Here is a 71,596-nt window from a genome sequence, read left to right as displayed (position 1 = left end):
GATGGCTCTAGGGGTAGTTAGGCCTTCAAACCAGTACTCCACGAGACAGACGTCAGATGGTCTCTCCTTTCATTCATTTATCTAAGCCCTTCTGAAGATTGTGTACATGTTTCCAGCTCACGACTCAGAATTCCTTTACTCAGTCATTCAACAAGGATCTATGAAAGCCCTTGTCATGTGCCAGGAACTGTCACAGGGACTGAGGACAGAGTGGTAAGACTCAGATCCTGACTTCAGGAAGTTTCCAGTCAGTGGAGAGAATGAATCAATCACTCATTCACTCAAAAAATATGCACTGAGCTTCACTGTGTCTACCCAAAAAAACGACATGAAACGGTCTTTGCCCTCATGGAGCTTCCGTTCCGTCGCTGGGATCAGAATATAAACAAGTCAACAAAAAATATAATGAATTGGGATGCCTGGGTGGCTCAGTCAGTTAAGCGTCCAACTTCGGCTCAGGTCATGATCTCACGGTCCGTGAGTTTGAGCCCCAGGTCAGGCTCTGTGCTGACAGCTCGGAGCCTGGAGCCTGTTTCAGATTCTGTGTCTCCCTCTCTCTGACCCTCCCCCGTTCATGCTCTCTCTCTGTCTCAAAAATAAATAAATGTTAAAAAAAATTTTTAATAAAAAAATAAAAAATATATAACGAATTGACTACAACCGTGGTAAGTGCTATGTTACAGGGTGCTGTGAGGATGGAAACCTCGTCTACACTGGCAGAGCTGCAAAGACCTCTCTGGATAGGTAAGCATTGGAGTCCCAACAGTAGACACTAGCCTGGCACTCAAGGAGGTGGCGGGGGGATTCCAATCAGCAGGAACTGACCCAAGGGGAAGGGGTTGGGCCAAGCCCACCTGAGGAACTAAGAAAATGCCCAAGTTGCTACAGCAGTGTTTTTCAACCTAAGATTAGGACCCATCAGAAGTATAACATCAATTTAGCAGATCACAACCAGCATTTTACAACAACAAAATGGAGGGGCACCTGGGTGGCTCAGTGGGTTAAGCCTCCGACTTCGGCTCAGGTCATGATCTCACGGTCCGTGGGGTTCAAGCCCCCCGTTGGGCTCTGTGCTCACAGCCCAGAGAGAGCCTGGAGCCTGCTTGGGATTCTGTGTCTCCCTCTCTCTCTGCCCTTCCCCAGCTCGTGCTCGGTCTCTCTCTGTCTCTCAAAATAAATAGATATTTTAGAAAAATTTTAAATTAGCAGGCCTTGCTGATTATGTGTGCAGAGTGAAAGAAAAGGAGGTATTAAAGGAGAAACACTCCCAGATTTTATATTTGACTATGTAGTCTGTGCCCAACCCCCCCCCCCTTTTTTTTTTAACACAAGGAAGATTCTTTTTTTTGCCCTTTTAATCTACAACCACATTCCTCAAACTTCACAAGATGCCGTGTAACGCGTTCTACGCGCTCTTCTGGATTTAAGGAACTCCTCCACCTTTACCTTAAAAAGACTGAATTCTAAAGATTCCATGTCTCATCATGACAACGATCTTTAACGATTTTAATGGTCTCTGGACCTCTGCTAGCTTTACTTCGCCATTTGAGCTGGTGGTTTAGCAGGCTGCACAAAAACGAGAAATATGCTACATTTTTCAGTGTAAGTCATTACAACACAACACTCGCTCATGTATACTCATCTGCACATCATGTTCAAAATCATCACCAATAAATGCTGTAACAAGTGTTTAAAACAAGAAACAACAAAGGAGAGGGTCCCATGAGGTACAAAGACCTGAGCTCCTTTAAAATCCCACAACCTCATTAAGCCCTGGAAAGTCCCACACCGTGTCTCCTGCAATGAAACCTGAATTCTCGGGGAGAAACTCTGACTTGTGCTCCTTAAAATCTTCTGTTACACTGTCTTTTTCTAAAACCCCAGAGTAAGCCCCAGTGCCGTTCATTCGTTCACCATTCGTTCCGTGCCTCGGGCTGCCGCACCGCTGGGGCTCGCCGTGACATGCCAGGCCCTTCCACGCAGCCAGACCCCCTCCGTGGGAACAATGTGTGAGTATGAACCATCGTAAATTCTGGGGGACCTCACAACCCCAAGACCATCCGCCCTCCTGCCGACCAGGCCGCCGGAGTGGGGGGCGGCAGGGCGCTGAAATAAGGCAAGGCTTCGAAGCTGGCCCTGGGCAAGTATTTTTCTACCAGGCCCACCGGGAAGGAAACCCGGGGGGCGGGGGGAAGAGGGAGGGACGGGCCCATTCACCGGAGGCTCGAGGGGAGGACCCGGGCCGGGGAAATCGAGGAGGTGCGGTTACCTAGACGCCCCAGTCCCGAAGGAGAAACCGCCGCCTGCGCCGGTCCCGCCGGCGGCTACGGTGGTGGAGCCCAGCGTGCTGGTCCCGAAGGAAAATCCCGTGGACATGGCTGCCGGGGCTCGGAGGCGTCAGCAAGCTGCAAGGGGCCGGGGACGCTCCTCTCTCCTCAGAGTCAAGGCGGGCCGCGCAGCATCGCTCTCACCCAGCCGCGACCTGGCGGGAACTTCAAGTCCCAGCGGCTGAGAAGGCCGAGGTGGGTGGGGCCACCACGCGAGAGCACGTTCGGGCGCCCGCCGCGCGCACGTAGCCCACCGGGAGCGAGGCCGCCGCGCAAGGCGCCCTGGGACGGGGTGGGTGGGTCGGCACGCCGCGCAAGGCACCCTGGGAGGGGGTGGGGTGGGCGTGGCGCCGGCTCTCTTACGGAGGTGGCGTCCGGCGTTAAAGGCAAGGCGGACCGTTTCGTTTTAGTTCTGTATCGGGATACGTGTTGACGTAATCTGTACTTTATGGTTGTTGAATCTCAATTATTGCTTATGTCCTTCCCAACTGGTAAAAGGGATGCGCGGAGTCCCAGAGTGAGGAAGACCCTATGGAGCATTCCAGGCGCCTTTATAGTAAAGGAGGCGACCTCAGTTTTTGGTTGGCTACCGCCCCTTCCCGGGGAAGTACCGGGAGCGTGTCTGCTCCCTGACGTTTCGGTAATCGATCGATGATAATTCATCCGCTCCGCGGCGTTTCAGAGAGAGTCGGCTGCGGGGGGGCGCGCCGGGCCGCCGTGGCTGACCCTGTTGGTGCTGCGCAAACTCCCTGGCGATCAAAGGCTGTGGTCAAGTCCAAGTGTTGCGGCGTGTCCTGCTGGGTAGGAGTTTGTGCAGAGAGCTAGTGCAGAGGAGCAGATGGTATGGATCCTTTCGATCCTGTGTGTGGTGCCTAACGGGCTTTCTACTCAGTTTCTGCTGCTGCTACCAACAAGACAACTGTTCCCAGAATTCCTTGTGCCCGTTCAAACGCATAGTACCTTCAAGTAGTGGTATGGGGGATCCCCAACAAAATGCTTACCTCTTCGTTCTGCATGAGGCTCGTCAAATGTCAACCTCTCCTACAAAGATTGTTTCTAAGTAACATTTTATTGAAAGGATGGTCAAAGATCATCAGATACTAGAGAACAGGTCTGGCGCGAAAGTCAGAAACCAAAACAAAACTAGAAGGAATACAGATAATTTGGGAAGCAAAAATAAACAAGTAACTTTATTTTTATCTTATACCTAGAGAAACGAGATCCACAAAATCAGAACAGAGTGCTACAAAAAATTTTTAGAAAAAGGAAAAAGGGAAATGTAGGTGACCAAATGAACTCTTAGCCTGGGAGGAACAGCATTCCAGTAGCGCGTCGGCACAGCTAGTGCCCAGATCTTGGATTCTAGTATCATTCTCCAATTAAAGGGACTGGACCTCCTTGAGAAATTATTAATTCTAAGAGTTGGGGTGGAAAAGATGCAAGATGAGCCTGGAGCATATTGTAGTGCCAGAAAGTAAGGAAGTGCTCAAAAAACCAGAAACCAAAAAAGCCCTGCCTATATTGATGAGGTATGTCAAAGGACATAGGAGCCAAGTGAAAAATTTACTGATGGCCAAAGCTGGAACAAGAAACTAAGGAACTATCAGATTATAACCAAAAGTTTAAAATGAACATCGGTAAATCCACACTGATGTAAGCGAATGAATAAATAATAAATGGGGAAGAATAGAAAAATATCTTGTGCAGAAGCATTCCAAATCATTTATATAGAAACACTGCCCCACAAGAGGGGGAGAACAACTCCTACTCCATAAGGGTGGTATTATAAAGTCGTAAGAATTTCCCAGAAAATATATTAGGAAGACAAAGGGGGCGACTGGGTGGCTCAGTCAGTTAAGCGTCTGACTGTTGGTTTCCGCTCAGGTTGTCATCTCACAGTTCTTGAGATCGAGCCCTGCATCAGGCTCTGCACTGACAGAGCGGACAGGCTCTTTTTCTCCCTCTCTGCCCCCCTTGCTCACTCGCGCTCTCTCTTTCTCTCTCAAAATAAAAATAAACATTAAAAAAAAGACAAAGGCCTAGAGAATAAGAATGAAAGAATAATAAATTAGAGTCAGACCAGGACTTTTCACATCTGATAGAAAAAAGAAAGGAGAGAGGCGCTTGGGTGGCTCAGTCAGTTGAGTGTCTGACTTCAGCTCAGGTCGAGCCCCGCATCAGGCTCTGTGCTGACTGCTCAGAGCCTGGAGCCTGCTTCTGATTCTGTGTCTCCCTCTCTCTCTACCCCTTCCCTGGCTCATACTCTGTCTCTCTCTCCCTCTCAAAAATAAGTAAACATTTAAAAAAATGTTTTTTGAAAAAGAAAGGAGAAAGGGAGGGAAATGGGAAGAACAATAACAGAAGGAAGGAAGAAAAAAAGAAAAAAATAATAAAAAGAAAGAAACAGTAATTATCTCAGAAATAAGATAAGAAAATTTCCCATAATTAAAGAAAATGTGTTTTTAGATTGAAAGAGTTCAGCATGGGGGCACCTGGGTCCAACTTCAGCTCAGGTCATGGTACCATGGCTGGTGAGTTCAAGCCCCACCTCAGGCTGTGCTGACAGCTCACAGCCTAGAGCCTGCTTCAGATTTTGTGTCTCCCTCTCTTTCTGCCCTCTTCTGCTCATGCTCTATCTCTCTCAAGAATAAAAAACATTAAAAAAAAATATTCAAAGAGTTCATCATGTTCTCAAAACACTGGATGGAAATAGAGGAGAAAACCAAGTTTCTTGTTTTAAAATTTCAGATCATGGGGGTGAAGAGATCCAAAAAGCTTCCTGAGAAAATAAAGTGGGGACCTCCAAAGGGAAACCAGGAAGTCATCAGGTTTCTGAACAGGTGCCGTGGAAGTTAGGATGTGTTTCTGGGAGCTCTCAAAATCCTAAGAGAAAAAATTTTTCCCAGCACAGGATTCTAGACCCAGCCAAACTATCCATCAAAGATTTGTCTTTTGCCTTATTTCAGGAAGTCATTAAAGAATATACTCCACCAGGGGCGCCTGGGTGGCTCAGTCGGTTAAGCGCCCGACCTCAACTCAGGTCATGATTTCACGGTCTGTGAGTTCGAGCCCCACATCAGGCTCTGTGCCAACAGCTCAGAGTCTGGAGCCTGTTTCCGATTCTGTGTCTCCCTCTCTCTCTGACCCTCCCCTGTTCATGCTGTGTCACTCTCTGTCTCCAAAATAAATAAACGTTAAAAAAAAATTAAAAAAAAAAAAAAAGAATATACTCCACCAAAACAGAACAGAACAAAGTAAGCAAATCAAGAAGAATACAACATAAGATCTAGGAATTCAACACAAAAGACTAATCAAGACATTTCCCTGGCTTCACCATATACAGGTGAAGGGGAGTCCCAAGATAATTCAGTAGGCCTAGAGAACAACTGGAACAACCTGGAATAAGAAGGGAAGAGACTCTTAGATATCTAGGGACCTCTGGACAGATGTCTCGAGGAAAAACAATGGAACTGAGAGATTATCTGTCGGACTTAACCATGAAGGAATTACTGGATCTAGTGTGAGAATACTTAACAGGAGAGAGAAAGAAAACTAGGCCAATTACTCAAAGAGGCAATTGAAAAAAAAAAATTCAATTATATAAGAAAGGAAATGTAAGTGGAGTACTTAATTTGGAATCACAGTGAAGAGTCTATAAGAATAATAATGAAAACATGAGTGTGAATTCAACTTTTTTAAGGTGTTAAAACTCTAATAGCACAAGAGGAAGGGGAAATGCAAATCTGGGAGCAGGGGATTTTCTACAAGAGCTAAATTCTGACCTTAAGTGAAGGAAGAAACTGAAAAAAATTACCTAAAACTGAAAAAAAAAGTCAAGAAAGAGTCCTAAAACTATGTTACTCAGACATACGAAAGTAAAAACAAGAAAAAGACAAAAATCAGAATGAGTGCTTTGGGGAAGTAGGAGTAGTGATGAAGCAAGGGATAACCAAATTTTGTTATAAGCTTTATGCTACTCTTGAATATTTGTTTGTTTATTTTTTTGTTTGTTTGTTTTAAAGTAGGATCCATGCCCAGTGTTAGAGCCCAATGTGAGGCTTGAACTCACAACCCTGAGATCTAGACCTGAGCTGAGATAAAAAATCAGACGCTTGGCCAACTGAGCCACCCAGATGCCCCTACCCTTGGACTTTAAAAAAAACAACAACAGTATATATTACTTTGAAAAGAAGTTAAAATGTCCTACTTCATAGACTTTTCCCAGTTACGAAAATATCATACTTGCAGAAGAATGCAGAAAGTATACAAGTTCTGTTTATAAACTAAACATCCACATCATGAAACACCCATATTGTGACCACCACCCACATCAAGAAACTGGATGCTGCAAGCAACTTAGAAGTTCTTTTTATGCCCTTCTTCAATCACACTCCAATTTTCCTTATAGTTTTAGCACCTCTGTGTTCACCCCTAAACATAGTTGAGTTTTGTCTATTTTTGAACTATAACATAAATGGAATCATAGCATATGGTTGTTTTGTGTCTTGCATTTTTTGTTCAACCTTATATTTATGATTTTCATCTTTGCTGTTATATGTAACTGAATATTCATTAACATTGCTGCATATTATTCTATTTTATGACTGTATCACCATTTATCTATCCACCTATTTTACTCCTGCTGTTGTTTATAGTTTTGGGCTATTACAGATGGGGTGCTAAAAACATATACATAATATTCTATAATATACTATTGCATATACATAATATACATAACATACTATTGCATATGCTTAAGATTCTCTAGAGTCCACATTTTTTTTTTCAACGTTTATTTATTTTTGGGACAGAGAGAGACAGAGCATGAACGGGGGAGGGGCAGAGAGAGAGGGAGACACAGAATGTGAAACAGGCTCCAGGTTCTGAGCTGTTACCACAGAGCCGGACGCGGGGCTCAAACTCACGGACCACGAGATCATGACCTGGGCCGAAGTCGGCCGCTTAACCGACTGAGCCACCCAGGCGCCCCAGCCCTCCCATTTATTTAGGCGTGTGTGTGTGTGTGTGTGTGTGTGTGTGTGTGTGTGTGGAGAGAGGGAGAAGATTGAGATTGCATATCTGTATACCTATTATCCCTCCATTTATGGAGTTTTGTAACATGCTCTATAAATATCTTACACATTTTGTTAAATTTGTTGACATCTAATACTCTTTTTATGCTGTGGCAAATATATCTTTTTAAAATTCCATTTTCACCTTCTACTACATTGGAATTTATATGCTGTTTCTATTATTTTAGCAGTTACTCTAGCAAATAAAACATATAAACACAACTTTTTAAGGCTAAAGTTAACCAGCACTCCCACTCTTTTCCAAGGTAATGCAAGGATACTAGGATACTTTATCTCACTCCTAACTCATGTATTTGAATTATTGTTCAACTTAGCAAAACTTTATTATTGTTTTAGGCAGTTTGTGTTTATTTACATTTACTCATTTCTGTGTTTGAAATTTTTTTTAACATTTATTTTTGAGAGACAGAGACAAAGCATGAGTTTGTGGGGGAGGCGGGCAGAAAGATGGGGAGAGAGACACAGAATCTGAAGCAGGCTCCAGCCTCTGAACTGTCAGAGCAGGGCCGGATGCGGGGCTCCACTCACGAAACTGTGCGATCATGATCTGAGCCAAACACAGAAGCTTAACTGGCTGAGCCACTCAGGCACCTCTCATTTCTTTATGTTAAAAAGAATCTTTGGGGCGCCTGGGTGGCTCAGTCGGTTAAGCGTCCGACTTCGGCTTAGGTCATGATCTTGCAGTCCGTGGGTTCGAGCCCCACGACGGGCTCTGTGCTGACAGCTCAGAGCCTGGAGCCTGTTTCAGATTCTGTGTCTCCCTCTTTGTCTGACCCTCCCCTGTTCATGCTCTCTCTCTGTCTCAAAAATAAATAAATGTAAAAAAAAAGAATCTTCATTTCTTTTGTATCTTAGATCTCCCATCTGTGATCATTTTCCCTATTCTGAAATACAATTTAGAATTTGCTGTAATATGGATCATGGCAAACTCAGTCTTTCTGTTTTTGTCTTTTGGAAGATGTCTGAGTTTTTTTCCCCACTTTCATTTTTTGAAAGATATTTTTTCCTGGAAAAAGTATTTTATTTTTTAAGTGATTTATTTCCCATTAAAAAAAATTTTTTTAAGTTTATTTATTTATTTTGAGAGAGAGAGAGTGGGAGAGGGATGGGGGGGGGGAGAGAATCCCAAGTAGGCTCTGCACTGTCAGCATGGAACCCCAGGTGGGGCAGGAACTCATGAACCATGAGATCATGACCTGAGCTGAAATCAAGACTTGGACGCTTAACTGACTGAGCCACCCAGGCTTCCCTATTTTATTTGATTTTTAAAAGATTTTATTATTAAGTAATCTCTACACTGAACATGGGGCTCAAACTTACAACCCTGAGATCACGAGTCACATACTCTACCAATTGAGCCAGCCAGGCACCCCTGCAAAAAGTATTTTAGATTATTGGTTGTTTCTTCCAGTAAATGGCAGATACCATTGCAATGTTACATGCCTTCTACTATGATAAGAAGTCAACTGTAAATGTAATTACGGATCTACTGGAGGTAATTTGTACTTTTCCTCTGGATGCTTTTAAGATCTCCATTTTTGTCTTTGGTGTTGCCATAACAAAGTCACCGTAGGGAATCTGTAGTTCGCTATCATGTATCTAGACGTGGATTTCTTTTTATCAAACTTGGAATTTGTAGGCTTCTTTATTCTGTGGATCGGTGTCTTCCATGCATTCTAAAAAAAAAAAAAAAAAAAATTCAGGCATTATCTCATCAAATGTTATTTTTGCCCAGTCTCTCTTCTTCTCTCTCTTATTCATGTGAAACTGTGATTAGGTTTATGTTAGATCTTTGCACTCTTTCCTTCATTTTTCCTGAATCTTTTGTCATATTTATAATCTTTTTGTCTCTCTGTACTCCTTTCCTTTGTGGATAATTTTTTTTAGTAACTTCTGGTTTTCTAATTATTTCTTCTAATTTGTTTAATCTGTTAAACCCATCCAATGAGCTTTTGTATTTAATTTATAGAAGTTATATTTGGTTCTTCATATTTGCTATATCATTCAGAAATTATTTTCCCCCGGGGCGCTTGGGTGGCTCAGACAGTTAAGCAACCGACTTTGGCCCAGGTCATGATCTCACAGTTCCTGGGTTCAAGCCTCGCGTTGGGCTCTGTGCTGACAGCTCAGAGCCTGGAGCCTGCTTCGGATTCAGTGTCTCCCTCTCTCTCTACCCTTCCCCTGCTCTTGCTCTGTCTCTGTCTCTGTCTCTCAAAACTAAATAAACAAAAAAAAAATTTTTTTTAATTATTTCCCCCTATACTGCAGATATTTTAAATGTCTCATTTCTTTAAACAAAATGAGCATAGTTGTTTTAGAAACAAAGCCTGATAATTATAAAATCTTTTATTGCTATTGCATTGTTAACTGCCAATTATCTCCTGAGAATTGTTTCCTTGTGTACTACGTACGTATTTTTTACTCTGACGAATCACCACAGCTTTCCTTTGAAAACTAATTGTGAGAATTATTTGAAACCCACAGTAGAAGTAGAATTCACTATAAAAGGATTTGTGTTTATTGTAAAAAGCTTCCTAGGCATTACTGATTCCAGGTACTTTCAACTGCATTCACAGCTTGACATTTGGGGTAAGTTTTTTTAGGTGGTATGAATCTAGGTTGTACATCCATCTAATAACCTTTTTGTGGTTGTAATATTTTCAAGATGGGCAATTATTGCACCCCCTTCTTTTCTCCGTGTCAATGCAAATTTCCTGCTATATTCTAGGGCTTGGGTTGGTTGAGTTTCCATACGGCCCTGGCTTTACGTAGGGAGAGAGCACCTCATTAAACTCCCCACCTGGGTGGGCCTGAGATTTTGACTTCTGAATTTTGCATCCTTTAAGGGCACCTGGTTTGGAAATGGCCCTTTTGCCACATTTCCAGTTTCCTGCTTACCTCTCTGGGTATATACTTTCCCTTATAGTTTGCACAGTAAGGCCTCACTATCTTGTCTGTTACCTGGTGCTTTACAGAACTTGATTTCTACTTTGCCTGTTATTTTAAGTCTTTTTTTTTTTAAGGCAGGGTCATTTCCTAGCCTATCATATTATCATAAATGGAACATCTATATGGATTGTGGAAAATCAATATAGAATAATTATTAATAATACAGACTCTAGAGTCAGACTGTCTGGCTTCACATCATGGATCTAGGCTTTCTCTGCTGCATGATATTGGGCAAGTTACTTCTTTGTATTTTACTTTCCTCATCTTTAAACCGAGGAAAGTATTTTCCTCAGAATACAGGCAAAGCATCTGGTACACTTTCTGACTCCTGATTATCAGGTAGTAAGTGTTATCATTGTTATTCCCTCTCTATTAGAATCGGTAAGAGAGAAAAAGTGAGAAATGACAAGAGAAAAGAAGTTGGAGGATAGATAACCTGATATGTGAGGGTAAACTGGGAACAGGAAGTGGGGAAAATGACAAAAACATGGGAAAAATAATAAAAAGAGGTTTTATTAAGGAAGTCATGATGTGTGTCACTCAATATAATTTGCCCTATTCTCATCTCTCAAAAGGTCTTCAGTAAGGACCTACATTAATTGTCAATGTGTTTTCTTTCTTTCTTTCTCTCTCTCTCTCTTTCTTTCTTTCTTTCTTTCTTTCTTTCTTTCTTTTTCTTTCTTCCTTTCTTTCTTCCTTTTTCTTTCTTTCTTTCTTTCTTTCTTTCTTTCTTTCTTAATTTCTTTCTTTCTTGTTGGAAGCAGGATTTGTGTTTCTTTTGTATGTGCTACTGTACCAAGACTGGTTTCTAGGTTGCTCAATCTTATTTCATACTTACCTTACAGGAGTAAGTAATTTCACCACAAAGACTGCTGTGCTTAACAAACATCTCACTTGCTTTGGTAATCTGTCTGAAACACAGCAGGCACTCAAAAAAAAAAAAAAAAAAAACAAACCAAAATAAGACAAAGCAACACCAAGACAAGTTGAATTAAATAAGTGAATGAAATGCTGGAAAATCTTAACCAGAAAAGAAAACGTAGGGGGCACCTGGGTAGCTCAGTCAGTTAAGCATCCAACTTCAGCTCAGGTCATGATCTCAGGGCTCATGAGTTTGGGCCCCGCATAGGGCTCTGTGCTGACAGCTCAGAGCCTGGAGCCTGCTTCAGATTCTGTCTCTCTCTCCCTCTGCCCCTTCCCACACCCCCCCCCCCAATATAAATAAACATTAAAAAAGAGAAAGAAGAAAAAACCTGGAACATCAAACATGGTAAGAAAGATGATGTAAAAATTATGATGATGTTTTCCAAGCAGCATTTTCTAGTTACAAGGGCAAGAGAAATGTAGCTTAAATTTCCTTACAGCTTGCAGCCCACTGATACGTGAAACATGCAGAGTGCGATCTTCCTCAAGGAACTCGTGGTTGCCTTAGTGCCTTAGTGTTTACGTTTTATTAAAAGACTAAAGGTAACCTTATCCCAACAGCAGCTAGCCCCTCGAGGTCCTGAAAGCCTTGCTTCCACATTCTTTAGAGACTTACGCTATCATTAACCCCCACTAATTAAAAAGTATATAGTCAGTTACTCCTCACAACCCCAGTACAGCTCTTTTTGCCCGTAGGTCCTGTTCCTGTGCTATAATAAAATCACCTTTTTGCACCAAAAACATCTCAAGAATTCTTTCTTAGCATTCACTCTTAAACCCAAAACTCAAATTGCATCAAAACTGCTTAGTATAGGGGTGCCTGGGTGGCCCAGTCGGTTAGGCGTTCGACTTCGGCTCAGGTCATGATCTCGTGGTCTGTGAGTTTGAGCCCCACGTCGGGCTCTGTGCTGACAGCTCAGAGCTTGGAGCCTGCTTCAGATTCTGTGTCTCCCTCTCTCTCTGCCCTCCCCTGCTCGCACTCTGTCTCTGTATCTCTCAAAAATAAATAAACGTTAAAAAATTTTTAAAAACCTGCTTAGTAGAGAACATCGGGAAACTGTAAAGCAGGGTTTCTCCATCTCTTCGCTATTGACATGTTTCTGGATAATTCTTTGCTAGGTGTGTGTCTGTAGGTATGCATTGTAGGATGTTCAGCAGCAAACCTAGCCTCTACCCACTAGATGTCAGTAGCGTCTCCACCCATGCACCCAGTTGTGACAACCAAAAATATCTCCGGGTATGGCCAAATATCTCCTGAGGGGCAAAATCACTGGAGGCTGAGAAACACTGAAATAGAGGAATTACAAAAACCACCTGCAATCCTCCCATCTAGAAATGTAAACTTTTTGTTTGTATACATAAAAATTACGGAACAGTCACATTGATCTTATTCCATAACCAGCTTATTTTCCACTCAGTAATACAGCATCAACATTTTTGTTATGTAATATTCCTCTACAGCATAAATTTTTTTGGTAGTGCAAGTACTTTATAACAAAATAATCCTAATTCCTCCTTCCTCCCTCCCATCCCTGTGTCATTGCTGTCCTTCATTTCACTTATACATTAAGCATTTGTGCGTGGGTACACACACACACACACACACACACACACACACACACACACAAATACATTGTTGCTATTATTTTGAACAAAATGTTTATTATTAGATCAATAAAGAATAAGGAAATGTTTTTATTTCACTTTCACTTATTCCTTCTCTAATGTTCTTCCTTTCTTTATATAGATCCAAATTTCTGACCTGTATCATTTTCCTTCCCTCTGAAGAACTTCTTTTAACAATTTTTTCCAAGGCAGCTCTATCGGCAACAAATCTGCGCAATTTTTATTTACCTAAGAAAGTCTTTATTTCACTTTGCTCTCTTCTTGCTTGTGCGGTCTCTTCACATCTGAAGAGAAGTCAAATGTGATACTTACCTTTGCTTCTCCATAGGTAAACTATTCTTTTCCTCTGGCTTCTTCAGGACTTTTTTTCTCTATCTTTGATTTTCTATAGTTTGAGAATGATGTGTAGTTTCTCTGACATCTATCCTGCTTGGTGTTCTCAGAGCTTACTGGGTCTGAGGTTTGACATATAACATTAAACCAGGGGAAATTTTCAGACATTATTGTTGCAAATACTTGCCTCTGTTCCTTTCTTTCCTCTTCAGATGTTCTTTACATATATACTACACCTTTTGTAGATGTCCTGCAGTTCTTGGATATTCTGTTCTGGTTTTTTTTTCAGTCTTTGTTTTCTTTGTGTTTTAGTTTTGGAAGTTTTAGTTTTTGAAATATTCTCAAGCTCTCCGAGGAAAGAGATGTCTTTCCTCAGCCATGTCCAGACTACTAATAACACCATCAAAGGCATTCTTCATTTCTGTTGCAGTGTTCTTTATCTCTACTATCTCTTTTTGGTTTTTACTTAGGACTCTCGTCTCTCTGTTTCCGTTGCCCATCCGTTCTTGCGTGTTGTCTCCTTTATCCAGATAAATAAGACCCTTTCCCATATTAACCCTAGTTGTTTTAAATTTGCAGTCTGATAATTCCAACATCCCTGTCATATCCAAGTCTGGTTTTGATGCTTGCTGTGTCTCTTCACACTGTTTTCTGCCCTTTAGTATGTCTTGTAAGTTTTTCTGGATATTTGGACATGATTTACTAGGTAAAAGAAACTGCCCGGCATTGGTGCCCAGGAAGGTTGCTGCTTGTGGGTTTGTTTCCTTTAGTTGTGATTGTATTTGCCTGCCCCTCTCTAATTCTGGGGGCAGTGATATTCCCGGTGCCCTCAGTTCTCTTGCAGGTCTAGGGAAAGTTGATGATTTTCAAGTTTGTTCAGCTTTTACTTGTTAGGATCTACCGCATAATTTTTTAATGGATGCTGGTGTTTATGGACATACTACACTTTTATATAACTAATTCTGTAGTATGGGGAATTTTGATTGTTTCAAATAAGGCTACACTAAATATATTTGACGATTTCCTTGGAACAGATTCTAGTACAACCGCACCTAAAGAGAAAGTATTGAAATTTGGTGCTGTCCACTAGCAGGGTAATGGACTTCAGTGACGTCTTGTCTCGCCCTCACCCACTAAATTCTCTTCACACAAGGACGTCCACACAGTCCATTCCTGAGCAAAGAAAAGTCTATGAACCACCGAGCTCGCCTCCATTTCTTGTCCTTGGCCAACTGCCCGATTGAGGGACGCCTTCTGCTAGGGGTTGGCGAGCCTCCACAAGCAGGGGGCGCTGCAGGATCTACGGTGGCTCAGAAGAAGGAGACGCCGCTCTCCCCCAGAGGACGCTCTGCCCCGCCGGTCCCCGCCCCCTTCGCGGCCGCCGGTTTGGGGAAGTGTCTCTTGGAGACGGCGCACGCCGGCTGCGCCTGCGCGGTTGACGCTGCCAGGGGGCGGGCTGAGGGGGTGGGCTGACGGGCCGCGGCGCTGGCCCGCTGATAGTTCCTGCCGGACCTGGGTGGTTGTGGCCGCCCGGGGTTCTGTCGCTCCATGGTGCGCCCGTGAGGCTGGCTGCCGGCGGCCGTCTCCTCGAAATGGAGCACATCCGTACGACCAAGGTAGTCGGACGCAGAGAGCTGTTCGCCACTGGCCATGGTCTGAGCCGGCAGAGGGACGAGGCGATGGGAGCTCGGCTGGCCCGACCGGGGCTAAGGAGCGGCCGCGCGGGGGCCCGGCCCCAGGCCCGACGGGCCTGCCCGGGCCTAGTCTGGGAGGGTAGGGGCAGTTTGGGCCGAGGTGGGTGCGGAGGCCTCCTGTACCTACGGGAGTGGCAGTCTCGCTTCAGCCCTGGGTGTCGGGGTCTGGATGATTCGGGCTGCTGGGGGTTAAGTCCCATGAAATGGGTCGCCGCCCTCTAGCGCTACACTCTTTGGGGGGCAGAACTGGGGCTGTTTTAGCTCCAGCTGCTTTCAGCCATTCGCCGCCCATAGACCGGAAAACGGGTGGGTCCTCAAACCAGCGTTCCGGTACTGTGTAAGCTTTTCCTTGTTCACGTTGAATTGTCCCATGTCACAGATTCTTGATGGAAGTTTTGGAGACGCTGCGATCAGCGCTCTGCTCCATCTCACTTGCTTGTCTCGGTCTCCAGTCGTTTAAATTTGGCATTCCGTCTCTGTGCTTCAAAACCTCATTGTCTTTAGTGTGAATAGTTTAACAGAGGAGTTACGGAGAAGAAAAAAATGGCATCCCATATTTTAAAGTGTCCGGTGAAACTCTTTTTTAGTTGAGCTTATTAAATCCTATGCTTAACATTTGGGTGCGAAAGGCATTTACTTTTTTTTTTTTTTAATTTTTTTTCAACGTTTTTATTTATTTTTGGGACAGAGAGAGACAGAGCATGAATGGGGGAGGGACAGAGAGAGAGGGAGACACAGAATCGGAAACAGGCTCCAGGCTCCGAGCCATCAGCCCAGAGCCTGACGCGGGGCTCGAACTCACGGACCGCGAGATCGTGACCTGGCTGAAGTCGGACGCTTAACCGACTGCGCCACCCAGGCGCCCCAGGCATTTACTTTTAAGAACACACAATATTCTTATAATTCCATTACAAATGTTAAAACTGAAGGGAATAGCATCAGAATGTTACCGAATTACGTTACCAGCAATTAAGTTCAGCTTCAGCCTTGGGAGGGAGAAAACAAACCGAGACAAGACTGGAATAACATGATTTGAAGATCTCTGGGCGCCTAACAACACAGGGAAGAGGGACCCACTGTGAATCTTGACTTCGTGTTTTCCTGAAACCATTGTTCAGTTGCCTCACATCCTAAAGTTACCATTCATTTAGAAAAATAGCAGACGTGCGTTGTCTTCATTTGTTCCATGGAGAGTTTGAGGTCTGTGCCATTAAAATGTTTCACAAACCTTTGTTAGATGTCACGGATTTTTGTTGGAGCTTGTTTTTGACTGCGCATACTATAGTAAAATTGAAGACGCTAAAAACTAATGCCTTTCAAAAAAATCTTTTTTTTTTTTATTTTTTTAACGTTTATTTATTTTTGAGACAGAGAGAGACAGAGCATGAACAGGGGAGGGTCAGAGAGAGAGGGAGACACAGAATCCGAAACAGGCTCCAGGCTCTGAGCTGTCAGCACAGAGCCCTACTTGGGGCTCGAACTCAGGGACCGTGAGATCATGACCTGAGCCCAAGTCGGACGCCTAACCGACGGAGCCACCCAGGCGCCCCATAAAAAAATCTTTTTTTTTAAAGAGAAGAATAGTAAAGCAACTCTGTAATTCTTCAAGTTGCTGGTACTTAAAGTTTGAAAACAGAAGGCTAATTAAGTAAATAACCAAACTAGTAGAAAATGCAGAGGTGGAAAAGAGGGCTGAGGTATGCATTAGATCAGGTTCTTGTCCTGGTTCCAAAGTTCTGAATGTATATTATATAGTAGCTTTTCACAGTGGGCCTATGCTGATGGTTTAGCCAGGTCCTCTTACGACTTTTTAAGAAGCAAAATTTAATTTTCTATTAAAATTACTTCTCAAGTTGTGCTCTTTTATTACTTTGAATTATTTTTCTAGCATTGGACCACCAGTACTCTGGAATAATCTTAAGTGGCTATAGACAGACTGTAATTAAATATTTACCAGGTCCCAGTTACGTGCCAGGCATCGTACAGACACCGGTTATGTAGCAGTAAGCACGATAGATTTGGAGCTCGTTCTACATTCTGATCATTGCGTTTACTGTAATATTTTCTTAAATCATGGCTTAGTCTTAAAAGATTGATATGAACATAGCCTATTGCATTATTATACTAGTATGCGTAGCCTTCTTGGACATGGTTAATTTACTGCAAAAATGATTGTATTTCAAAACTAAAAATGAATTGCTTTAAGTTTACTTAGCTGTTTTGAATTTAGCAGTTTAGTCACTATGATCAAGAACTGATTGTAGTCGTACGTAACGATTGTCTTGTTCTGTGTTGAGACCGCTGTATTTGGAAAGTAATAATGACCATTTCTTGAGCAACTCTATGTCTCTAGAGCCAACTGTGCAGTATTTCTTTACCGTACTTACAATTTCACAAATATATTTTTTAGACTAAATTGTCACTAATTTCTTGAATAACCTTGCCAGTTGGGTACATTATCAACCTTTACAGATGAGGGAATAGACTTGGAGAGTTGAAGTAATCTGCTCAATTATCTAATGAGGGGTAGAGCCAAGATCGAAGCCAAGGCTTGTCTACTTCCAAAGATTACATAATGTTTTTTTCTTCTCTAGTTTTAATCTAATTGTTAAAATGTATTAATATTAAATCAGAAATGAATCTAATAGTAATTCTAAGAGCTTTTTCTTCCCCCGAATCTCTTTTGACTTAAGTAAATAATATGTGGCTTTTTTTTTTTGTATAGTGTCATTGTGAGGTTTTTTATTATTATTATTGCTTACTAACCAGAGGCTGAGTACTGATTAAATGGCTTTATAGCTATAAAATTCAGGAATATCATCCTATTTTGGTCACATTTGGTTTACGAACTGTACCACTAAAGATGTCAGGTGTGAATTTGAATTTCGGAAAGACCATTTCCAAGCTTATGCCTATCACTTTGAGCTCTAATTTTTCCATAATGAGATAGTCTTGCCAAGAAACAATGGGAAAGAAGCAGACACACTTCTTTATACAGTCTTTCTCCTTTCCCTGCCAGGCTCCAGTGCTTTGGCTGACATCATCTGTTGATGTCGAATGATATCATGCTGTTTGTGAATGGAACTTTACAGAATGTAATGGAAGAATGTTTTTCCTAAGTTCTATACGGAAGACTGCTTTCTAGAGTTTACTAAAGATTGGAGTGTCCTATGGAAATCTGACCTCACTAGGATTCAAGTGAATTATTCCAAAAGTAACGCCTAGTTTGTTCTTAGCTTGCTACCCGTTTTGTCATTAGAATGTAAGATCGTACACGTATGTATACAAACACATGTTATCAGTTACACAGAGGGAAAGATATGCAAAACTGGGAATGACTAAAAATAAGAACCAATAGTTTGTGGGGAGCACCTGAATGCTTTTCCCCATGCAAAATGCCATTTTGACTCACTAATATTATCCCAATAGACAGGTGGGAAAACCCCAGCCTGCAGAGGATTAAATATCTTGTCCTGACTCAAAAAGCTAGCTTTACTAGGTAAGAGGTGGAAACGTGAATCCAGATCTTTCTTTCTTTTTTTTAATTTTTAAATATTTATTTATTTTTGAAGGAGAGAGAGAGAGAGACAGTGTGAGTGGGGGAGGGGCAGAGAGAGAGGGAGACACAGAATCCCAATCAGGCTCCAGACCCTGAGCTGTCAGCACAGAGCCTGGCGCGGGGCTTGAACTCGCAAACCGTGAGATCATGACCTGGGCCGAAGTCAGACGCTCAACCGACTGGGCCACCCAGGCGCCCCGAATCTAGATCTTTCTGATACCAGTCCTGTTCTCTTAACCATAACACTCCTCTTCTCCACAGAGTAATGGTCTAATCAAGAGATTTGAATAGTGAGGTAGGTCAGCATGAGTAGAAATGGAAGGAAAGTAGGGGATGGAGGAGAGGAACTTAGGTGGTCGGGTTGTGTCTAGCAGGTGGCTGATTATGAGGGTCTAGGGTCAGGGGAGAAGTGTGGTCCCGAAGAAGATTTGGGAGTTGTCAGTGTTTAGGTAATGATTGATTTTTTCTTTTATGGATGAGTTTCTGCAAGGAGTACACGTAGAGGCTCTGTGGAGAAGAGTGTGAAGGTTAGAGCCCCGAGAATACTTACAAAGGGGCAAGCAGGAGAAGAGGAGTCAGAGAAAGGGTATTAGGGATAAAACAGGAAGAGGCAAGTCACAGGAAGGGAACAGTTTTCCCTATTCTAATTTCCTTCTTTGCTTCCTCTTCCTCTGCTCTCTCCTTGTCTTTAGGCTTGTATATTTTAGGCACTGGGGATACGGTGGTCAGTAAATCAGACAAAAGTCCCTGCCGTTATAAAACTCATCTGCTCGTTGGGGAAGACGTAACAGTAAACAAGGTTAATAAGTCAAATATGTAACATGGTAGATGATAATAACTGCTGTGGAGAGTGCCAGAGTGGGGTTGGGGGAGGATGGTTGTAAGGAGGGTAGTTAGGGAAGTCTTTACAGAGATAGTGACACTTGAGTAGAGACCTGAAAGTGATGAGGGAGCAAGCCGTCTTCACCGGGACAGGGGTTGGGAAGGGGTGGCTGGGAGGGTCCCAGAAGAGGGAACAACAAGGGCAGAAACCCCGTGCTGGGCATGCCCGCTTAGTACGAACTAGCAAGAAGACCAGCGTGGCTAGAGTAGAGTGAGTGAAGGAGAGAGCACTTTAGTAGATTCAAAGTGGGGCAAAGGGGCAGGCCTTGAAGGCTGATGTGAAATCTTTGCTTTTCCTGAGTGAGACAGGAAGCCATTCATGAAAAGTCAGCTGTGTCCAATGCTGCAGAAAAGCAAAGTAAGACAGGACTGCAAAGTGTCCTTGGATTTATGATCGGTCTCATTGGTGACTTATTCAGCTGGACGCTATCGTAGGAACCGGGGGTACACGAACAAAGAAAGATGGCAGTCACTGCCCTCTTGAGGTTCATCTTCCACCTCACAAAGGCAGCTTGACGCTCTTCTTTTTGAAAGACGTCAGTGCTGCGGAGTGTGGATACTAAGAGTCCCAGTGGGTGCCTGGCTATAGGGGTGGCTCACGACAAGTCAGAGAAAGCCTGACAGTGCATTTTCTGCTTCAGTAACCTTTGTCAGGGAGTTGTAAAGTACAGCTGTTTGATGCAGAACTTGGAGGGTAGCCACTGGTCCTTTCTTGTCCCAGAGGCCACTTGGTGTCTGGGTTTTCTAGACGTGATTCTGAGTGTGTGTGATTCCCTGCGTTTTTCCTTTCCAGTTTTGTAATCAGCTGAAATTTGAACTTCCTGTTTAGACCATTAGGGCACCTTTCAGTGCAGGCCCAAAGTTGGCAACAATTCAGCTTACGTGCCCTCAAAATAATGTGTTGGCGTTTCCCATCCTCGCCATAATGACCATACCCTCCAGTTCTGTTCTCCCGGCACCATTTCTTCTTTGTTTATTCTGTTCCCAAAACCTTTTCCTTCTTCCCCACTGTCTTCTTGCCCATGGTAATACCTATAATTAAGGGATCCTAACACTATTTCTGTAGGGCCTCAGTGCTAGTCAATTGAAAGAGTTGTGGTTCCCTAAATACCTGACTTAAAACGTTTCCAGGAAAACACTGGGAAAGATCTGTCGCAACATCTGTGAAGTACTTTTAGTTCCTTGGTGAAAAAGGGAAATATGAGGCAGCAGTTGGTGTTTAGAAATTGGCTGAGTCTCTGGTTTGAAATTTGGATGCCGATAATTTTAGCGAAGAAAAAGATCTGATTTCCTTCTTTTTTTTTTTTTTTTTTTTTTTTTTTACAGTTACCTTAGGATTTGCAGCAAAGAACAGAATAATTAGTAAATTTTCTCAGAACCTAAAGTTTCTCTGGAACCTAAAGTACTAAATAAAGTTTTGGACTAATGTTCAGGTTCATTTTATTATCCGTCACATCCATATAGCGATTGCCATATTGAGGCAGTCATGCAATGATTTTTCTATTATATTTTCTGATGTGAATATAATTTTTCATTTACTAAGGTAAATAATCCTCAATTGAGTCATATGTAATCTCTCTTCCCTCAGATTTATATTTCTTTTTATACTTTATCTTAGTGAATGGCACCCGGTCTGGCGAGATTAACATCTTCAAGAAGCCTCTATTTCTCTACTTCTCCTTCCTCCTCACCTCAGTTTTGTTATCTCACGATGGGCTTCTTCTTTATCCTGTCTGTTGTGGCTTAATCCAGGACTTACTACGTCTCTCCCAGGCACCCTTAGATCACTCCATTAGCGTCTTACCTGGTTTCCTTCCTCCCATCTCCTCTCTACTCAACATTTTCTCCACGTTGCCATTGGAAAGATCTTAAAAACCGTATCCGATCATGGGCTACGGTGCTTAAAATCCTCCCTTTGTATCCTTTTATCTACAGCATCACAGATGCTCTACTTTAACGGGAGTTTCTTTTTCATCAAATGTTATGCCCCCCCCTTTTGTGTTCTGTCTCTTCTATTGAGAATTCTGTATTTTCTGTGTATTAAGAAAATTTTGTTGAGCTTTGCTCTTAATATTATATTAGGAAAACATAGTTTTTTCCAGCTGTAGCACACATTAGAATATTGGGTCGGTGTGCCTCGTCCTCCTTTTCTCCATTTGAACTTGACATCGTTTTAATATAGAGGACTGTCAGGGCTCAACTTACCTTATCAGCTAACTAACTTAATAACAGTAGTAAGTAATTTTTGCAAACATTTGAGCACTTTATTGCTTACTGTTTTTCAAGCAACCTTGGGGTAAAGTACCTACATTTATTATCCAACCTTACTGCAGCGCTCAAGGGAGAGATTATTGTACTTATTTTGCAGATAAAGAAAACGAGGCCCAGACAAATTGACCTTTAGTTGACAGCTGGTAAAATTTTGTTGAATGAGTTAGTAAACTCTTTTTTTTTTTTTTTTTTTTTTTAGTAAACTCTCTTTCTTTATAATGTATATTTACGTTCATGTTCGTCCTATGCTCTTCATAATTTTTTTAATGTTTATTCATTTTGTGAAAGAGAGAGAGTGGGGGAGGTGCAGAGAGAGAGGGAGACACAGAATCTGAAGAAGGCTCCAGGCTCTGATCTGTCAGCACAGAGCCTGATGTGGGGCTCAAACTCATGAACCGAGAGATCATTACCTGGAGCCACCGAGGTACCCCTTTTTCTATGTTCTTTAAAGATGTGTGTGTATGCGTGGGGAGGGGGGAAGGGCAGGGGAGTGTATGTACATGCCCATAATGCAGTTACATATTTTAAGGGGCCACAGTTGTAAGAAGCTCTTTTAAAAAGTGGGGGGACTACACGAGATGGGGCCTTAAATATTTGGGAAAAGAGCATAAAGATAGGGAAGGAACCTAGCCTAATGTGAGTTAAGAGCAAGAGGCATTAATTTGGAGTTAAAGTTAGAAGGAATACCTGTTGCGTAAAAATGACCCGGTGAGCTTCATAAAAATACAGATTCTTGAAATACATATATGTATTTAAAGAATATATGTATGTATTTATACATATGTATTTATATTTATATTGGTCTCCATCTTCTGAGATGACTGAATGTAGTTCAGTGGGGCTTGGGATTTATATTTATGTAGAGTTTTGGAGATGATTCAGAGGAACAGGTAGGCTTTGGGACTTGTGTGTAGGTAGCCAGAATTAGAGATCTAATAAATGGAGTTTCAGATAATTTTGGATATAGAAATTAGGGGGAATCAAGAAATAGGCTTGGAGTGTTAGGAAGAGTTTTGTTTGTTTTTAAGTAGGATCCACGTTCAACACGGAGCCCAATACTGGGCCTGAACTATGACCCTGAGATCAAGATCTAAGCTGAGATCAAGAGTGGGACACTCAACCGACTGACCCACACAGGTGCCCCAGGAAGAGTATTTGTGACCTGAATTTCTAATCTTGATAGACAGCAAGCCTGAAAGAGCCGTGTAGTGTTACGCAGCTCTAGAAGAAGAGTGACTTTGTCCTAATTGGGTGATGAGGTGGGAATAGCAGACTGAGAGTCCACACGTGTATTTAAAAACAAAAAAAAAGCTGAACCCTATTAGTAATTTTTCCACTAATTTTAAGTTTGTTCATTTAGTTGTAAACCCCTGAATGTCTACTGTTCACCTACTGTGTAGGGAAAAGGTGGCAGAGAGACCTTAGGGACAGTATAATGTTACAAAGAAGAATTTTATGTAATGAATCTCTTGGATGATTTCAGCAAAAGAGACCACTCGTAAATTGTGGGCACCTTCTCTTTCCCCCCCTGTGAGAAATTTCTCTGTGGCTGTTCACTTTTGTTTAACAAACATTTATTGTGTCAAATGTTAAACTAGTCGTTAGGTAGTCAGACATAAATAAGAGACAGTTCTTGGGGTGCCTGGGTGGCTCATACAGTTAAGCGTCCGACTTTGGCTCAAGTCGTAATCTCCTAGTCCATGGGTTCAAGCCCCTCATCGGGCTCTCTGCTGTCAGCACAGAACCTGCTTCGGATCCTCTGTCCCTCTTTCTCTGCCCCTCCTCCGTTTGTGCTTGATCCCTCTCTCAAAATAAACATTAAAAAAAAAAAAAAAAAAAACCTTATTAAAAAAATAAGAGTTCTTGCCCTGGGGTATGTTATAGCTTGAGTGGGAGAGATGGGCACGTGAACAGATGATTTCATCATATTGTAGGAACTACCCTAATAGTAGTGGAAGGTGCAGATTTTTAGAATATGTAGGCCATAAAATTGGTAGGAATTGGTGATTAATTGAACGTTGGGGATCATAGGATGAGTCCCAGATTTCTAATGTGGGTGACTGGATGAGGACGGGTTAATATTCACTCAGTTCAGAAATACAGGATTGGGAACCTATTTGTGAGGGGTGAGGGAAAATCAGTTTCATCTTCACATGCTTAACATAACTCTTTAGACACTCAAGTAGAGCGGTTTAGCATGGTGGGAAGGTGTCCTACTTCAGGAATCAGACTATTCCTGTTCAGTGTTGTTCCGCTCACTAGCCGTTACTTGCTGTGTGGTGTTGGGACATTTAACTTCTCTAAGTCTCATTTTTTGTACAGACACTAATAGTACGTACCACATAGGAATTGTGAAAAGCAATGAAATGATGTATGTGAAGCACTTATCATAGTACTGGCCACATAATAAGACGTCAGTACTGTGTCAGGAATTATTGTTATTATATGTATAACAGACGGTGTAAATTCAGGAGAGCTCAGAGTTGGCATTTAGTTTGGGGAATCATTAACGTATAGGCTAACCCAATGACAGTGGACAAGAGCCCCAGGTAGGGGATGGAGGGAAGAGGGTTAACATTCAAATGAAAAGTGGTGTGATTGTTTTGCATGTGGATAATTGTGTGTAGAGAATTTGTGCCTTGTCAAGAAATTATTACAGCTTATGATTGGAGCATAACAAGAAATACTTATGACCTTTTAAAAATCCACAGATTAAAACTCTTCACGTGGACTTAAAAAAGAACTTACTGTTCATTTAAATAAATGGTAATAACAACATCAGCCCCTACTCCCTTTAAACTACTTGCCAATATCCTTTTTTTTTTTTTTAAATCTTTTCTGAGTAGCGTGTGAAGTGGCACAAATTGTTTGCTTGAGTAGTGTCGACACTTTATAGTCACCTTTATTTCCAAGTATATTCATCAGTTCTCTTCAGTGCCATTGGCACTTCACTTGCATTGCTTCAGAGATGCGGCAGGTGAGATTTTATACCGGGGTCATTGCTGTTGGTTGGCCGCAGTGCCCTTACAGCCAAGTCCAGCACGGTGGAAGAGGGGTAAACAGTAATTGACCCATTGTTTTAAAAGTGTTTAAATTTAAGTGTGGATTCAAAGTGTGCTGCATAATGAAGTTAGAATTTTATCTAAGGAAGGAGTGGTCCTAAACAAATCTGATCTCCGAGAGAAATCTTCATACGGGTTTATACGAAGGAGGTTTTCCTATTGTCTTTTATAAAGGACAAGGAGTATGATGATCTGGCAGTTTTTGCCTGTCAAATCAACTGTGAGAACTGAGCCATTAGTAGATCATATCTCTATAAGTTTCCAGAAGAAAGACTTAAAACTCAATTCATTGCCTTAATGTTGCAAATAAAATTTTCTGTCAAAAACAGGTGCTTTATTTTTACATTTAAATTTTGACTTATTTGGACAGCAACTGTTATGAGTGCAAAACCCTGGAAGGAAATTTCTTTGGGGGAAGCTAATTAGTGTTTTACATCGTAGTTATTACACTGAAGATCATAATTTCATAATGGGGGGCATTTGTTTCTTCAGTTTTAGTAAGGAACAAAAAATATGTATGGGAAAAGTACAGAATTAATGAGATAACTGTTAGTAATCCGGTTTTGAAGACACACAAGTTAAAGAATTATCCACAGCCTACTCTTATAGCTGCCGATCAAAATTTTAAGTTGGTTATGGTTGTTTTGCTTTTTTCCCTGTCCCCATGAGCAGGCACAGCCATAAATACTGTGTTTTCAAAACAGTAGCATCCTGCACATTCCCGCCAACTCTAACCCCATTCCCCAATGGCGACCCTGTGTGTGCGCGTGCGCACAGGGGTTTACTAGTAATAAAGAACTACTATGTACCTCACTGCCTCATCCACTAGACAGCACGGAAGCAGCGTGTGACATAATCCGTGACGGGGCATTCAGAGCCGGGAGGAACTACAAAGCTGGGACATTAATCAATTACTTTTCTGAGAAGGATTCCGGTTAAGAGACTGGGCATCAGTGAGCCTTGAAGAGTGCTTAGCACTTAGCTAAGCAGACGAGACTGTCTTAGAAAGGGAGAACGGTATGAGGAAAAGCACAGGGGTGGCTACAAAACATGGTCTTGGGTGGAGTGGTGAAGAGAATAGAGAAATTCAGTTGGCGTTTGCAACCATTTAACTGTTTCCTGATTTCATTTTTCTGGTAGTTTACCTCCATGACCCTAGGTAAATGACCTTTTGTATTTATTACCTAATTTGCCAACCTAAAATTTACGGACTCTTGGATATGAAAACTGTTTCTGTTTATACCACATGCTTCCTTTCTGTTCCACTTAGTATCCGTGTTAATATTTTTTTACGGTGTTCCTGTATCAGTTATAATTTTAACTCTAAAAAGTACCCAGGTTACTGATGGTGTACCTGTTCCCCGAGATACGTGAAATTTAATGTTCAACATTAAATAAACTCGTGTGTTTGAACAGAAGGAGGAAAAAAAAATTGGAGCTGATCATTTAAATCCTGGAATAACAAAGAATTTGTATTACTTGTGAAATGAGAGAAAACATTTTTTTTTTTTTTTTTTTTTTTAGGTTGAGCAAGTGAAATTACTTGACCGATTCAGTACCAGCAACAAGTCACTAACAGGAACACTCTATCTTACAGCCACACATCTATTATTTATAGACTCTCATCAGAAAGAAACCTGGGTAAGAAGGACATCTGCTGTGCTGCTTACCATGCTTATAATAATGGACTTGGCCTATAGCTGTGTTTTATTTTGGTCATGTACAAATAATTTAATCCTTGGTTACCTATTTTCAACAAAATTCAACAGCCTATTCTCTACCCTCCCTCCTAATAAAACAAAGATACCATGTGGAATGTGGAAATTTTTTATAGAATATAGCAAGGCTCTTTTTATCTGCATAAATAATTATAAAATACCTACTTGTTCCTTTTAATTTTTAAAAATGTAAATAATACATGCCCATGTTTAATAGATCAAATGGCCTATTCCGTGGTATTTTTATACCAAATTGCAATTACAGTGTTTTTTAAGTTGATTGATTATAGATCAAACAGTACAGTAATGGATATTTTATATATATTTCTTCCTGTATATGTGCCAGAGTGTCTCGGAGGTATCTGGCTGAGAGTAAAATTACTGGGTCTAAGATAAGTGCATATTTTCCTTCGCTAAGTGTGGCACCGCTCCAAAATAGTTGTTTCAGAATATTCTCAGTAGAGTGTGACTCATGGTCCGCCATCATCAGCAACATTGACATTGTCAGCTTTACAATGTTTGCCTCTCTGGTGGATGTGCAATTGTGATTTTAATTTACTGATTATGAGAAAGTTGTCCTTTCAGATATTTTGGCCTTTAGGTTTCCTTTTCTTTTTCTGTTGGGCTGTTTATCTTTTTACTGGCTTTATAAGAATTTTGGTTTTTAATGTTTTGTCAGGTGTATGTGTCGTAGATAACTTCTCCCAGTGTGTGGCTTGTCTTGTATGTGTATACGTCTTGCAACTAAAGTTTGAAATTTTAATGTATTAGATTTTCATTGTTTCTTTTATGGTTTATGCTGTCTTGTGACTTAAGGGATTCTATTTTTTTTTTTTTTCTAAAAACTTACATTTTGTGTTTCAAGTATAAGTTGTTAATATATCTGGGAAATATTTTGGTGGGCGATATGACTTAGGGATTCATTTTCATGTTCTTTTCATATGGATACTGGCACCATTTACTGACGGTTTCGTTGCATTAATGTGTACTATCAACTGTGATAGATAAAGGGAGGGCCTGCTTTTTAGGCTCCCTGTCCTGTTCTTTTGATATATTGCTTCCACTGTACCAGTAGCACATTCCTTGATTGACTCTAGCTTTTTAATACAATCTCTCTTTGATTGTACTCTTGATTTTCCCAGGAAGGCCATCCAGTTGATATGTGATTGCAGTAAGTCAAGATACTTCCCTGAGATGTTGATCTCGGAGAAGTTGTGTTCCCAAGAGGCACTGGACCTCCTCCCCACGCAGTGTTGGCCTGGGAGCTGCCAGGAGGGCCTTGTAAAATCCTTAGTCATGCTACCACCCACTCTATCTATGCCTCCTTTGTCCATCTGTCCTAATACCTTCTCAGTATGTTACCCATCTCCTCGCGATACATGTGCAAGTTTCCCCTAGACCTCTTCTTGCGGATGTTGAGAACATAGTTTCGGGGCAGTGAAAAAATATCGGTGTTGTCCTCTCCTATTATTGTCTTTATTTTTTTTTTTTAATTATTTTCTTTTTTTTCAATGTTTATTTATTTTTGGGACAGAGAGAGACAGAGCATGAACGGGGGAGGGGCAGAGAGAGAGGGAGACACAGAATCGGAAACAGGCTCCAGGCTCTGAGCCATCAGCCCAGAGCCTGACGCGGGGCTCGAACTCCCGGACCGCGAGATCATGACCTGGCTGAAGTCGGACGCTTAACCGACTGCGCCACCCAGGCGCCCCTCCTATTATTGTCTTTAAAATGCCTTCTTATCAGTATATTCCCATATGTCTCTCCTGAATGAAATCTGTTTCGTATAGTAGATCCACAGAAATGAACATTTTAGATCTAGAGACTTACCAACTTTTTATCTTTTTTCTCATCTTACAGATGATTTTTCTTTCAAGGTCATGTCACTAGTTAGTGGCAGAGCCGGTCTCTGCAGCATTTTCTTGCAAATAATTTTGGGTCGTAATTAGAATCGCGATGGTGACATATTATTACAGTAGCTGTTGTCTCTTGTTCTCTATTTAGATGTTAGTATTAGACCATTTTGAGTAACTTGGCACCGGCCTGCTAATATCAATGTTAGCAGTGCTAAATGTTAGCCACAAGTGTGAGCCGTACATGTGTAGTGTGTGTTAAATATTTGTGTGATGTATACTTTTAATGTCTGTAGAGCAAATTCTTTCCTCATTAGTCTTTTTTAAGCTTATCTTGATTATATTATAGACTTAATCTTGCATGTGAACTTTAGAAAAAATATATAATTAGTAATTAATAATACCAGCATTTAATTTTATAATTATATAATACATATATATGATATATAAATAATCAGCCATCTCTTACCCTACCACAGAAAAAGGCAAAAAGCCATTTGGAATTATTTATTGGAACTTACATTAAAGTTTTAGATTAATTTGGGATGAATTTATTACTTGTCATGATTGAGTTCTATCATTCAGGAATCTGCTATAACTCTTGAGATCTTTTATTTTCCAGAAGACTTTTCTATAAATATTTTAAAGTAGGGGTGCCTGGGTGGCTAAGTCGGTTAACTGTCGGTCTCTTGATTTTGGCTTAGGTCATCATCTCACGGTTCATGAGTTTGAGCCCTGTGTTGGGCTTTTCACTGAGTGCAGAGCCTGCTTGGGATTCTCTGTCTCTTCTCTCTCTGCCCCTACCCTGCTTGCTCTCTTAAGTAAACATTTTAAAAAATGCTTTAAATTAATAGGAATGGTATTGAGAAAAAGAAAACTTTTTTTAGTAGCAAACAGAATATTAGAACTCATATGAATGATAATTATATCTTTAAAATGCCATCAAGTATTGAGTTTATAGTAGAACTTTCTATTCATTCAGTCAGGAAACATTGTAAGGGAGGTATAAGCAGTGACACCTGTATTGCTGGTTTGGTCTGATTTTAAGTTTGGATGTATAAGATATAACAGCTGAAACTTTCTTTTTCTATTTGAGCAGGTTCACTCCAATGCTCCAGATACTGTGTTAGGTGCTAGAGATAGAACGTTGCTCAATTTAGCTGTGGTATTGCTCTGTATGAAGTTCCCAACATCTAGCTGGAGAAATAGACATTCACTGTATACAAGGAATTACTCGTGTTCTGAGTGCCGTGATGGAAAAGTATAGGCTGATAAGGGATAAGAAAATGGAGAGAACCTAACTTTTCCCATGGGAAAGGCCATGGGGGTTGTCAGGCTGTTTTTCTTGGTGGTGAGGTTTAAGCAAAGGCCAGAAATAATACTAGAAGTTCCTAGGTGAAGAGGCAGACCTACAGTTTGCCAGTTAGTAAGAACAACTGAGTGTGTGTGAAGGAGGATGATGCAGAAAGGGCCCTTGTCACTCGAAGTCGATGTGGGGAGGGGCTGGAAATGAGTCTAGAACCCAGAGTCTGGGAAGTGACATGACCAGATTGCTGTTTTCTAAATCGTTTTTTAATAGTCATCACCTGCCCTGTAGAAAATGGATTAGAGGAAGGTAAGAGTAGGTAAGAGAAGGTAGGGAGAGAGCATGTAGGCGGTGACTTACAGTTACTCAGGTGAGAAACAATGGGAGCACTGCAGCTAGAGGAGTGACAGTGGACACCGAGAGAAGTAGGTTCCAGAGAGATGTAGGAGACGCGGTTGTTGGGGTCTGATGATGTATTGAATGTGCAGAGCGATGGAGGAGTATCAGAGCATAGTTCTGGTTCAGGCATTCAGTCACAAAGTCTGAGGACTTTGGTTGAAGAGGGCATTTCTAACACGTATGCGCTCTGGAAGAGAATACGATGTTTAGTACTTTTTTACGACGCTGATCAAATGTTTTTTTCATGCTGTAGATATTGCATCACCATATTGCCTTAGTGGAGAAACTAGCTTTGACTACTTCTGGATGCCCACTTGTGATTCAGTGCAAGAACTTCAGGATTGTGCATTTCATTGTTCCCAGAGAAAGAGATTGCCATGATATTTACAATTCCCTGCTACAACTGTCAAAACAAGGTACTGTTATGAGAGACCAAAGCTTACTTAATTTTGTGATGGATTAAATCTCATTGTTACTTTATACTTTAAGTTACTCTTGTGTGTGTGTGTGTGTGTTTTAATTTAAATTCTGTTAACATACAGTGAAATATTGGTTTCAGGAGTAGAATTCTTTGACACATCACTTACATACTACTGGTGCTCATCACAACAAGTGCCTTCCTTAGTGCCCATCACCCACCTAGCTCATCTCCCATCCACCTCCCTCCATCAACCCTCAGTTTGTTCTCTGTCATTAAGAATCTCTTGTATGGGGCGCCTGGGTGGCTCAGTCAGTTGAGCGTCCGACTTCACCTCAGGTCATGATCTCACACTCCGTGAGTTCAAGCCCCGCGTCAGGCTCTGTGCTGATAGCTCAGAGCCTGGAGCCCGCTTCAGATTCTGTGTTTCCCCCTCTCTCTGCCCCTCCCCTGCTCATGCTCTGTCTCTCTCTGTGTCAAAAATAAATAAAAACATAAAAAAAAAAAAAGAATCTCTTGTAGTTTGTTTCCCTCTCTTCTCTCCCCCCCCTTCCCATATGTTAATCAGCTTTGTTTCTTAAATTCCACATATAGGTGAAATTATATGATACTTGTCTTTCTCTGAATGACTTATTTTGCTTAGCGTAATACATTCTAGCTCCATCCACCTTGTTGCGAATGGTAAGATTTCATTCTTTTTGATGGTTGAGTAATACCACATTGTGTGTGTGTGTGTGTGTGTATATATATGTGTGTGTGTGTGTGTGTGTGTGTGTGTGTATATATATATATATATATATATACCACATTTTCTTTATCCGTTCGTCAGTCGATGGACGTTTGGGCTCTCTCCATAGTTTGGCTATTGTTGATAATGCTGCTGTAAACATTGGGGTGCATGTACCCCTTCAAATCTGTATTTTTGTATCGTTTGGGTAGATACTTTAACTCTTAAGTCAAGTTCTTATGCATTCTATTCCAAAAAATTTGGCTTAGAAATAATTAGCTGCTTCTGATCTGACTTGTAAGAATGGTTTCCAAAGAAGGGGTAAGAGTAAAGAAAAAATGAAGCATTTAGAGTACAGATTTTAAAAAGCATAGATTCATGTTAACGTTTTTAAGGTTTGTTGGTAGCCAACAGAACAGCTTCCTTTTTTTTTTGTTTTTTCAAGTGGGTATCCCACAAATAAGGTGTTCCAATGACTTGGAAATTGGTTGCTAAATGAGAAGTTAAGGAAGGTTGGGCTCCTTTGGTAGCAGTGGGACTAATATATTTAATTGCCCAGAGTGGAACATAAGGGAGATCACCAAAGGAGAAATGGAGGGTGAATCCAACGTTAGTAGAGGTAGGAGTGAGAGACATGTAGGCCCGAGAGAAGAATCCTATTACTACTTACGCCTTCAGGATCTGGAGGCTTCCTTCCCTCAACATTGACTTGAATTACATAGACCTTTCCAGGGAGACAAAGCACACTGGTTACTAAATGTACTTTTTTGTTGAACACCCGGACTGTAGTGGCCTAGGAGCAGGTGTATGTACACCCTTCTCTCCTAACACATAAAGCCTGTAGCATTTATCCCAGTGTCCCAGGTTACACCAAATCTTATAGTAAAGATGGTTACTTTAGGGGCTCAACACTGTTCAGGAACAAGTGCTGTCCGGAGCTCCGTACAACCATTGCAACTTTTGGTCGACACTGTCCTATAGGAATGTATGTGGAATGTAGCATGGAATAGGAATGTATAGGAACGTAGCATTAGTGTTTTCATTTCACATCTCCTTTGGGAAGAGTGGTGGGTGAGAAGTGTGTACGTCATTAGAAGTTTACTTTTAAAAAGAAGTATTACACTAGGGTATTATAAAAATATTATTTATTAGCTTTTGCTGATGATATAAATTGAATCTCAGATTGATATCCCTTTAGATATAATCATGTGAATTAACAAACTGAGAAAATATTCAGTTCAAATATGTTCAGGTATTAGTTATCTCTTTGAAAATTTTAAAGGAAAAATGAAGGGATAAAACTGAAAAACTGTTGGGGTGCCTGGGTGGCTCAGTCGGTTAAGCGTCTGACTTCGGCTCAGTTTGTGGGTTCCAGCCCCGCGTCAGGCTCTGTGCCGACAGCTCAGAGCCTGGAGCCTGCTTCGGATTCTGTGTCTTCCTCTCTCTCTCTGCCCCTCCCTGGCTCACACTCTGTCTTTCTCTCTGTCAAAAATAAATAAACATTAAAAAAACAACAACTGAAAAACTGTTATTTGTAGAATTTTAACTATAAATCCTATAATAGTAGCAGCTTAACGTTTATGTGTTTTGTATACTACAGCAAAATATGAAGATCTCTATGCATTCTCTTACAATCCCAAACAAAATGATTCGGAGCGACTCCGAGGCTGGCAGCTCATTGACCTTGCCGAGGAATATAAGAGGATGGGAGTGCCAAATTCAAACTGGCAGCTGTCTGATGCCAACCGAGAATACAAGGTAACTTAGCGGCCTTTTTTTTTTAAGTTTTTATTTAAATTCCAGGTAGTTAACATACAGTGTAATATTAGTTTCAGGTGTACAACACAGTGACTCAACACTTCTTTACAACACCGGGGGCTCCTCACAAGTGCCGTCCTTAACCCCCATCACCTGTGTAACCCGTCCTCCCCCTTCCCCTCCGGTAACCATCAGTTTGTTCTCCGTAAAGAGTCTGTTTCCTGGCTTGTCTCTCACTCTCTCTTTTTTCCCCTTTGCTCATTTGTTTTGTTGCTTAAATTCGATGTACGAGTGAAATCATGCGGTATTTGTCTTTTTCTGATTTACTTCGACGTAGCAACCTTTTGGGAGAAATTCAGAAAACGTTAGTCCCAGAGCCCGAGAGTGTCCCAGCAGCAAGTTGTCTGTCCGTGTGTGTACCGCACTTGCATTTAATAAGTTTGAAAGTTTTTTGAAGGTGGTTTTTAACCTCATGGTCTTTGAATGGTGAGAAGAATGGTTATGTTTTACTTGATTTTTTACAGATTTGTGAAACTTACCCCAGAGAACTTTATGTTCCCCGAATAGCAAGTAAACCAATAATTGTTGGTAGTTCCAAGTTCCGGAGCAAGGGAAGATTCCCAGTTCTTTCCTACTATCATGAACATAAGGAGGTAAGAAAAGAAGATTTTCTTTATTCTTTTGTTAATTTACAAACGAGGTGTAACCCCTCTTCGGGTTTAAGCATCCTAAAGAGCACTCGCTTTTACATCAAGAGATCGTTATTTTAACGTTGCTGATAGGGAACTCTGGGTTACGTTTTTGAAATTTTAAGACAAAAGTAGCCTGAAATACAGAAACTTTCATACTTGTCATGTTTCTTTCTCTCCCGCCCTCCTTCAGTCTTTCTTTCCTTCTCATAGGGACCTGAAAGTATAGGATTAAGGCACAGATAGGTTCTTCTTCTTCCCCGTGGTTCTCTTTTCATCCCATGTATTGGGGGAAACCAGACAGTCTTGAGAAGCCAACTAAGAAAAAGAAGAAAACCAAGAGTATTTCAGGCTCTCAGTTTTTGTAGAAAGCTCTTCAAACAGAAGGATTCTGCAATATGAAGAGGGGGAGGAGGCATCTTTGTACTGAGATGCTGTAATAGGGATTGCCCATTACCGCAGAGTTTTCTTTGTAGCGTGTATAGTAGGCCCCGAGGTACTATGTGTTAGATGCTTCATATGCATGAAATCCCCACGACAATCTGATAAGGTAGCCTCTACTAACTACCTGTAACTTTCAGATGGGGAGACTATCAGAGAGAGTAAACCACTTTTCCTAGATCTAACAGCTAGTAAGCTGGGGAGTCCCATGCCACTTCTGACTCCCAGTCCTTTGTGACCTGATTGTTTCTCCTCAGGAAGCTTTTAGAATCTGCTTTTCCCCTTAGTGTTCTGAAATTTCACAGTGAGGTGCTTTGGCGTGTTTTTAAAAATTCTCTTTGGGAACTCGCTTTGGGGAAATTACTTGTCCATTTCTTTGGTAACTTCCTGTCTTCTTTTACTTTCCTTTGTACGTGTGTGTGTGTGTGTGTGTGTGTGTGTGTGTGTGTGTTGGCAAATGGGCTAATGGGCTTCTGTAAACTTCCGTTTTTCTTCATTTTTCTCTCCTATTTTCCATCTCTATTTTTTACATTTCCTCAACTTCGTTTCTAGTCCACTTCTTTATTTTTGCTATACTGTATTTAAATCTAAGAACTCTTTTGTATTTTCTGAACTTTTTAGACACTTTTCTTGGCTGTGATGACTGGGTTCCCTGAAGATATTAAAGATTTTTTAAAAAGAATTATTTTGCTTCCCACATTAGTTGTCTGTTGCTCAGAGTTCCTTTTTTCTGTTTATTTTTTTGTTTGTTTTTCATGCCTTTCAAAATACCTGATTCTTAGCTGCCCTCTCATATTTAAAAGTGGGGTACTACAAAGCTGTTCAGAAGTTTGTGTGCACGTGTGATCTCTATCTTTGGATTCTTTCTGGGGTTTTTTTGTAATTATTTTTTAATGTTTGCTTATTTTTGAGAGAGAGAGACAGAGTGTGAGCAGGGGAGGGGCAGAGAGAGAGGGAGACACAGAATCCTAAGCTGGCTCCAGGCTCTGAGCCGTCTGCACAGAGCCCAACGTTGGGCTTGAACTCACGAGCTATGAGATCAGGTCCTGAGCTGAAGTCGGATGCTCAACCGACTGAGCCACCCAGGTTCCCTCCCCCTCCCCGCAACCGCCCCATCCTCCTGTTTTTTCAGGGTTACACCCACAGCTGTGCCTATTGTCCAGAGTCTTCGGGTTAATCCTTTTCATAGGATAAACTTAGTCTTCAGGGCGAGGGAAGATGTGGGAGCCTTAACTAGTCCCCATACAGATATTCAGCCAGTTCTATTTTCAGTTATACTCTGGGTCAGGCTTTCAGAGGTAAATCAGGGGTAAATTTTGCTGCTCAGAATACTTGGTTCTTGTGGACTTATAACAACTTGGCAGCTCTCTTTGTTCCAGTAAATTGGTTATTACTTATCAATTTGCTTTCATTTACTGAAATTTTATTATTTCTACTGTACTTTTCTCTTTTCCATTCTCTTTGATTTTTTGATTTTATACATTTTAGATGTCTTTATTAGAATTTTAGTTCAATTTTAGAAGGGAGCCAGAGGTAAAAAGTAAAACTTTAAACAGAAATTCTCAATCTACTCTTCATAACAAAGTCATAGGGAGTTATGACTGGGTATGGCCTCTATTTGACACACCCACATTTGTATACAGTATTTATTGGAAAGCTTGGCTGAAAATAGATATTCAGTGCCCAATTTAACAAATCAGAAAGTATGTCTGAAAAGAATGTTGTAAAGCAGTCCTCATTTTCTTCTATTTTATTAGATTCTCGTGGTTTTGTGTATGAATTTAAAATATGTGAATGTGTGAATTTATGTTACTCTTTTTCCTTAATGTTAAATACTATGGTTGGAATGTTGGGTCGGGTTAAGTTGGAGTTGGTATGGATGAGATTGGAGAAAAAGTATATGGGTCTAAATCTTTCAATCTTTCTTTAAGACTTTAAAATGTCTAATCCAACATTCACTACTTCTTACAGATATGTTTGCCCTCCTAGATTGACTATGTTTTAACCCAAATTTAAACTGAAACTCATTTTTCTTACTTTATGTCTCATTTTATATTAAGATCTGATTTCTCAGTAGAGATCTAAAAGCTTTGGGAAAGTAAAAGCTCAAATGTTGCTATTTTTAAAAATTTTGTTCTACCTTTATTGACTAATCTCCTACTTGAACTTGAGTTCAAAGTATTTTATAATCTAGAGCATAGAATGCAAGTATCTTAGTAGGTTACATGATAGAGAATTGACCAAGTGTTGCTTCTTAGAATTTAGGAATTTTTCATCAAACTAGGCAAGGAAGCATTTCAGTTTCTTACTAGAAGAAAATATTGGGAAAATTTACATAACACCAAGATATTAAAAACGTTTAATTCTAATAGTATTTTAGAGTTAACATCTTCTAATTGTCTTGCCATCTTTTAAAAAGATTACATGTTTGATTTTAACTTTTGTTTTTCTTTTAAGCATTTTTTAGACATCTCTGAATAATCTGTTTTCTGTCCTTTTAAAATTAGGCTGCCATTTGTCGATGTAGTCAGCCACTATCAGGATTCAGTGCCAGGTGCCTGGAGGATGAACATTTGCTTCAAGCCATTAGTAAAGCCAACCCAGTCAATCGCTATATGTATGTAATGGATACCAGGCCCAAAGTACGTGTCTTGAATACAGTACAGTCTGTTTGTTTCATTATCTTTGTTACTTTAATTAGTGAGATTTGATCTAATTGCCCATAATCGACCTATCTGAATCCTAGTTTTAAATTAACTGAGGCTAATGATACTGAGGAAAGCAGCCTTTAAAAGGATGCCAGGTTAGGAGACTTGTTTCCCAGATGTGTGATTTCTTATGTCTTCTGATTTATACGTAAATTTAGAAAAGCTGAACTTTATATTGAGAGCTCTTGATGATGTGTAAGTCTTATGTTATTGTGAAGAAATATTAAATAGTATGTGTGTTGTGAAAAATTAGAAAATCTTACTAAATGTTTTTGGTAGAATTTTTAATTGTCAAAATACTTTTTGTTAAAATAATGGGGCTTAATTGAAATATTCAAGAAAATAAGGAAAATAGTGAGTTCAACTTAAGAAACATTGAACTAGAGAATTATAAATAGTAAACAGGAAACAGTTGTTCTGTCAGGCATCTGTAATGTTAGGTTAAATTTTTATCATTGGGCCAAATGTCAGAATCCCTTTTTCTTTTTATAAACACAGTTAAACAACTAATGCATATTGGATCCTGAAACTAAAGTAATTAAAATCCTCAATGGTAATAGCTAACATCACTTTTAATTTTTATTATAGCATCGCATGCAGAGCTGGTGGGCTACACAAAAGGACATTGGCAGAATTATAGTGAGGATTTCTTCAAAAATCTGGAATGATGAGAAAATAAGAGAAAGCGATGAGAAAAAGCGAGTGAGCGATATAGAACACGATTTTAGGCAGTTTTGTTGAAAGGAACGGTAGTTGTTCTCGAAGTTATTCTCATCATTGTGCATTCTCACAAAAGATAATGGAAGAAACAGAAGATTAATTTGAAGATTAATTTGAGTAAATTAAGAAATATTAAAAATTAGAAATTGATAATTTGATAATCTTTTATCTTGTTAACAAGAAAAGACGTTCTTAGAAGTCTAGAATGTTGGTGATATTGTAAGACAAATTTTATTTTACTTGTTTCATCTAGGTGGGTTCATAGGTCAGAACTACTTTTAGATGATATTAGATATAAACGATTGTTGTAACACAAGACTTTCTGAATATGAGGCCTGAGGGCAGTCTGTTTCTCAGGACCTTATACCTCTCATTTGTATAATTGACTTCTACACAGAAAACAGGCCTCTCTCTTTGTTTTGTTATACTAGTTAAACTTGAGTAGTAATGTGGAAGCATTTTAATCTCTGACTCTCATCTGATGAACTCAAATTTAAGTGGTAATAATGTGGAAGCGTTTTACTATCTTTCACCTTAGGTGCGGAATAGCCAGTGAGCCAGCAGCTAGAATTGAACTGTTCTTGTTACCAAACTGGGCCCCCATCCACTGAATGAAAAGCTACTTTTTCTTTCAATTTAGGTTTTGTTTCATCCAAGTTGATAAGAATACTTAGTAAACAGTAATAATGTATAATATGAAATCCTAGTCTGGAAGAATTGAAACATGCCAAATCTTAAATGGACTTCTACATTTGATCTAGTGACCAAAGACATGGGGCCTACTGGCAGTCTGTTTTCTCCTTATTTTGGCCCAATTCTTGGAGATATATCAGGCTAGTGGATTACATGCCATGGTATGTACCATGTGGGCCTCCAGTAATCTCTAATGTGGAGGACCTCAGATAACCTGACGTGTATTTCAGATCTGATTCTTCAGGGTCCCTGTGGCTCTCCGATGGTCAGGGGCTCCACAGGCTTGCTCTGAAGTGGGTCTCATTCATTCTGCAACAGAAAAACTTCCCAGCTCTGCTCATCTCTGAATCATTTAGGATTCAGATAAGAGATATTTCTTTCTTCTTCTAAGTTTTGAAATATTGCAAACGTATGGAAAACTGACTACAAACATAAGTGAATTAGTTTCATAAATTATTTGTGGGGAACTACTTGTCTGAACTTTCCATTACATAGCAATCGTGTTGTTAGTGGCCCTCTTTACTGTTAATAACATATGTGACACTTTTATTCATTAAAAAATGGTAGCATATTCAGTTTTAAAGTGTTCTTTAAACTCTCTGGTAAAATACGGTTCATTTAGTGCTTTCGTGATGTTTTGGTGAACTAAATTAAAAGATAAAAGCAATTTATCTCTAAATTTCTAAAATTTTAAATTTTAGCTGAATGCAATGGCCAACAGAGCAGCTGGAAAAGGTTATGAAAATGAAGACAACTATTCTAATATTAGATTTCAGTTTGTTGGAATCGAAAATATTCACGTCATGCGGTCCAGCCTTCAGAAGTTATTGGAAGGTATGAATTATTGCTTGCCTTGGAGGCAACTTTGTCTAATAGAAATATAATGCTAGTCCAATTATAAAATTTAAAATTAAGGTAATTTAAAAATTTCCTATACATTCCAAAAAGTAAAAAAAAAAAAGTTGAAATTAATTTTAACAACGTACTTATTTAAGCTAATATATTAAAAACATTGTGTTAACGTGTAATCAGTATAAAAATTAGTAATGACACATTTTAGGTCTTTTTTTTTTTGTAAGTCTTAGAAATTGACTAGTGTGTATTTTACACTCTTACAGTGCATCTCAGTTTGGACTAAACATATGTCAATAGCCATATTCAGGTAGATAGTGGCTCCTGTATTGGACAGCAAAGTTCTAATGGTGTTACAGAAATTGCTATTGTTAGATTGATTAATTGATGATAGTAATGCTCTATTTAAGTACTAAGGTGTCTTTCCAGTCATGGTGTGGAATTTTAAAAATTAAAATATCAGGGGCGCTGGGATGGCTCAGTTGGTAAAATGTCCAACTCTGGATTTCGACTCCAGGTCATGATCTCATGGTTCGTGAGTTCAAGCCCTGCACTGGTCTGCACTGGCAGTGCGTAGATAGCCTGTTTGGGATCCTCTCTGTCCCTCTTTCCCTGCCCCTCCCTGACTCGTGCTCGCTCGCTCACTCGCTCTCTCTCAAAAATAAACTTAAAATTCTTTAATGAAAAAAAATCAGACTTTTTAATTAAACACTTTGTACTTAAATTTTTTTTAAAAGAGATTGGAGCTTTACTTAAGCATGAAGAATGACAGAAAAACATACCCCCAAAATCCATTATGGAGCTTCTCCTAGCATCTTTTCATTTATAGAGTCCTGCTTTTTATTTTGTCCTCTTCTTTTTTTCATTTAACTCAGAGAGAGCTTGAGGAGGAAAAGTGGAGACTGTAGCCTCATTCTAATTGACAATTTTTCCCTTCTTTTCTAGTTAATGGTACCAAAGGGCTTTCTGTCAGTGATTTCTACTCTGGTTTGGAGAGCTCAGGATGGCTTCGCCATATCAAAGCTGTTATGGATGCAGCAATCTTCTTAGCCAAAGTAACCCTTCTTTTCTCATATTTGGTTTGGGGTTTATACTGGTTGGGAAGGAATACATTTATTCTGTCGGGACCTGGTATCTTTTCCAGTCAGATAAGTTTTATTACGTGTTACCTCCTTAATGAGGCTCCCTTTCATTTGAGCTTTAAAAGATCACGTGGCACTTCATGTAGGGACTTAAAAAGAAATCCCCAAATACTTTGAAACAGCGGTTTTGGTTTTGGTTTTTGTTGGTATGCTTTGTGTTGTTATTGGGTTTTGCCTTTTTTTTTTTTTTTCCTTTTTGGAAATTATGCCGTGACATTACCATTGCCATCCTTGCTCTTCTGTGTGATGCAATACTTGCTAGTGTCGTTTTTAAATAGAACTTAATTGATGTAACTAAAACGTATTCTGCTGTAATCTAAGTATGTGATCTTTCTTTCCAGGCAATAACGGTTGAAAGTGCAAGTGTGTTGGTACATTGTTCTGATGGTTGGGATAGGACGTCCCAGGTCTGTTCCCTTGGCTCTCTCTTACTGGATTCCTACTACAGGACAATCAAAGGATTCATGGTAAGGAGTGATTTGGCTGGACCAGTGATTCTCAAATAGGAGCGATTTTGTCCTCCCAGGAGACATTTGGCCATGTTAGGAGACAGCTTTGATTGTTACAAAGAAAAGGATTTAACTAACATTTAGCTGGTAGAGGCCCAGGATGCTGCTCATACTCTAGACCACATAGGACAGCACCTGCGGCAAAGAATTTTCTGGCTTAAAATATATATAGTGCTGAGTTTCAAAAACCTTGAATCAGACTGATTTCAATTTGTGCCACCTCTTTGAAAACGAGTTTCAAATTAATTAATTAATTTTAATTTGTAGAGAGGGAGCAAGCTTGAGAAGGGGGGGAGCAAAGGATTTGATGCAGGCTCTGTGCTGATAGGCTGACAGCAGCAAGCCCAATGCAGAGCTTGAACTCAGGAACCACAAGATCATGACCTGAGCTGAAGTCAGACACTCAACCGACTGAGCCACCCGGTGACCCAACAACTTTTAAATTTAATAGTTGTTTCCTAAAATGTTATAGTAGAAATATTCAGTATTTTCTCCCTCATTTTTATCTAACTAATACGAGTGATATAGTAAAGCAAGGCACAAATAAGAGTACTTAAAAATTATTTTTTAGGTGTGCCTGGGTGGCTCAGTCGGTTGAGCATCCGACTTCGGCTCAGGTCAAGATCTCGCAGTTCGTGGGTTTGAGCCCCACGTTGGGCTCTATCGTGACAGCTCAGAGCCTGAAGCCTGCTTCAGATTCTGTGTCTCCCTTTTTCTCTGCCCCTCCCCTGCTTGCACTCTCTCTTCCTCTCTCTCTGTCTCAAAAATAAATAATGAAAACATTAAAAGAAATTATATTCTAGAGGAAACTTTCTGTTTAAAACTCCTTTATTTGTTAATTGTAATTACACATTAGGAAGCATGTTTTATATCTGAAGATTAAATTTCTAGTTGAATAGATTTTCTTTGTTATTTTTTTTATTTTTATTTTTTTTACATTTACTTATTTTTTTTTTATTAAATTTTTTTTTCAACGTTTATTTATTTTTGGGACAGAGAGAGACAGAGCATGAATGGGGGAGGGGCAGAGAGAGAGGGAGACACAGAATCGGAAACAGGCTCCAGGCTCTGAGCCATGAGCCCAGAGCCTGACACGGGGCTCGAACTCATGGACCGCGAGATCGTGACCTGGCTGAAGTCGGACGCTTAACCGACTGCGCCACCCAGGCGCCCCTACATTTACTTATTTTTGAGAGAGTGGGAGAGACAGAGCACAAGCAGGGGAGAGGCAGAGAGAGGGAGACACAGAATCCAAAGCAGGTTCCAGGCTCTGCACTGTCAGCACAGAGCCTGATGCGGGGCTCGAACCCACAAACCACGAGCTCATGACCTGAGCTGAAGTTGGATGCTTAACCGACTGAGCCCTCCAGGCGCCCCTGGATTTTCTGCTCTGTGAAGCTAAAGCCCTGGCTCCTGTTTTTTGTCTTTTAACGTGATTAGATTTTCAAAATTTGCATCTTAACTCATGGCAAGTAAAGTAAATGAAGCGAAGGTAGAAAGTTGTCATTAGTTAGAATTATTAAATGTAGTGCCATCTTTAAGACAGAGGGAAGTTCACCATCACCAGATCCCTTTCAGCACCATTATTTGGTGGCACTAACATGCCGAATCTGGGATAGGCCGAATGGAAGTGCTCCTGATAAAATTATGTGCAGCTTACCTTGAGAGTGGAAGGTGAGGAATATTTTCTGTGCCACGTTTGGCGTTAATTGCTTGCTAGACATTCAAATGAAGTCATGTGATAAATGCCCTGGGACAGAGTGAGAGCTTCCCAGGCAAAAGGAGCAATGAGAACCAAAGCATAGATCGTTAGCTGACTGCAGGTATGTGTGATGACTGGGGCTCAGGGTGTCAGAGCGGGCTACTTGGGTGCAGAAGAATATAGTGAGATGAAAGCCTCAGCAAGAGAAGACTGAAATTTGACCTTCACCTTCTTTGGGTAGTGAGAGCCATTAACGGGCTTTAAATAGAGGGAACGGTAACTTGCTTAGATCTTCTTTGTAAAAAGATGGCTTGGTGTCTTCCAGGTGGAGGGGAGTGGATGATGGAGGGCAGGAGACCAGTGTAGAAACTGGCAAGATAACTCAGAAGAGAAAAGACAGCCAGGAGTAGGGCAGTCCCACACAGATACAAGAGGGTAGGGTTCAGCCTCCAGGAATATTGAGAAAGTAGAGTCATAAGAATTGTTCCTGGGTTAAATGTGCAGTAGAGGAGAGGAGGCCCCTTCCAGGATGATTTTCCAGATCTGGACCCAGTTGCCAGGATGGATGGTGCTGCTCTCTTGCTCTTTCTACTGAGAGAAACAGATGACTAAGTTTCGTGAGAAAGATACTGAGTGAGGTTTTAGATGTGGGTGTGGAGAGGAAAGGCAGAGGACCTGCAGTAAAATTTGGGGCTCCAGCCTGAAGACCGTTTGCCTGCAGTCACACAAGTGTGGAGGCGGCAAAGCTAGGATTTAAACCCATGCAACATGGCTCCAGAAACTGCATCTTTCCCCATCACATTACATGGCCTTCTGGAGAGATTGAAAACAAGATCAGAGAAGCTGAATGTGGCAGTTTTAATACTGAAAATGTACTTGGTGATTATATGATGAAATTACGTGGTATACGAAGAAGATACGTTGCATAAATTAGACTGAAAAAAATCAGAAGCCTGTTTCTTCAGTAGAGTTGTGACAGAGAAAACAGATAAAGACAGTTCATTCAAGAGGTTGATATCAACATTTGAATTTGAATATAAACTTTTCATTGCTCTCTCTCTCTGTCTCTCCCCATCTCCCTCTGTGTGTGTGTGTGTGTGTGTGTGTATGTGTATATATATATATATATATTTTTTTTTTTTTTTGGTAAGCACCATATAAATAATGTACAAGTAAGCCAAAAGGTTTAAAACATATATCCCAGTCTACCACCCACAGTTAACCACTGTTACCATTTTGATTTATATTTTCTTAGTTTTTTTACTATGCAGATATTACACATAAAAATGTAAATGTACTAGTGCTTTATAGCATGTACTTTTCATTTAAAATGTAATAAATACAACTGAAATGATTAAGTCACAGGACTACCGTTTCTTTTATGCATCATTTTTGCTCTTTGTTAAACCAACCCCTAATCCAGGTTCTTTCTATATTTTGCCTATAATTAAACAAAAATTTGGGGGCGCCTGGGTGGTTCAGTTGGTTGAACGTCTCACTTCGGCTCAGGTCATGATCTCGCGGTTCATGGATTCAAGCCCCGCATCGGGTTCTGTGCTGAGAGCTCAGAGCCTGGAACCTGTTTCAGATTCTGTGTCTCCCTCTTTCTCTGCCCCTTCCCTGCTCACGCTCTGTCTCTCTGTCTCCAGAATAAATAAACATTAAAAAACTTAAAAAAATTGTTTTGTTCTGTTTGCAACCATAAGTTGAAAGGGTAAATGCTGTTATTAAAATAATAGTTTTTAATCCGTTTTAAACAAAATAAATTGAAAGTAGTTGTAAATTGCATTTTACTTTTTCTTATTAAGGTTTTAATAGAAAAGGATTGGATCTCTTTTGGACATAAGTTTTCAGAGAGGTGAGTCATACTTTTACACTTATATATTTTGTAAAATTAATAAAGCTATTTTAGAGTGCCAGAATATTTCTGTTCTTCATGAGCTCACATGTCCAGAGGCAGGTGAGAGTGCTGTTTTTTGTATGAAAACTGATTTTTTTCTGTTACTTCTTTCAATTCTCATACCTTTGTTAATTTTTATGGCAATTCATTACCTTCCTTCTGTCTGGATTGTGGTACTTAGAAGATAACATACCCTTTAAAGTTGTGGTTGAAAAACTCAGGTTTAAATTGCTTTAGTAAAAAAAAATTATACTTTTTTAATGCCAATATCATAAAGTTTTTGGTTCGTGTGTTTGTGTGTGTGTTTAAATTTAATAATACCTGAACACTTGTCTTCTCTCAGAGGCATTTTCAAAAGCTTGTACTTTCTGGGGGGGTTAGGTGTGGCCATTTGGATGGTGACCCAAAGGAAGTCTCACCGGTGTTTACTCAGTTCTTGGAATGTGTGTGGCATTTGACCGAACAGTTTCCACAAGCCTTTGAATTCAATGAAGCGTTTCTCCTTCAGATCCATGAACATATTCATTCATGCCAATTTGGAAACTTCCTTGGAAATTGTCAGAAGGAAAGAGAAGAACTCAAGTAAGATGGTTTGCTTCAAATGGACTGGTTTTTTTTCCTACTTAGCTGAGGTCTAACATAGATCATGGTTGAACATAATAAAATACCTTGACAGTTTGTAATAGAACTGAATTTTATTGTCTGTATTTCTGAAGCTAAGTACTTTCTGAAGATCCTTCACATCCTCAGGTTAATAGTAAAAACACATTTAAAAAATTTGTTTTGAAATGTGGCATACACATGGAAAAGTACATATAGCTTAAGTGCGAAGCTCAGCGCATCTAAAACTCATCCATCCATGTAACCAGCACCTAGAACAAGAAGTATTGCCAACACCCTGGAAACTCCCTTCATGTTCCTTTCTAGTCTGAATATATATTTAGAACAGAAAAGCCTTACACTATTTCATTTCCTACAAAGTATTGATCACTAAGTTTTAAGGTTTGGTAAAGAATTTTACAACTGTTGGTTTTAAGGTAAAATGAAGCTTTATATTTCTTGCATTTCTTTTTCTTTAATAATTTTATTTGGGGGGCGGGGGGGGGCGGCGCACCTGGATGGCTCAGTTGGTTAAGCATCTGACTTCAGCTCAGGTCATGATCTCATGGTTTGTGAGTTCGAGCCCCACATCAGGCTCTGTGCTGACAGCTCCGAGCCTGGAGCCTGTTTCGGATTCTGTGTCTCCCTTTCTCTGCCCCTCTCTCGCTCACGCTCTGTATTTCTCAAAAATAAACATTAAAAAAAAATAATTTTTTTAAAAATTCTTTTGAAAGTTTATTTATTTAGAGAGAGAAAAAGAGAGAGCACGCAGTTGCTCACAGGGGCAGGGCAGAGAGAGAGAGAGATAAAGAGAGAGAGAGAATCCCAAGCAGGCTCCCTGCTGTCATCACAGAGCCCAACATGGACTCTGTCCCACGAACCGTGAGATCATGACCTGAGCCAAAATTAAGAGTTGGACGCTCAGCTGATGAGCCACCCGGTGCCACAATTCTCACATTTCTAAGCAGACAATTGTTTGGGGAAAATATGTTAGCTATAGTGTGTCTGTCCCTGAATTGGGTCTCCTGTCTGTTCTTTCCTAACCAGTCTTTGGGAGTAGGGGTTTCTGGCTAGATTTTGATACAAAGGAGATGTGGGATAAGGCCGTGAGAAGTTCTTACATTTTTTTTAGGTTGAGTTTCTGCGTTTAGGTTTCTTACAAGCCAGTAAAGAGCAGTTACAGATTCTTGCATATCCAAGAACTAGAGAAGCTAAGTCTGATAGTAATTTGAAGACAGCCACACACTCTCACTCTCAACCAACTCAGAAGCAGAACTGAGAGCACGTGGAAGATTCTAAAGATGTGTGAAAGGAATTGCAACTGAAATCAAGTATGACAGAGATGAACAAATCAAAGACCATTAAGACTTTAGCTCCATGCTATGGTAATTCACACTTTATCATAATTTGGAGCAGATGATGCTGAGTACAGAGCTATTTTAGGAAACACTGTCCTCAGTTAGTGCCAAACATCCTGTCAAAAAGGAAGATGGTAGTAAAAGCATGTATTTCCTATTAGTCTTTCTCTAAGAACTTACCCATCTTAGGGATCATAGAAAAATGAGCAAACTCTCCCCTTTTCCCTATACTCCTATCTATTTTATGTTCATTTCGTAAATGTACTATCTAAACCATTCTACTCTTTATCCACTTACTTCACCTAACGTATTCTTAAAATTGCAATATAATTGGTGTGTTTTTACTGTTGAATAACGACTTGATTTTTCCCAATTCCCTTTTATTGTACTCATTCCCACTTAAATTTGTCCCTGCTCTGCAATTACTTGTACTACGGCCCCTATGGAGGGTTAAGAGAATGAGGCAAAGAGTGATACAAGTATCTTACTCTGTATACATGTGTATGGTGATTTGAGATAGGTGTCACAGAGACCACGTTTACGAAGTTGTGGGAGTTGAAAGGAACCTCTTAACGTGTATGGTTGTGAGAGAAATGGTAAACCTGTGTTATGTTCAAAGAGACATGGTTTTATTTCATGATTATGAGTGAAAAGGGAGAATACAGAATGCAGAGACAAGGTGAGGTTAGACTGAGTAGAAGGAAAAATTAAAACTGAAATCTACTTGGGAAGGAATTGCCTGATCTATAAAAAATGATTATTAGCATCTGTGAGAAAGCTCTTTGTTTTTCTCATTACACCAAGGTTAAAGGAGAAGACTTACTCCCTGTGGCCTTTTCTCCTGGATGACCAGAAGAAGTACTTAAATCCTCTCTACACTTCCAAATGTCCAAAATTTACAGTTTTGGAGCCAAATACAGTATCTTTCAATTTTAAGTAAGTTGGCATCATTGAGGTATTTATACTTGTTTTTTTTCAAACACAATTTATTGAGCTGTTGTTTTTTGGTTTTGTCCTAAAGGTTTTGGAGAAACATGTACCACCAATTTGACCGAACGTTGCATCCTAGACAGTCTGTGTTTAATATAATTACGAATATGAATGAGCAAAATAAGCAGTTAGAGAAAGACATTAAAGACTTAGAATCTGTAAGTATTCTGAAGTGTCTTAATATAATACATTTGGAATATTAAGTTAGTTTATTTCCTTATGTTGGAAGTGTAAATTGGTATGTAGAAACCTCTTAAGTTTGAATTGCTTTCCCTGAATTTTAATGTTGAAATACTAATATTGTACAGCTGATGTACAATATCCGATGACCCTTGAACAACATGGGTTTGAAATACACAGGTCCACTTATAAGTGGATTTTTTTTTGTTACAAATACAGCACAGTACTGTAAATATACTTTCTCTTCCTTATGCCTTTCTAAATAACATTTTCTTTTCTCTAGCTTACTTTATTGTGAGAATATAGTATATAATACATTGTAACATACAAAATATGTATCAGTTGACTGTTTATGCTATTGATAAGGATTCCAGTCAATGGTAGGCTATTAGTAGTTATGTTTTGGGGGAGTCAGAAGTTACATGTGGGTTTTTGATTGCAGGGAGGTTTGGTTCCTTCAACCCCTGTGTTGTTCAGGGGTCATCAGAAAAGTAGAGATATGAACGCAATAAATATTGGGGTATCTTTCACGCTTTTTGAGATTTTAATATTTATCATACCTCAGCACTTTTTTTTTTTTTAAGAAATGAAATAGGATATATTTGAAGATCCTGTATACTTCTGCTCAGCCCATCCCCACATGATTTGGGCGGAATTTAGCGTTAATTATTCCTGTGCATATTTTTATACTTCTGTCTGTCTAGACATTTTATCCAGAATTTATAAGACTGTTTTATATGGTTTAAAATATTATTTTTAATATTTATTAAAAATACAAAAGAATGTATTTTCTAATAAGGTATAAAAGCAACAGGCAACATGATTGCACATGTACCCTTCACCCGGCTTGAGGAGCTGCACGTTTTAAAAGTATATAAAGGTTGTTATATCGTCATGCTTCATCTTACTCGACATTGTTTTGAAATTTATCCATGTTGGGGGCGCCTGGGTGGCACAGTCGGTTAAGCGTCCGACTTCAGCCAGGTCACGATCTCGCGGTCCGTGAGTTCGAGCCCCGCGTCAGGCTCTGGGCTGATGGCTCAGAGCCTGGAGCCTGTTTCCGATTCTGTGTCTCCCTCTTTCTCTGCCCCTCCCCCGTTCATGCTCTGTCTCTCTCTGTCGCAAAAATAAATAAACGTTGAAAAAAAAAAATTAAAAAAAAAAAAAAGAAATTTATCCATGTTGATACATGTAGCTTTAATTCGTTTTATTATTAACTACTGTATAATATTCTCTTATGTGCATATATCAGTCTCTCCATTCAGCTACTGCAGAACACTTCATTTGTTTTCAGTTTTGGATTTCCATGATCACAAATGAAGTTGAATGACTTTTCATATATATGCCGGCCATTTGGTTTTCCCTTTTCTGTGAATGGCCTGTTCCAACCTCCACTCATTTTTCTGTTGGCATATTTGCCTTTTCCTTATTGATCCGTAAGGGTTCTTTATATACCAGACGCTAATTCTTTGTTTCATATCTATCTATCTATCTATCTATCTATCTATCTATCACAAGTGGCATCATTTAGTCCATTTTTGTCTTTTCCATTTTATTTATGATATGTTTTGTGTACAAATTGATGAGTCTTTATGTTTTATGCCTTCTTTTGTATCTTGTTTAAGAAATCCCTCTCCACTCTAAGACTTTCGTATCATCTTTCTGTCAGTCATCATATAGAAGCAAAAAGGATCAGCGAGTACCTACTTTAAAAATCGTAGACAGTTGTAACTCAGACTGTCGTGTCTGCCAATCAGGCAGGACTGCTCCTTAGTCATCTGTCAGAATAGGAGGTAACTAATAACCACTTGAGGAAGCAGGAGGAGGATGTGTAAAAAGTGAGGCAAGCCAAGACGTAGGTGACACAAGCAGATTGGCTGGAGAGCGGTCCAGGGATTTGGAGAGCGTGATACTTTGCCAAAGAATCCTTCTAAAATCTTGTGTTCTGTTTCTTTTTTTGTTTGTTTTTCTGTTTTGTTTTGTTTTTTAATCTTGTGTTCTAAAGCTGGTTGTGCTTACCTAACAAACCATTATAGGGAAACCATGTAAGAAAGTTCTTTAGGCAATAAAACCTTTATGTAAGTAAGTGTGTGTTTATTATACAGTTATGATTCAGGGTGAAGGTCTCATACACGTGTTTCATTATAAAATGTTTACTTTTTTTTAATGCTTTCTAGGTAACGTATATCTTTTTCAAATATGAAGGCTTAGGATCTTTTGCAGTCAAGTGTAATAACCATTTTTCACTATAAAAGTTGTATAAACAGTCAGGATTCTCCATGATGTCTTACTCTTCTGCAGTAGATTTTATTAATTTTTTGAGGTTTAACTTTGTATTGTTCATAAAGAGAACATTTGCAAAAGCTTGGTTTCTTCTTTCCTCTAACCTATACTGAACGTGTAGTATGTGCAATTAGTAATTTTTTTCAAATTTGGATTTGTTCTAGAAAATTAAACAATGTAAAAATAAGCCAACAGATGGAATTCTCACCAAGGAATTGATACATTCAGTTCATCCTGAATCACCCACCCTCAAAACTTCCTTGTGTTTCAAGGAGCAAACTCTGTTACCTGTGAATCATGCTCTTCGAACTATAGAGGGCAGCAACCCAGCAGATAATCGTTACAGTGAATACGCTGAGGAGTTTTCCAAATCGGAACCCGGTGTGGTCAGCTTAGAGTATGGTGTGGCAAGAATGACTTGTTAGATGCATAGAGTATTTTCTGGACTGACTGTAGTGCAAGAATGGATTGTGAGAATGGTCTTTGCGCATGACCAAAAGGAATTTGTCTGATAATGATTTTGGAGTCGAGTAGTTGAAGAAAGGGTAATAACTGCTGTTGTGAGAGAAGTAAGTCCGTTTAATTGCATTTCCGGCAAGGAATGACTTTCAGTTCTTTAAGAAAGGAGTGGAATGGGCAGATCTACTCAGAACACAACTTGTACTGTATACTAGTGAATTGACACTTCTGTATGATTTGTATGTTAATTACAGCCAAACATGAATAACTTTCCTTAACTCTAATTTAATTGACCAAGTTCTCCCTTACTTAATAATTGACATGGCATGGACTTATAATTACGTAACCATGAGTATTTACATATTTTGCCTATTAGTGATGTTTAATGTTGAAGTGCCATGAAAAATACTTCTGAGAAAGCCTTAAAAATCTCAACTTATTCTTTACTCTTAGGTTTTATAGCCGAGAGCAAGGTTTTTTTGTTTTTTTCTTTTGGTCAGCCTTGTTTTATCTGTAAAGAATTGCACTCTCATTACTGCAGGGGTTGCATGCTACAATACTCCTGTATAAACAGATGTACAAGTCCACTGTTAAGTTCATGGTTGGCTGGTCCCCCTTCCATATTCAAGATTAATGAAACTGAAGGTTTAATTCTGATTCCAGTTTGTGCAGTGCTACACTTGATGACATTACTTACAACTTAGATTACTGATTTCTTGAATATGTGTAAACATATTTGACTGTCTTTTATGTACGGATTACTGCATTCTTTTGATGCTCTGTGGTTGGCTTTATTCCTTTTTTAACTGTGTAACTTTAACAAGCTAAGGCTCTAAAACTGTTCTTAGAGACAGTGAAGAGTATATAGATATATACAGTTTTATCTTTCAATGAGTTGCTCTTCCTAAAACAAACTTTCAGTTCCTTAAAATTTTGGGATTAAAAAAGGGAAGTTAGTACAGGTAGTGTAGATTTGCTTGGTTGCATGAATTTTAAAGCAGCCATTTCTATGTGGAACATTTTTATCTTATCCGTTAACATAGGGGAAGAAAAGGAAAATTAAGGATAGCCTAGTACAAAGTTAGCAAAACAACTTAAATGCTAGGAGGTTTCTGTTTGCCTTGTTATGTTAACTGTTTCTGTGTGCTAGTAACATATCTTTAAATGAAAAAAAAATCACATGCATTTGACGGTCTTCACTCAGCTGGCTTTAAAACTGAAGGTTTAAGTACACGGCTGGCAAGAGATGTGATTCAGGGAGAGTAGGAAACCTGCGTAAGATCCCTAATGCTTCTCTTTACTATGCTTATATCTATTTTATTAGTTTTGAGCATAAACAAGTATCTTTTTCACATGGGAAAAAAAGCTTTATTGTATGGGAACTTACCTAATCCTGTTTATTTTTCCAATGCTTTTGTGTAATGCGTTATGTAAGAAGAAAAATACTCCTTTTTAAACAGTGACAGAAATGCACTATAAAATATAGTTTGTGATTTAGCCAAGCCTATTTCCATACTTAATTAAGCACCGGGACAGGAACCTTAATCTTTGTGACCACAAAGGGAAGCTTTTGTGCCTTGTTGCTTGGTTCCAGTTAACTGATTGTGGTTTTAGAATCTTCCATGGCAGACTTCTCATATTCACGCGTTTTTGGTTTATCTTCAACTTCAGGCATATATATGTGTATTTATGTGCTCACACATGGACTGAGAAATCAGTTAACATCTGAAGTGACCTACAGTGTATGTGTTGGCAAAAAGCAGATTGTGTATGTGTCTTATAAAATTGAATTTATGTTCAGTGTGTTTGGGAATGTATAGCATGTAAATTATTACATACGTTATTTAAAGGTAATTAAATGTTCATATTTTACTTTGAATGTTTTTCTTCTGTAAAAAAAACCACAAAAAACAAATGGCATCAAGTTGTGGTGGTTCTTTCTTTCCTCAGTTCATTTTCCCAAAGGTTGATGTTGATAAATAATAACTTACATAAAGATAATTACCAAAATATTTAAAATAGGCACAGTGGGCTAAAAGGCTCAGCAGATGTCGTTGAGTCACTTAATTTTGGTGGAAGGCAGTGTCCAGTAAGAGTATACATTTGGTAAAATGTCTTGCCAAAGGCAGATCTGGACGTAAATGTGAGGAGGAAAGTGACTTGCAGGAAGGAGTTTATATGGGGGTGTTTTGAACAGGTTAGCTAAGCCAGAGTAGCTCAGGGAATCCTGACTAAAAAAGATGGAAGGAAGTCTTTTTTTTTTTTTTTTTTTTTTTTGTATTCTCTTTATTTAATGGAGTAGCAGGACAGGGTGGGTAGTATCAGGAACCCCCCCGCCTCCTTTTTTAAAGACTATTTTTTAAAGGGAAGTTTAGGTTCCCAGCAAAATTGAGAGGAAGGTCCGGAAATTTCTCACGTACCCCACCAGAGTGGTACATTTGTTACAACTGGTAAACCTAAACTGATACGTCATTATCACTCAAAGTCCACGGTTTACCTTAGGGTTTATTTAGTCTCGGTGTCCTATATTCCGTGGGCTTTGAGCAAATGTATGATGACCTTTATAGTATCATACAGAGTATCTTCACTGCCCCCCAAATCCTCCGTGCTCTGCCTATTCATCTCTCCCTACCCACCCACCCCTGGCAACCACTGATCTTTTTCCCGTCTCTATAGCTTTACCACTTCCATAGCGTCGCATAGTAGGTATCATACGGTATGCAGCCTTCAGATTGGCTTCTTCCACTTAATAAATGCACTTCAGGTTCCTCTCGGTGTTTTCACGTCTTGATCGCTCACTCACCAAATAATATTCTGTGTCTGGATATACCACGATTGATTCATTCACCTATTGTAGGGCACCTGGGTGGCTTCCAAGTTATGGCAGTTTTAAATAAAGTTGCCTATAAACATCTGTTGTGCGGGTTTTTGTGTGGACAGAAGTTTTCAACGCCTTTGGCTAAATGCCAAGGAGTAGAATTACTGGGTTGTGTGGGACGAGCCTGTTTAATTTTGTAAGAAAGTGCCAAAACGTCTCCCAAAGTGGGGGAGCCGGTGGCATTCCTACCAGCGGTGGATGAGACTTCCTGTTGTTCCACACCCTCACCAGTGTTCACCGTTGTCGGTGTTCTGCGTTTTGGCCGTTTGAATAGCCTTTTTTGACCTCTTTTTTTTTTTTTCTAGGTCCGCTTTAGAGTACTGAAAATTCATTCAGTTGGCATTCTAAGTTGGATGAAATTCTGATCGTTTACAAAACTATATAAGGAGAAGTTGCAGGCTTTTATCGGTGATGTCGATCCATTTTCATTGGCCGTGTTTTGGCTATTCTGTTGGCTTTTCCGTGCAGTAGTACAACTCGCATTAACATGTTTTGGTGGGTTAAAACGTAGAACCTGTTTTTACAAGTACAGAACTATACGCTTTAGAAGGCTGTATCTAGAAAAAGCCTGTAAACTAAGATGACTATCTCAAGTAAAGGATATATACTATTGTACTTATCAGAAAATAAAACACTAATTTCTGCCACTTTTCTAAATGGTATTAGTGCTACTCTAATTATTTCCAAGCAAGTAAAATACCCCTTTGCACAGCAACTCTTGTCAAAGAGTGGAATGTGTAACCAAAAGCAACCTTCAGAAGCATTTGCACTTAACAATATTTGTGGAGCTTCTGTTACAGAATGGTGGGAGAATCACATTCTGAATCGCCTACCCCGATCAGTAAGCGTCTCTCCTGTTCTTAAAAGAAACGCAGAATTACTTTCCCATGAAGAGCAGTAATTTGGGACGCATCGTACTTAAGAAACATTGCTGCACAAGATGGGTGAGAAAGAAACCTTTATTTTAGGTCACCGAGAGTTTGGGCTCTGTTACTGTAGCATAACCTAGTTCATCCTGAATGAGGAAACCATTAGCACATCTAAGAAGTTAATAAGCCTCTGATTTCATCTAGATTCCAGCCCCTCATGGTCTCCTCAGGGCCTTTTACTTATTTTTGCACTCCTGTCTACAGTTAAGGTTCATGCATTGCATTTGCTTGTACCTCTTTAGGCTCTGACGTTGAACAGTCCCCTCACCCTTTGCACTGACATCTTGAACCAGACCAACTGTAGGGTATCTTACGACTTCCTGTACCTCCTTACTCAGGAGGATATAATAATCAGCCTGTTCCACTGTTTTGATGATAAATTCGATCACTTGGTTGATCTCTCCTTCTAAAGGTACATTTGCCCCCCCGCCCCACCCCCACCCCAGCTTTGCACTTAGCCAATTCTCTGCCAGGTGATTTTTTTTAAATGTTTATTCATTTTTGAGAGACTGAACATGAGTGGGGGAGGGGCAGACAGAGGGAGACACAGAATCCGAAGCAGGCCCCAGGCTCCAAGCTGTCAGCACAGAGTCTGATGCGGGGCTTGAGCTCACGAACCGTGAGAGCATGACCTGAGCTGAAGTTGGACACGACTGACTGAGCCACCCAGGCGCCCCATCTGCCAGGTGGTATTTTGACATCAAAATGAATATCCCATTCCCTAACAACTTGTCCATTTGATAATATTTGCCTGAATCAGTTATTTCATTGGGTGTTCCAAAATGCTGATTTTCTAAATTGTCTTTTCACTTTTATGTTTATTTGATGGTATTCTTTAAAGAAGTGCTTTCACTCATCAAGTGGGAAAATTCTTCTGGAAAAGGGCCTGATAAATGCTTAATTCTTTCCCTTTAATCACTAATTTTCAGAGTAAGGAGTTGTAATACCTCCAAAAATTAGTTTTCTCTTTTTCTGTAGGGATGTGTATTTTTTTTTTAATTTTTTTTTTCAACGTTTATTTATTTTTTTTGGGACAGAGAGAGACAGAGCATGAACGGGGGAGGGGCAGAGAGAGAGGGAGACACAGAACCGGAAACAGGCTCCAGGCTCCGAGCCATCAGCCCAGAGCCCGACGCGGGGCTCGAACTCACGGACCGCGAGATCGTGACCTGGCTGAAGTCGGACGCTTAACCGACTGCGCCACCCAGGCGCCCCTCTCTTTGTTTATTTTGAGAGAGTGTGTGAGCGAGCGGGGGAGGGGCAGAGAGAAAGGGAGAGAGACAATCCCAAGCAGACTCTGTGCTGTCAGCGCAGAGCCTGAGTCAGGGATCACTGTCACGAACTTTGAGATCATGACCTGAGCCTAAATCAAAAGTCAGACGCTTAACCAACTGAGTGACCAGACGCCCCCCGACCCATGTCTTCTTTTTGTGTCATTATTGTGGTAAAATAGACATAACATCAAATTTACCATTTCAATTATTTTTAATTGTACAATTCAGTAGCACTAAATACATTTACAATGTTGTGAAATCATCACCCGTATCCGTTTGCAGAACTCTTTGATCATCCCAAACAGAAACTCGGTATCCATTAACCAATAACTCCCCAATGCCCTTGGTAGCCATCCTTCTACTTTCCATCTCTATAAATTTGACTATTCTAGTTACCTTATGTAAGTATAATTACGCAGTTTATGTCCTGTTGTGTCTGGTATATTTCATTTAGCATAGTATTTTTCATTTTGATCCATTTTGAGTGAATTTCATATATGGTAAGATAAGGGTCTGACTTCATTTTTCTGCGTGTGGATACCCAGTTTTCCCAGCATTGTTTGTTGAAAACAACTGCCCTTTCCCCATTGAACGGTCTTGGCACTCTTGTTGAAAATCTAGTGACCGTGTATGTGAGGGTTCATTTCTTTGTTTCTGGGCTCTATATTTTATCCCGGTGATCTACATATTTGTCTTTATGCCAGTACCACACTGTTTTGATTATTGCAATATTGAAGTAAGTTTTGAAATCAGCATGAGGCCTCGAATTTTGTTCTTTTCTCAAGTTTCTTTGGTTATTAGGATCCCCTAAGATTCATGTGAATTTATGGATGTGCTTTTCTATTTCTGCAAAAACGCTGTGGAATTTTTGATGGGCATTTTATTGAACCTCTAAATTGCTTTGGATAATGTTGACATCTTATCTCTATTAAGATTCCGATTCATGAACACAGGATGTCTTTCCATTTATTTGAATTTCCTTTAATTTCTTTCACCAACATTTTATAGTTTTCAGTGTACCTCCTTATTAAGTTTATTCCTAAGTATTTTGTTCTTTTTGATGCTATTATAACTGGAATCGTTTCCTTAATTTCCTTTTTAGATTGTTCATTGCTAGCATATAAAACCCCCACTCATTTTTGTCTGTTGATTTTGTCTCCTGCAACTTTGCTACATTCATTTATTAGCTCTAACAGTTTTATGTGTGAGGGGAAGACTTTAGGGTTTTACACATGTAAGATCATGTCATCTGTGAACAGAAATAATTTTACTTCTTTTTTTTCCAATTTGGATGCCTTTTGTTTCTTTTTCTTGCCTACCTGCTCCAGCTAGGACCTTCAGTAGTAAGTTGAATGGAAATGGTGAAAACAGGCATTTTTAAAAATTATTTTTATTTTGTTACTAAACTTTTTTCTTTTACTTTAGAGATAGAGAGACAGTGCACAAACAGAGGAAAGGGGCAGAGGGAGAGAGAGAATCTTCAGCAGGTTCCATGCCCAGAGCAGAGCCTGGCACAGGGCTCAATCCCACACCCCTAAGATCATGACCCTAGCCATAGTTAAGAGTCAGATGCTCAACCAACTGAGCCACCCAGGCACCCCCAAAACAGGAATTTTTGTATTGTTCTTGATCTTAGGGGAAAAGCTTTCAGTCTTTCACCATCGAGTATGGTGTTAGCTATGAGTTTTTCATAGGTGGCCTTTACCATATTGAAGACATTTTCTTCTATTCCTAGTTTGCTGAGTGTTTTTATTACGAAAGGACATAGAATTTTGTCAAATAAATTTTCTGCATCAATTGAGATAATCACTTTTTTCCTCTTCCTTCTGATTTTTGTATGTTGAACCACCTTTGCATTCCAAGAATAAATCCCACTTGATCATGGTCTATAATCTTTTTAACGTGCTGTTGAACTCAGTTTGCTAGTATTTTGTTCTCTCGTGTTGGCATGGTGTAGGTTGGTCAACTACAGGAAGAGTGACCACCATGGAAAGCTGACACTTCAGCAAGGAAAAAGAGACAAAAGCATATCTCAACTGCATTAACTGAGCCATCATCCTTCCAACTCATCTCAAATTTGTGTTTTGATATGGTTACCAAAAATATGAAAATTAAAATAATAAACATGAGTAAAAGGATCACATAAAATATATGAGAAATTCTAGTCACATAGCCATCTGAAACAAACACAGAATATTGTAAAGGAAATGAAGTGGGAGACAAGTTGAAGAGCACACGTGAGTGTGAAATTGGTTGAGTGAGAAGCTCCTATTCAGGTTACTGGATCATCAGATGTTATTATCAGGGAGTGCTCCTTGGTGAAATAGAGCATGGGAAAGAGTTGTGAGGCAAGTCCAGATTAATACTCTGCTATAGAAATATAATGCAAGCCCTATATGTAATTTAAAATTTTTCTAGGAAACACATTTAAAAAAGTACAAAGAAAAATAAGAAATTTTAATGATACATTTTATTTAACCCAATGCATCTGAAATATTAGCATTTTAACAAGTGATTGATATAAAAGTTATGGATGGATATTTAACATATTTTTGTATTAAGTCTTCTAAATTTGATATATTTTACATTTAGGCACATACCAGCTTGAACTTGCCACACTTTACATGCTCAGTAGCCACATGTGCCTACCGTATTGGGCAGCAAAAATCTAAACAGTGGGATCTTGCTTGCCCAGATCTGTTCATCAGTTTAATTTTCCGGAGCTTGACAGATGAAATTGTTAGCTTTTCTGCTCTCTGTTCTTAACAGATCCAGCTGTATGGTCTTATACAAGATAGTTCCTGTAGGAAGGTATAAATCCTGAAGTCTTTAATTTATCTAATGGCGTATTCTTTAGAAATAGCCGACATTGGACTAATTGTCAAGAAACAGGCCCTTGGCAAGCGGTCTTGGCATTTGCGGAGGGCAAAGTAGGACTGGTGGCTAAGTAGTTGTGGCAGGTGAGGTCCTAAGGGAATTGGTTGAAGATTTTAGGCTCAGTGGATCCAGCAGGAGGTAGATGTTTTGAGCAGTTGGTAGATAGGGGAACAAAACATCAGGGAGATTGGGAACAAAAGTTGAGTGGGCAGAGAAGTTGGCCTTTCTTCACTCTCGTGCCCATGTGTGAGTATGAGGGAGATGTGTACACACGAGAGTGCAGTCTGCAGGACCGTGGGTGTCCGGATTCCAGGGATACGGCAGCAGCATGAGCTCATACAAGTCCCTGTCTTGATCTTTTTCCCTTTCACCTCACTTGTATTCCACTCCCCAAAACATCCATTTATTTTTTTGTGTATTTTTTAAATGTTTATTTTTGAGAGAGAGAGAGAGACGGGGGTACCAGCCAAGGAGGGGCAGAGAGAGAGAGGGAAACACAGGATCTGAAGCAGCTCCAGGCTCCGAGCTGTGAGCACAGAGCCCGACGCGGGACTCGAACCCATGAACCGTGAGGTCATGACATGAGCCGAAGTCAGACGCTTAACTGACTGAGCCACCCAGTCATCCCCAAAACATAGTTTTTAACGTGCCTTTCTTGTCCTCAGAGTTTGCGTGTGTGTGTTTTACGTTTACATAAACCTGTGGAGTTCTTCCCTCTGTTGTTCTTAGTCTCACTCGTGCTACCTTCTCACTGTCCTTTCCTTTGATGCTTTTCCCACTTCAAGTGGGACATTCTTTGTCTTTCGGGCATTTGGCACGAGCTGAGTGTCTAGTGGATGCCAGGTAGGGTGCTGGGTACATCACAGACATCGTTTCATGAAAGTCTCTCAGTAACCCTGCACGGATGGTGGCATTTTCCTCATTTTGTGAAGGCACCAACTTGGAGCAGTTAGGTGACGTGTCTACTCTGACAGCTAGCAACTTGGACTCATACTTTACTTTCCTGATTCCAAAATTCACACTCCTTCTGCGGTTCCAAAACCCTTCTTATTCTTTAGAGAAAGAAATGCACATGTCCTCTTCAATGAGGAAATGATATGAGCCAATTTGGCTATCTCTTGGGATGTAGGGAAACTAGCTGTTTGCAGATTTGGTGATAACAGCAGCTAACATTTATTCAGTGCTTATGGAAGGCAGTACAGAGCAGCGATTAAGAACACAGCCTCTGGAGCCTGGCTGACCCCAGCTCTGCCCCCAAACCCCCAAGTATCTGTGGACTTTGGGCTAGTTGTCAACCTCTCCCTGGAGAAAGAAGCCAGATTCTACGCAGTAGAGAACACAGTAAGAAAATGAAGGTATGCATGTTTTTCATTCATCCATCCATGCGGCAAATATTTGACAGGCCTACCATGTACCAGAGATTACTCTAGGATTATTCTAGGAGGTGGGGATCTAGAAGGGGACAAGGTATAAAAAGTCCCTGCCCTTGGGAAGCTTAGCTTTTAGTGGCAGCAAGTAGGGAGGCTGACACTAAAGGAGGAACAGGACCTCAGCCGGAGGAGGAGGAAACAGAATAGGCAATATCTTCAGTGTACCGCTGTCTGTTGTGTGCTAGATAGAGCCTGCTTCTGACCAAACTCCATTCCCTAAGGGCAAGGTTTCATTGTTTAACCGTTTTATTGAGGTATACTTTAAATACTCGAAAATTCAACCTTCTTAAGCAGGCAATCCAATGATTTTTAATACATTTATAGACTTGCGCAACCCTTACCTCAATCCGGTTTTAGAATATCTTCATCGCTCCATAAAACTCCTTCTTACTAAAAGCAAGGTGTTTTTGTTTTCTTGATGAATGAAAGGAGACAGTCTTTTGTGTGGAAGGAGCATTGACCCAAGGGCCAGGAGAAGCAGGACCCAGGCCTAGCTCCTCGGTGGTCCCCCCAGGCAAGACTCTTGCCCATAGAGTCTCGCTCTCCTCACCTGTAATATAAAGGACAGGGCTTACTAAGTCTTCTTAGAGTTCTAAGATCAACTGACCAATGTTGTTGTATGCCTTAGTTTTCCAAAAAGTTTCCAAGGTATCATATACAGAGTCATTTACTGCCTTGCTTCTTGTAAGGGGCTAATCAGAAGTATCCAATTCAGATATTTTGCATCTTTCTATAGACAGTTCACACCATGAACTATCCATGCTCTCTTAACTGCTGGAATAGACTTATTTTTGAGGGAGACAGAGACAGAGTATGAGCTGGGGTGGGGCAGAGAGAGAGAGAGGGAGACACCGAACCCATATCAGGCTCCAGGCTCAGAGCCCAATGCGGGGCCAAACTCACGAACTGTGAGATCAGGACCTGAGCCAAAGTCGGACCCTTACTGACTGAGCCACCCAGGTGCCCCTCATTAACATTTTTAAACCTAATAGCCAATTCCAGAAACCTAAGAGCCAATTCAGAAAACTCATCCCTAAAATTCTGTTTCTCTAGAGCCAAAGTCTGTGTGTGTTAGGGTTCTCCAGAGACACAGAACCGTCAGGACATACAGGCATACCTCGTTCTAGTGCACGTTGCCTTACTGCTTTGCAAATACTGTGTTTTTTCACACACTGAAGGTTGGTGGCAACCCCATGGAGAGCAAGTCTATTGGCACCAACAACATTTGCTCACTTCGTGTCTCTGGGTCACATTTTTTGGTAATTCTTGCAATGTTTTAAACTTTTTCATTATATTTGTTATGGTGATCTGTGATCAGTGAATGTCAACGTTGTTATTGTAGTTTGTTTGGGGTGGGGGTGTCCCACGAACCATGCTGGTATAAGACGGCAAACTTAAACCTAAATGTTGTGTGTATTCTGACTGCTCCATTGACTGGCCCTTCCTCTATCTCTATCCCTCTCCTTGGGCCTCCCTGTTCCCTGAGACACAACGATATTGAAATTAGGCCAGTGAATAACCCTACAGGGGCCTCTGGGTTGTTCAAGTGAAAGGAAGAGTCACACGTTTCTCACTTTCATCAGAAGCTAGAAATGACTAAGCTTAATGAGGAAGACAAGTCGAAAGCCATGGCAGGCCGAAAATGAGGCCTCTTGTGCCAAACGTTAGCTGAGTTATGAATGCAAAGGAAACGTTCTTGAAAGAAATTTAGAAAGTACTCCTCCGGTGAACACATGAATCATAAGAAACAACTGTATTGCCGATACAGAGAAAGCTTCAGTGATCAAACCAGCCACAGCATTCCCTTAAGCCAAAGCCTAATCCAGACCAAGGCCCTACCTCTCTTCAATTCTGTGAGGGCTGGGGGAGGTGAGGAAGCCAAGAAGAAAAGTACGAAGACGGCAGAGGCGGGTTCCTGAAGTTTAAGCAAAGAAGCGAGCTCCATGACATCAGATTGTAAGATGAAGCAGCACGTTAAGATAGCAATGAAGGCAGCTACACTACACAAGAGGTTTTCAACAAGATGAAACAGCCTTCTATTGCAAGAAGATGCCATCGAGGACTTTCAGAGCTGGACAGGAGACGCCAATGCCTGGATTGAAAACTTCAAAGGACAGGCTGACTGTCTCATTAGGGGCTAACGTGGCCAGTGACTATGAATTGAAGCCAAACTCAGTTACCCTTCCCAAAACCCTAGGGTCCTTCAGAATTACGCTCCATCTATTTTGCCTGTGATCTATAAGTGGAACAACAAGGCCTGGATGACAGCACATCTGCTTACAGTAAGGTTTACTGAAGAATATTTGAAGCCCGCTGTTGAGACCTGCTGCTCAGAAAAAATAAAAGATTCCTTTACAAATACTACTGCTCATTGACAATGCATCTGGTCACGCAAGAGCTCTGAAGACGCACAAGCAGATGAATGTTGTTTTCAGCTTGCTGACACAGCATCCATTCCACAGCCCATGGATCATGGAGTCATTCCGACTTTCAGTCTTATTTTTAAAGAAATACATTTCATAAGGCTCTAGCTGCCATAGACGGTGATTCCTCTGATGGATCTGGGCAAAGTAAATTAAATCCCTCCTGAAATGGAAAACCATTAAGAACAATGGGAAGAGGTCAAAATATCCTTTGTAAGAGTTTGGCAGAAGTTGATTCCCACCCTTGGGGATGACTCTGGGGGCTCGGGGCATCAGTGGAGGCAATCACGGCAGATGTGGTGGAAACAGCGAGAGAACCAGAACTAGAAGTGGGGCCTGAAGGTGGACGGCATTGCTGTGTCTTGTGATAGAACGTGATGGGGTGAAGACTGCTTCTCACCACTGAGCAGAGAATGTGGTTTCTCGAGATGGACTCTGCTCCTGCTGAAGATGCTGTGAAGTTTGTTGAAGGGACAGCAAAGGATTTGCAATATTACACAAACTTAGTAGTTAAAGCAACAGCAGGGTTTGATTGAAATATGACTGAAATTACTTTGTTTTCCCCTAGAAGTCAAACTGTGAAGTGCTTTATAGTCCATAAACTAAGCAGGCGGTGAGACTTGTGCTCTTGAAGAGCGAGGTTGGGCCAGTTGGGCAGGCCCAGTGTAATGTCTCCGTTCTCCACTAGATGGCGCTACTAGCCTACTGGGGTGGATTGTTGTGGCGCTCATAGGCGCATATGTGCATGCGTGGGAGCAGTGAAAATGGCGTCACCCAGCTACCCATTCTCTAGTATTGGAACTCTGTTCTCCCTGGTCAGCAATCACACACCCATCCTCTGTCTTCGGCTTCTGTCCACTCCCTGCTTTTACACAGTCTGTGACCACGCCCCAGGCAGAACCTCCCTTCCGAGTTTTGTCTCCAATGTGGCTGTTTTTCCTCAGCCCCTTACTTCTGAGGGACTGTGGCTTTGACCCGCCCCGCCCCTCTGCGGGAGGGTCTCACCGAGCAATGGCTGGGTGCTGGCTGCCCCCAGGAACGTTTGCAAGACTGTGCTGCTGCTGACGCCCAGAGACTGTGGCCGGGTGCCAGCCCGCCCCAGAAAAAGTTCGCACGATAGTGTAGCAGCAGAGTTTCAGGGATTATGAAAAATCACAACACACATCTGGCACCAGGCTTCACCCTTAACGACCTTGTTCCAGCACCAGTGAATGTGGTTGTTCTCCTGGGTCCCCTGGGGCCTTGCCTTTGGGGGGCCCACACAGTCTCTACCAGGTGTCCTTCCAGCAGGGGAACCACATCTTCCCACGTGGCCTGAAGACCCCCGGACTCCACTCTGCTCCTGGGGAATCGTCCTTCCCACTAGAGCACCACCAGGTATCGAGCTGCGGAGTTGCAGACTCTGTGCTTCCCTTGTTTATAGTCTTAATGGAATTTAAACCCTCTCCTTTCTTCTTTCTCCCTTTTTTAGTTCAGTCCCTGCGGCTGTTTCCACTTTTCCACTTTCTCTCCAGCTGCTTTTGGAGGGGGTGCTTTTCCCATATTCTCCTCCCCCCCATCTCCATCTTCTCTCCACCTGCAAAAGTGGCTCTCTGCCCTCTGCAGCTTCTCTCTCCCCCAGTTCACCTCTCCCTGCCACATATCTGCTGAATTCTGTGGTTCAGGTTGTGCAGATTGTTGTGTTAATCCTCAGATCAGTTTTCTAGGTGTGCAGGATGGTTTAGTGTTGCTCTGGCTGTACATCATGGATGCGAGACACAAAAAACTTCATGCTGTTCTGCCATCTTGGCTCCTCCCCTAAATAAAACTTTTATGTGCACTAAGAAGCCAAAAAATTCATTTGACTTGCATTGTGATACTCACTTTATTCTAATGGTCTGGAACTGAACCTGTAATATCCCTGAGGTATGCCTATGTGTTTGTGGGTGTGGGTATGGGTGTATATATACATATACATACATACATACATATATATATATATATATATATATACATATATAAATTTACATACATACATATATGAAAAATGTATATATAAATATATATTATATATAAATATATAAATACATAAAAATATATATAGAAATTAATAAATATATATAAATTACATATAAATATATATATTTACATACATACATATATATATATATGAATTTATTTTAGGAATTGGCTCATGAAGTAATGGAGGCCAAAAAGTCCCACAGTTTGCTGTCTTATTGGTGTTGAACCAGGAAAGCTGGTGCCATACTTTGTTCTGAGTCCAAAGACATGAGAAAGGGGGAGAGGGAGGCTGATGGTGTAAGTTCCAGACTCAGTGTGATAGCTGAAGCAGGAGAAGGCATGTGTCTCAGGTCAGGAAGGAAGAGTAAATTCACCCTTCCTCTGCCTTTTTGTTCTATTTGGGCCTTCAGTGGACTGGGTGATACCCACCCACAAAGGGGAAGAACTCTTACTTTACTAGGCCCACCAACTGAGATGCTAATTTTTTCTGGAAATACCCTCACAGGCATACTCAGAAATAATGTCTTATCTGCTATCTGCCCAGATAAGCCCAGTCAAGTCGGCACATAAAATTAACCATCACAAGGGGCAGGACCCTTAAGGGCCTTTAAATCCAGGCCAAGGATCTCATTCAGTTGACTGTCATGGGGACTCATTGAGACTTTTGGTTATCGTTTTTATATGGCAGTGAATGATTCAAGATACGGTATCCTGGAACAAGGCCGAAACTTGAATCCTGTCATTCCTATCTGTGAATTTGATCAGGTTAATCTCCATAACTTTCTGTTTCTTTATAGATAATACCACTTCAGTGGGCTTAAGATAATTGACAGATATGTGTGAAGCTCACAATTGTCTTTGGTGCCAACTATTTGATGTTTTAAAATTATAAGAGGTATTTTATGAATAGTAATTTGGTGGCAATGTGTTGAGTCGATTGGCAGGAAGCCGGTTAGATGTTCAGTGTTTTTCAAAATATGGTTCCTAGATCAACTGCATCAGAATCAGTTTGAATATTTTGTTAAACATGTGGGTTCCTGATCTCAGTCCCAAATCTGATGCATCTGAATATTGGAATGGGCTTTGGAGACCATTGGATACCATTTCAACGTTTGCATAGCGTTTTAACATTCCCAGATGATTCTTATACACGTTTGGAATTAAGAACCACTGTGACTGTTTAGCCCTAAGTAAATATTCGTTGTTGTTTTATTATTTTTGCTGCTGCTGTGAGTTGTTGCTATCATAGCATAGAGAAATCCTGCTTCTGCTTGGGGAGGGGCCATCAAAGGCTTTGTTTTGAACTGTTTGCATGAATGAGGAGGTTTAGGATGGATGTGTAGGTTTTGGCCAGGTAAAGAAGAGGGGGATGTTATCCATTTAGAACAAAAGCACAGAAATATGGGAGAACATGGGTTTTATGGGGAGCTCTGAATAGTTCAGAATACGATCATAATGAAAAGTATGACTAGAAAGTAGTAAGAGTTGATATTGGGTATTAATTCAAAGAACATGAGAAGACAGTTTGAAGTTTTGATTTTAAACAAGAGGGACGTAAGGTGAGATTTGTATTTTGGAAGGATTGCTCTGGACCGGTGGGGGTCAAAAGGAGGCTGCTGAGATAACCCAAGAGAGAAGTTACGGAAGCCTGAAGTAAGACATGGATGAAGGAAGGGCACCTGGGTGGCTCAGTCAGTTAACCATCAGACTTGATTTCGGCTCAGGTCATGATCTCAGGTTGTGAGATAGAGCCCTGCGTCCGGCTCTGTGCTGGGTGTGGAATCTGCTTAAGATTCTCTCTGTCGGGGCGCCTGGGTGGCGCAGTCGGTTGAGCGTCCGACTTCAGCCAGGTCATGATCTCGCGGTCTGTGAGTTCGAGCCTCGCGTCGGGCTCTGGGCTGATGGCTCAGAGCCTGGAGCCTGTTTCCGATTCTGTGTCTCCCTCTCTCTCTCTGCCCCTCCCCCGTTCATGTTCTGTCTCTCTCTGTCCCAAAAATAAATAAACGTTGAAAAAAAAAAAAAAGATTCTCTCTGTCTCCCTCTCTACTACTTGTGCTCTCTCCCCGTCTCTTAAAAAAAAAAAAAAGGATTTTGATGAAGGATAGGGGGGAGCTGAATAGGGAGAGAGCTAGAATAGACCAGCTTGCTGACCAATGATACATTGCTGAGGGCCTGAGAGTATGCACAGGCCCCAGTCAGTGATGGCTTCCAGATTTCTCATTAGGGTAACTGTGTTAAAGATGGGACTACCATTCACCTAGGTGGGGAAGAGAAGGGGAGAGTAAGGTGGGGGAAAGATGCTCTTGGGTTTAGTTATATTGCACTGAAGACATCTATGGGACATCCAAGTGAAGACATTTTATGAATATGGGAATATGGGACTGGTATTCAGAGGAGAGACCTCAGTTATAAAAGGGAAGTCTGGAAGCCCCCAGTTTCTAGCGGAGGATTAAGATACGGGTGTGCATAAAATTTATCAGAGGTCCTAGAATAAGATAAGAGATCAGAGCTTGAGACCTTGAGAAGTAAGGAAAAGAAGAAAAGCTAAAGAAAAAATAGCAAGACAAAGAGAACATGGAAAACCAGAGAGACCGATAGGCTCCAGGGAGGAAGGGTCTGAGAACTTTATCTACCGTGTCAAATGCCATAAAGGTCATTTCATGTAAAGAGGAGAAATGGTCTATGTCCTTGTGGTTTGGCAAGAACAGTTTCACTATCAGACTGTAGGGGCAGAAATCATACTTCAGCCAGCTTTATGGCTGAATGGGGGGTGAGTGAGTAGAGAGCATGACTACAGACCACACTCATAATTGGGAGAAATATATGTCTTATCTATATAACTTTTCTATGAAAAGAGTTAAAATACACTAAAGATCACCGATTTAGAAAACCCTAAAGAGCATAGCCTATAGAATGTACATGGAAGGGGGAAAATGTCTCATGGGGGTTTCGGTCCTGGACTTTTGATGGCAAGAGTGTTTTCCTCGTCTTATCCAAAACCCGTGAGCACGTCTCCAGGCACCCAGCAGTTGTGCAAGAGGCCTTTATGGATTGGCTGCAGAGATGAATCCCCAGGCCCAGAAATAATTTATTTATTTTACAGGCCCAGAATTTTTAAGGGTTTTTTTTATTTTTTTCCTAATTTCAGATGGAGTTAAAAGAAAGGAAACTAAAGGGAACCGTGTTAAAATATTGATACATACCAAGAATGATGTCTTTAATTTTCAGATAGCCTGTTATTTTTCCAGTTTGCTAAGATCGCTCGCTCTCCTCTGATAAACTCTCTCTTCCCTTCCTCATAATTCCAGGCAAGTATTGAATCTAAATATTTTAGTATCTTCTAGAGCTTGGAAGCGAGTTAGGATTTTTAAATTTGTATGTTGCTACCAGAGAGTAAGAACATCGCATCCTAGCGGGGATGTAGCCGACGCTGCTTGGAGCCCTGTGCCCCTCGGCAGAACGCCACTTAGAAGGCCCCTGTGCTCGGAAGCCAGCCTCCTAGCAGGCGGGGCTGGGGCCAGGAGTCAGGCCAGGTGGCTCTTGGCCAAATGGTTTCTGAAAATGGGCAATATTAATAAATGTTTAATGCTCCTCCTTCCCGTGCAGCTGCTACAAAGTGCTGTCCTCTTTGCGAAGATCTCGGGTTTGGCCCTGTTTCCCCCCGTTGTTGCCACTGAAGGTTTTCATCCAGTTTCGTATTCTGCATCGCCGTTGTCTCCAGTTGCCCTGTCCCCGTGCTGTGTCCGAAGCCTCTGGCTTAGGGTCCATTTTCAAGTTTCTGGGGACTCTGGGCCAGTAATATTTACAGCAGTTGCTCTCCCATGGTGTGAAGGGCCAGATGCAAGAAGAAAAGAGAGAAAGCTGCTGTGTGTGTGCAGTGTATGGAGGCAGTTGAGAGATGGAACCTTTAGCTGCTTTGTATCTCTTCATGTCATCCTTCCATGAGCACGTGATGGCAGGGTCTCAGGTGTACTTTATCTGGGCCAGCTTTCGATTCCTGCACGCATTTCAGCGACACATGCATTACACAGTTAGCGAAGTGGCTGATCCATTATAAGTGACGAATCCGTGTTGTTATTCAAGAAATATTTAGTGAATGCCCTATGGGTCCAACGCTGTTCAAGGCACTGAACATACAAAATTGAAGGAGATATAGTAGTTCCTTGCCCTCAAGGGTCTCACGAGACCGGGGCAGATAATACAAGAAGGTAGGCGGAATTACAGAGCGTGTACATTACTCCCCCTGTAACATCGCCTTGGAATTATTTGTTATAGGAGCAAAGGAGGGGGAGCTTTATGTCTTTCTTTGGGGGCCAAGCTGGGAGTACACGGTAGGCATCAGGAAGGTGCTAGGGGAGAAATGGTAGTTGGGTTGAGTTTTAGATGATGAGTAAGAATTCACCAGGTGGAGAGGAACATTTAAGATGAGAAGAGTGAGCAAACATGGAGGAAAGAGAAGAATCGTGACTAGTCCAGCCTCTGGTATGGCCAGGGCATTGGGGGGAATGGGTAGGTGTGAGGGGAGGTCAGGAAGGCTGTAGTGCCCAGATCGTGCAGGCTGTATACTCCGTTCTAATGGGTATGGGTGCTATGTTGCAAGCTCACTGAACTGGAGGATTATAAGTTGGGCAAAGGGGGTTACATAATCAGATTTATATTCTAGAAAGACATTTTTTTTAATTTTTTTTTCAACGTTTTTATTTTTGGGACAGAGAGAGACAGAGCATGAACAGGGGAGGGGCAGAGAGAGAGGGAGACACAGAATCGGAAACAGGCTCCAGGCTCCGAGCCATCAGCCCAGAGCCCGATGCGGGGCTCGAACTCACGGACCGCGAGATCGTGACCTGGCTGAAGTCGGACGCTTAACCGACTGCACCACCCAGGCGCCCCTAGAAAGACATTCTAAACGAAGGTGGGTTCAACTGAGTAGGTGGCAGATATTTCGGGTGCCTGGCCCCACACCCCTTCACCTTGCCTCGTACGTGCAGGAGATTTGACACCCTCATGGTGAGGAATGGAAACCCGTGGGTAAATGCTTCTCCTGTCTCTTCACGAATAATACCAAGATGAAATCTACATGTGCCTGAGAATGGGATCAAGCCCCAGCTACCCACAGAGGTGATCTTGGTCACTCATCTTTATATGGGCTTTTCTTCCACCGTTCTCCCGGCTCCCTCATGCCTATTGCCTTGAGTACTTCCAACATCAACAGAACCTACTCACGGGTTCCAATCAAGCTCTGCTTGGGGGAGAAAGGGGGACACCCGGTCTGGGACAGAAAGTGTCGAAGAAGAAGCTCTTGCAGGAGTTCAGGAGAAGATGATGAAAGACCAAAGCAAAAAATTAATTGCCAAGATGTTACACAGGGGAAGGAGTGGACACAGTGGCGGGAGTGAAAATGTAAAGGTCTTGGTGGCCAATTCAATGTGCGGAGTGGAGAGGGAGGGATTTCGGACGCCTCTCGGATCGCTAACAAGGATGGTAGTGTCATTGACCAAGTTGAGAAATAAAGTCGTGAAGAGCAGGTGTATATGGGGAAGAATATGGGTTCTGCTTTTCATGTGAAGGATGTAAGGCACTCTGGGAGACACAGGCAGAGATTGTTAGTAGGAAGTTGGATTTAAGAGTCAGGAGCTCCGGGGCACCTGGGTGGCTCAGTCAGTTGGATGTCTGACTTCAGCTCAGGCCATGATCTCATGGTTTGTGAGTTCAAGCCCCACATCGGGCTCGCTGCTATCAGTGTGGAGCCTGCTTGGGATCCTCTGTCCCCCAATCTCTCTGCCCCTCTCCCGCTTCAATTGCTCTCTCTCAAAAAATAAATAAAACACTAAAAAAAAAAAAAAAAAAAAAAAAGTCTGGAGCTCAGGAAAGACGTCTGTACCTGGCAGTTTTGTGAATCATGAGCATACAAGAAGGAGAGGGTTCGATACACGTATGTTTGTTGAAGTGTCTAATATCAGTTAAATGCAACTCTTTCCCCAGACTTTGAGAGGAAAGGGAAGGGTGTGGCTGAGAATGCCCCGGAAGTACCCCTATTTCCTGTATCCCACCGTATTACTTCCTGTCACTGTTTTGTTCATTTGTTTGTTTTTTCCTAAGACAGCATTTGTTCGTTAAAAGTTCTATTTTCATAGCTTTCTGTTTAAATACTGTCTTCCTCAGGAAAGGACTCCCGACCGAGTCCCTTGATCACATTTGAGAGCGGTGCAGGAGGTAGGGGAGGACAGACAGGCATGTTCACGCCTCGGTTAGGTGCTTGGTTTTGCTCCCAGTGTGCTGGGCGGTCGTTGGAAAATGCAGCCACCCGAGGACGGTGCGTGCTGGGGAACTGAGACGTGCCTGGAATTGGGGGAGCATATTGGCTCTGCCAGGGTAACCCTCGTCCTGGCTCCGTGATCCAGTTCGAATCCTCGGACCCGTGATCCAGCAGGAAGACTTCCTGCAACCCCCAACCGGGGCTGAGTGGTTCACCTGTGATCTCCCAGGAGTTCAGGTAAATCCGTGTGTACTGAAAGCGTCCACACGTCTGCCTCAAGGACGTGATGAGCTCCTCGAGGACAGAGACCGAGGCCGGTTCCATCTTTGTCTCCTCCGTGCCCACGTATCTAACATACCCCAGGCACCGAATCGTCGTTGGAAAGAACGGAGTAGGACACCCAAGGGAACATGTCAGGTATGGGTAGGGCAGGAGATACTGGAGGAGACTCAGAGGGAGCTGCCAGGGAGCAAGGAGGCAGTCAATGAACTATGACCGTCGAGAGTAATTTATGTTGTGTGCTAGCAGCTGGTAGTTGCGCGAAGAAACCCAGGGGTCAGGAGGAGGGAAGGCCGTGGGTCGCGTGGGGTGAAAACGGTGGGCCTCGCCTAGGAGGTGCTGTGGGAACAAAGACGGGCAGGGGATGAGGAGTCGGCCATCAGGTGGGAAGGCCCCAGGGCAGGGGCTGCCTGAGGAACAGGGGTGAGAGTGGGTGGGAGCGGACATTGGCTCCCGTGTGCCCCTGTTTTTGCCCACCCTTTGGAGCCACTTGCACTCCACTTTAAGAGGACCATAGGCCTCTTAAACTCTCCGTTGGCTCCCTTGAACAGATGTGCCCCATGAGGACAGGGGTGTTGGTGTGTGTGACGTCACTCCGGGGCTCCGTGTCTGGTGGACGCCGCGGGACTCGTCGAATGGACAAGTACACACGGGAAGTCAAGAAGGAGCAAGGTTTGAAAGGAGAACGATCCACAATGTGAAATGCGACAGAGCGGTGGCAGAAGACACGCCCTGAAAAGAACCTTCGCCTTCGGAAACCTCTCCCTGACGATAAGTTGCTATAAAGAAAAATACTCGAGTACAAGGCCAATGTTCTGTGTGATTCTAAGATTAAACCATCTTCCGGGTGCCTCAGTCAGTTGAGCGTCTGCCTCCGGCTCAGGTCATGGTCTCCCGGTTCGCGTGTTCGGGCCCGCATCGGGCTCTCCTGACAGCTCAGGACCTGGAGCCTGCTTCGGATTCGGTGTCTCCCTCTCTCTCTGCCCCTCCCCTGCTCATGCTCTGTCTGCCTGTCTGTCTCTCTCAAAAATAAGCGAACATTTAAAAAAATTTGTTTTCATTATAAATTAAACCATCTTCATTCTCCTCGGGCCACATTATTTACTTGTGAACGGCTATCTCTT

General features: G+C 41.1%; 2 protein-coding genes across 6 annotated transcripts in view; one reads left to right on the top strand and one right to left on the bottom strand.

The window, feature by feature from the left end:
- NUP58 (nucleoporin 58) overlaps window positions 1-2,546 on the bottom strand; it is a 50,928-nt gene extending 48,382 nt beyond the window's left edge. The window contains exon 1 of one of the 3 annotated variants that reach the window (XM_040448054.1): window positions 2,270-2,546. In XM_040448054.1, coding sequence (XP_040303988.1) covers window positions 2,270-2,376 — 107 coding nt within the window. In that variant the 5' untranslated portion in view covers window positions 2,377-2,546. The remainder of the gene's footprint in view (window positions 1-2,269) is intronic. The other 2 variants (XM_040448055.1, XM_040448053.1) reach the window with 2 other exon arrangements.
- A 12,162-nt stretch (window positions 2,547-14,708) lies between these two features.
- MTMR6 (myotubularin related protein 6) lies at window positions 14,709-53,654 on the top strand. Of its 3 annotated transcripts, none has more exons than XM_040448051.1 (15): window positions 14,709-14,868; window positions 26,245-26,361; window positions 30,250-30,412; window positions 32,742-32,899; window positions 33,424-33,552; window positions 36,537-36,671; window positions 37,326-37,439; window positions 38,852-38,984; window positions 39,948-40,057; window positions 40,486-40,611; window positions 44,164-44,213; window positions 44,637-44,837; window positions 47,018-47,149; window positions 47,235-47,361; window positions 53,309-53,654. In XM_040448051.1, exons 1-15 carry the CDS (start codon window positions 14,845-14,847, stop codon window positions 53,366-53,368), a joined length of 1,779 nt encoding a protein of 592 aa, XP_040303985.1. In that variant the 5' UTR covers window positions 14,709-14,844; the 3' UTR covers window positions 53,369-53,654. The 3 variants fall into 3 exon arrangements, with proteins under 3 accessions (XP_040303985.1, XP_040303983.1, XP_040303984.1); XM_040448049.1 differs by lacking the exon at window positions 53,309-53,654 and adding an exon at window positions 49,831-53,035 and having other exon boundaries at window positions 14,710-14,868; XM_040448050.1 differs by lacking the exons at window positions 37,326-37,439; window positions 53,309-53,654 and adding an exon at window positions 49,831-53,035 and having other exon boundaries at window positions 14,711-14,868.
- Window positions 53,655-71,596: the final 17,942 nt, after the last annotated feature.

Source organism: Herpailurus yagouaroundi, unplaced genomic scaffold (assembly GCF_014898765.1).
Source record: "Herpailurus yagouaroundi ecotype Mexico unplaced genomic scaffold, PumYag 197, whole genome shotgun sequence".
NCBI lineage: Eukaryota > Metazoa > Chordata > Mammalia > Carnivora > Felidae > Herpailurus > Herpailurus yagouaroundi.
The sequence above is the reverse complement of the archived record's forward strand: the minus strand, read 5'-3'. Positions and strand labels throughout refer to the sequence as shown.

Excerpts from the sequence above, each read along its gene's own strand:
- MTMR6 (XM_040448049.1), top strand. The coding sequence starts at position 14,845 with ATGGAGCACATCCGTACGACCAAG. Across the intron at positions 33,553-36,536 it reads ACTATCATGAACATAAGGAG|GCTGCCATTTGTCGATGTAG; the intron begins GTAAGAAAAGAA and ends TTTTAAAATTAG. Across the intron at positions 36,672-37,325 it reads TAATGGATACCAGGCCCAAA|CATCGCATGCAGAGCTGGTG; the intron begins GTACGTGTCTTG and ends TTTTTATTATAG.